Raw genomic sequence first — 62,592 nt, forward strand, 5'->3', positions numbered from 1 at the left:
CAGACGCCAGTAATGTGGGACTGGGAGCCGTACTGTCCCAAATCCAACAGGGCAGAGAACGGGTGATCGCATACGCCAGCCGGAAGCTGAGGCCCACCGAGAGGAACCCGGAGAATTACAGCTCCTTCAAGCTAGAATTCTTGGCGGTGGTGTGGGCCGTGACGGAACGCTTCAAGCATTACCTGGCCTCCGCAAAGTTCACGGTGTACATGGACAACAACCCGTTGACACACCTGGACAATGCAAGACTGGGTGCCCTAGAACAGCGGTGGATGGCCTGTCTCTCCAACTATGACTTCGTGATCAAGTACCGGGCCGGCAAAACCAATGCCAACGCTGATGCCCTATCGAGGATGCCTCACTTACCTGAAGGTGACGAAGACCCAGAAGAGCTGGAGGAGGTAGAACTCCCCGCGTTTCACTGGTATGGAGCCGCTCAATACTCTCACCGCGTGAAGGAGGAGGATCTAACAACTGTGCTGATTAATCCCCTACCTCACCACAGCTGGGCCGAGACCCAAGATAGTGACCCTGCAGTCCGCCTGGTGAAAGAACTGCTGACCCAGGAAGACGCCCGCTTAGATCCAGATGCCCCAGAGGAAGCCAAGCAGCTATGGAAGGAAAAGAGCAAGCTGTTCCTCTACGAAGGCAAGTTGTGCAGAAGGATTGTCAACCACCGGACGCACGAGCTGACCTGGCAAGTCGTGGTCCCAAGGCGGGATGCAGCTATGGTCCTGGGGGCCTACCATGACAGAGCGGGACACTTCGGTTGGAAGAAATTGGAGTTCCTGCTAAGAGGAAGGTTCTTTTGGGTCGGCATGAGAGGAGCTGTAGAAAAATGGTGCAGAGACTGTGGCCCTTGTCACCTGAGGAGGAAGGACCACACCAGCCAGAAGACACCCTTGAGGCCCATCGTCACCACGCAGCCTCTTGAGCTGGTAGCTCTAGACCACGTCAAGTTGGCTCCAAGCCGGTCAGGGTACATCTACGCCCTGACAATAGTGGACCACTATTCCCGTTTTCTCGTGGTGGTCCCGGTAAAAGACATGACAGCCCAAACAGCGGCCAGAGCCTTCCAGCAATATTTCTGCCGTCCACACGGGTATCCGGAACAGGTCCTGACAGACCAGGGTCCAGTGTTCGAGGCTGAAATCTTCCAGGAGTTCTGCAACCTCTATGGCTGTAAGAAGATTCGGACAACGCCTTACCATCCACAAACCAACGGGATGTGTGAGAAGATGAACAATATAGTCATTGATCTCCTGAAGACGTTGCCCCTGGAGGAACGCAGCCTGTGGCCAGAAAAACTGCCGGACCTGATAGACCTATACAACAATATCCCGGTGAATGCTACAAACTGCACCCCGGCTTACCTGATGCGAGCTAGACCAGGTAAGCTGCCCGTAGACCTGGAGATGGGAGTCCTAATACCTGAAGACACCTCCCCGGATGCAGACTGGGATACGGAAAGGCAACTGCAGTACAAGAAGGTACAGGAGAGTGTGGAGAAGAGCCTGGCCCAGGTGAGAGAGAGGCAAGAAAAACTCTTCAATCAACACGCCCCTGCTGGTCCCCTAGAACCTGGTGAGCAAGTCCTGAAGCGGAAGAGAAGGCTACATAAGTTGGACGACCAGTGGGAAAGGGAACCCTACACCGTACTGCAGTCTGACCACGACAACCCAAAGGTGTGTGTAATCACCAAGGACGGAGGAGAAACCACTAGTGTCGTCTCCAGAGACCATCTCAAAAGGTGCCCCGAGCAACTCCGTAGTGCAGAAGGGGATCAGAGTGACCTTGAATCCGCAGAGGACAAGGAAGAAATGATGAGCACCGTTCTCGGAGAGTTCCCTCAGTCCTGGACTCGCATAAATGATGCCATAGTGGTACCCGTCCTGCATTTCCTGCAACCGGCACAGCAACAACCAACACCAGAGCCGGAAGGTGAAGAGGAGCAAGCAGTTCCAGAGGCAGAAGAGCCTGTACCAGCAGCCCAGGAGAGCACAAAGGGACAGATACCCGCTCGCTGGAGAATATAGAGTGTACTAAAATTGTAAATGACCCTGTTGCCAAATGTTGAAATGTTTGCCAAGTTACATGCATGTTTGGTAATTCTGTGTTTCAGTTTCTTGCAGCTACCGTAAGGACTCAAAGGTTATGGACTTTTTATAACCGGGACCTTGTATGGACTGCGTTCGGAGCCTAACCCAGGAATGAACTAAGACTGTGAAGGACTTGGGGTAGGACAGACCCCCACCTGGTTAAGGCTCCCCGTTGGGTTGGTGATATGGACACCCGGTCACAGGCCACACTGTAACCTTAAGAACTCAATTTGTGCGTCGTCTGTCTATTAATGTTTTATTGTTATGCATATTGTCTTTGTTTACTGTTTAGTCCCGGAGTACTAAATTTTACTAGGGGGGAATGTGTCACCCTGGCCTGGATGCCACAAAATGTAATAAAGCTGTGTCTGAGAGCAAGGGGGAGGTTCTCTAGTCAGGGGAACATTAGCATGCAGTACCTCCTGTCTCAGGCCAGTAGGGGGAGCAGGCTGCCCCTATAAAAGCTGGTGCTGGGGGCAGGGTTAGGGAGAACTTGATGGCCTGTCTCAGCACTGAGACTTGTCCCAGAGCAGAGCAGGGACAGACAGTTGCACTGCACCTAAGAGGAAGTGTGGCAGGAGGAGAGCCACAAGCCAGAGACAAGAGGCGAAGCAAGCCTGTCTTGGCAGATAAGAGACTGACTTTACCAGACTTTGGTGTCTGAGGCTGGGAGGATTCTACATCCCCCAGCAGAGAACCAGTCCGCAAGGGACTGTATATTCCTTGGCCTAAGAAGCCTGGAGGCCCTGCCACAACCGAAGGGACCAGTAAAGCCGTACAAGGCTGGGAGCAGAAAGGAACCCACATCGCAGGCCATACGGGCGAGAATACACGGAAAGCTCGGAAACGTGGGCTGTTACCCTATAACGAGGAGATAGCCAGAAGGAGCGCAGAAAGCACGGTAGGCCTACACCCTCACCCTGACCAGGGCCAATTTCCCCGTTGCTCTCAGACATCCAGGTCCCCTCCTAGCTGGGACTGTTTATGGGTCAGTTTACCTGTTTCAGTAAAGACCCTGGACTGCAACCTATTGTCTGTGTGCTCCTTCGCGCCTCCAGCACTATCGGTACTGGGACTCTCACTACCATCACTCCCACCATCCATTATACTGCCCTGGGGCCGCACTCTTCCCTTGGGGAGTCACACTACCCTAGCTGCACACCTCATCAGCCCCAGCGGTCTGCATGCAGCGGCGGTTCCTAATAACCGCAATCCACGGGTGGCGTAGTCGGACATAATCATCAGCACATAACAGACTACCACTGGCCTGACCACCCTGAGCCACGGAACCGGGTTGCCACTACTACCCCCATCGTTCCCCTATTGCCCGGATCCGAGTGCCCCACGGCCCAGGGGGCGAGTCAGCCGCATGACTCAGGAGGTCTGCTAGGCCGTAATTTGGGGTGGTAAGGGGTTAATGTAAGGAATAGAGTTTTGGGCGCAAATTTGTAGGGGAGGAGTATAGGGGCAGGGGATAGTACAGGGTTATCTGATTGGCTAGTGGGGGGCATCTCTGTGGGGGGTATATAAGGTGAGGGGTGGTGGGGGTAGTCCATTCGGGAAAAGTTTAACATACCTGAATCTCCCGCCCACCCGCCCTATTTGGTTAGCAATTTTGCATATTGTTCCTTGTCAAATTGTCACAGCGGTTGGCGGAAAAGTAGGGGGGTTTTGAAGGCGGTTGCTTACATCGAAGGAGGACGGGGGAGCCCACTGCAGGGATGGGTGACTCCCATCGGTGTTAAGCGGGTGTTAAAAATTTAAAACGGGTCCCTACTGAGCGAGGTCTCAGCGGGACATTTCTGGATGGGCAGCAGTCAGCTGGGTCACCCTGGGCCGTTTGCGGTGCGGCTAGGGGTGGCATGGTGGAGCTGTTTGTTGCAGTTTTCAAAATGTATGGGCAACAGTCAGCTGGGTCCCCCTGGGCCGGTTGCGGTGCGGCTAGGGGTGGCATGGTGGAGCTGTTTGTTGCAGTTTTCAAAATGTATGGGCAACAGTCAGCTGGGTTCCCATGGGCCGGTTGTGGTGGGGCTGGGGGTGGCATGGTGGAGCTGTTTGTTGCAGTTTTTCTCCAAAAAATGGTGGAGCCTTCAATTCCCCCTCCTCCTTTTCAGAGTTAATTTAATGTTAATTAATGTTATTTATGTTTACATGCTGTTATATAATAAATGAGGCTGCTGTGGCCATTACATCCAATGTCACAGTGTGGTGGTTTTTATTTATAGTAAGTCGGGGGGTTCAGTGGGCTGTGTATAGTAGGCCGTATAGTCATACATTCCGAAGTCATGTTGATAAAGTGTTCCTTCAGCCTTTTGATAACTTGCGCTTTGTACAGACATCTCCCCCTGCGAAGGTATAAAAGAGCGTGGCTTGGGGTGTGGATAGGGGCGTGGTCAGACTACGCGTGCCGCATGGTTTCGCCCTCTTTCTAGGCCTCATAGGTTGGCGGTATGCTTGTACTGAGGAGATCTGGGATATCAGTGATTAGGTCCCATATTGTGCACTGTAAGGTCTGGAAAAGCTCCTTCTATCCGTCTCTGTAGCACCAGAGGAAGAACAGAGGGGAAAAGACAGGATTTTCTACATGTCGCGTTATGTAGATGTTCTGCAGATTTATCACAACCGTCCACAAGAAGAAACTGCCATCACAGAGCCGCCTTTAGCTGTTGGAAAAGTTTAAACTTAGTTTTGAATAGTTGCTATAGGCAACAGGGACAGTTTCTATTTATGCTGGGTCACATGATGCTGGTGCTGGGTGATGTCATGTGACGGAATGTTGTGGGTGATGATGTCACAGAGGGCGTTGTGATGTCACCCTTGGGGTATATAAGGGGGCTCCATCCACCTGGAGCTCATTTCTCATTGGCCATATCTTGGTGCTGAGATACCCCCTGGAGACAATGAGGATCGCCATATTGTTTCTGTGCTGTACCCTGTTCTACCCTGTGAATTACCATAGGCTGCCGGTGAGTACCTGTCTATTATTACATATGGAGGACGTTTAGAATCAGCTGCGGCAGGGGAAGGGGATGGGGAGGGGGGTCCTGTATGAATTTACCTGCGGGAATAAGAGGTTATGGCAGGGAAAGGAGCTTAGGAAGTGACAGTCAGAGGGGATATAAGTGTGGGGTGACCCCTCTGACTCCCACATTCCTGCCTTGTCCTTGTAGTGATTAATGACTTTGGTGTTGTCCCTTATATATCACTTTGCAGTCACCAGTGATCGCTCCGCACTGTGATCCTAAACTACAGTCTCATTTACCTTTTTGCAAACGCCCAGAAGGGGAGGAGTGACATCACACCCATGTGAGCAGATCCCGCCCACTTTTACTGCAGTCGTAATGCGAGCTAGCTGCATTCTGTTTCCATGGAAATATCAGCAGCTGCTCCCCCTAGTGGTTACAAGATGAAAACATCAAAACAGTTTAAATATTTTTTTCAGATTTTATACCATTGAAACCTTTTTAAATATATATGTGTATTTATATATAAATATAAATACTTTACAATTTTACAATTGTAAAAAAATTTTTGACACTTTCCCTTTAAAAGATCTAAAGACGTTCTGCTTCATGTGCCATTGTGACCAATCACAGCACAGATTATATTTTTTAAACTTTTCTTGAAAAACTGAAGCTGCTCCGTGATTGGAAATCATGTGGAAGGGTTCTCTTTTAGACATTTAGTTAGGTCCAAAGTATCAGTGACATGATGGATAGAACTGTGCAATGATGTCACAGAGGGCTTTGTGATGTCACCCCTGGGTATATTAGAAGCCTCGGCCCATCTGCAGCTTGTATCTCATTGACCATACCTTGGTGCTGAGAGACCTCTGGAGATGATGAGTATCATCCTATCATTTCTGTGCTTTACGTTGCTCTACCCCCCACATTACAGTACACTGAGGGCGAGTATGTTCTCATCAATATGGAGGTCACAAGGATCAGCTAATGAGAATATCGCCTCTTGCAGGACTTCTCATACTGGACACGTGACCGTCCGTCATATGAAAGTCCAACTGTAAATAATATTCCATGGACTCTGGAGGTGAATCCCAAACTTCTTCCTGATCTTCTCAATGGGATATTTCTGAAAGTTGCTTGATAATGTATCCATCACTGTATAATAATAAGGGCTCTCTGTTTGACTGGATTGGGTATAAATATACAGGACTTTATTATGTTTTTTTTCTTTATTATAGGATGACCCACTACCCGTGGATCTCAGGAGAAGCACCTATCAAGCTTCCATCAATCTTCCTCTTTGGCTCTTCCGTGACGCAGTTTTTGTTGCGGTGATGACACTACTGACAATACTAGAGTATTTGGCCTTAAGTCTTGTCCTGAGCAAGTGGGCAATGTCTGAACCTGGTGAAACAATCAGAAAACTCCTGAGAACAAAACCATTCTGAAGGAACAAAGTGCTTGTAAGGAGCCGATTTGCATCCCTCAGATTCAGGAGCAAGACTCCAGGAGAACACCTGTCCTGCCCAATGGCAAATGTTCTACTCCATCCATGGCTCCTGCACCGCAGGATGCGAAAAAGGTTCCTAGTTGCAACTATAAAGTGGCGTTCAGTGATATTGTCTGGGTCAGAACGATCCCTCACAACAATATAGGAAGAAGAGTTCGAAGTTCCACGGAGCATAAAGAGAGGTTACTGATTTTTCAGAGAAGCCAACAACCCAGAATTCCAGAGCCAAGAGCACCAGAACCTAGAACACCTGAACCTACCATGTCAGAACCTAGTATGTCAGAACCTAGAATGCCAGAGCCTGAAATGCCTACAACACCTCAACCCAAAATCAAGAGGAGAAGATGTTTCCTTAGATGTCTTAGAGGCGAGGAAGATTGAGAAGGCAACTGCTTGAACTTTCCCATTGCTCGTGTTTTCATCACAGGTTAGTCCTATACATGCTGTCTGATGGGCACCATCTTACTACATACAAGGCAGCATTGCACCTGAAATCGAATGGATATTTCGTCACACACTTGCACTTTAGCACCTTATCATATGGCGCATATATCTATGAACGCTTTGCTAAGTATCACTGTCTAGTATGTGCTTCTGATGAACCTATTTTAGGAAAACGTGTCGAGGTTTGGCATACTATGTACTTGAGTTTGGCGTACTATGTGCTTGTTGGTAAATTCTATTGCCATCTATAATCTACTAGATATTATAATGTCTCCGGTGGGATGCCCCATGCCGAATTGTTGATAACTGACTATGAGCATTGTCCTCTATTTCTTACCTACTATGGTTACAGGTTGATGTGAAGAGAGCTGTGCCATTGGTAGCGATTTTTTAGCATAGCGTATGTTCTGTGAGCTAAATTGTCATACTTATGCACTAGATAGATTATAAATTGTGATGCTTATCTACTAGATAGAATACTAGTTTAATCGGTGATTTTTTAAATATTTTTTAACATCAGGAGACTCAAGAATCGCATCTTACAGAAGACAAGAAGCCTAAATGCCGAAGGGTGACTTCCTGTTGATGGCCCACAGCTGGAGGGTCATTACCTCTTGATGGCACAAAACTGGACAGAAGATAAAAACATTTGATGGCACACAGCCGGAGGGTGATGACCTATTGATGGCCATAGCCAGAGGGTCAGTACCTGTTGATGGCACACAGCCGGACAGAGGATCATTACCTGTTGATGGCACACAGCCGGATGGTCATTACCTGTTCATGGCGCACTGCCGGATGGTCATTACCTGTTGATGGCACACAGCCGGAGGGTGATGACCTATTGATGGCCATAGCCAGAGGGTCATTACCTGTTGATGGCGCACTGCCGGATGGTCATTACCTGTTGATGGCACACAGCTGGAGGGTGATGACCAGTTGATGTCGCACTGCCGGATGGTCATTACCTGCTGATGGCACACAGCCAGAAAGAGGATCATTACCTGTTGATGGCACACAGCCGGTCAGAGGATAAGATCTTTTGATTGCATACACCGGGTCCCTCCCTGATAACAAGGAACCCTGGGGAATGCTGGTCATCTTGATCCCCCACTGACTATATACTTGCTCCACCTCAGCCTACACCATCATGGAGGACACTTCCACCTGTGTCCACTGTAAGGTTGGACTTTCTTTTATAATTACAGCAGATTAATAAACATCATAAAGCTGTAAAACTATCGAGTAATTTATTATAAATTATTATAAAGAAATATAAAGTATAATAGATAGCTATAGAGGGCACAGAAGACGACTAACTATAGAAAGCATGGTATCGCCTGATATATACTGTATATTCTAGATGGCGCTATTACACTAAATACATCACAACCTCCAGGGTGATATTACCGTACAATGCGAGATCACTAATAATGGCCACAGATTATGAGAAAATGACCAGCTCCATAGTCCTGGAGTTATTATAAATGTCTCTAGTGTGAGGCAGGGACTGGACGAGTGTTGGAGGGAGGTATATTCCCCCAGGACGTCCTTTATGTATCCATGCTGCAGAATCTGCCGTATACTTCTGTTCTAGCAGTCAGACATTTCACTCTGCAGATCACAGGCTCAACATTGTGTAAAACTACCACCGTATATAAGAGCACTCAGAATAAAAACTAGCGGCATGCCGTGCACTGCCCACGTCATGTGTACGGGATACAGGACCTGCAGGACCTGGTACGGCCATTATAGTTGATAGATTAATGATACCTGTGCAGATGAAGGGAAAAAAAATATGTGCAACAACAGGAGGAGAAAGTCTCAAAATGTAATTTGAAGAGTATAATAGAGAAATGGGAAACTTCTGGAGATGCAGATAAGTGGTACCAGGGCGAAACGTAAGTGTAGCCAGACAAGGGAAAAGTGCAAATGATCCAGCGTAAAGGTTTGTTTAGTAGAAAAAATATTAAAACTTAGCTTTTATTAGCCATATAAAACACTGCTCCACAAAGAATACAGCAAATGTGCAACTATCATAGCTTACAGACCTACACGTTTCAACAAATCATGTCTTGATTATGGCCCTACTACTAGAATGACAAAAAGGCATATATATATATATCTCCACGTGCCTGTATGACCTCCCTACAATGCCTAGGCATGTTCCTGATGAGGTTGCGGATGGTCTCCTGTGGGATCTCCTCCCAGACCTGGACTAAAGCATCCGCCAACTCCTGGACAGTCTGTGGTGCAACGTGACGTTGGCGGATGGAGCGAGACATGATGTCCCAGATGTGCTCAATCGGATTCAGGTCTGGGGAACGGGCGGGCCAGTCCATAGCTTCAATGTCTTCATCTTGCAGGAACTGCTGACACACTCCAGCCACATGAGGTCTGGCATTGTCCTGCATTAGGAGGAACCCAGGGCCAACCGCACCAGCATATGGTCTCACAAGGGGTCTGAGGATCTCATCTCGGCACCTAATGGAAGTCAGGCTACCTCTGGCGAGCACATGGAGGGCTGTGCGGCCCTCCAAAGAAATGCCACCCCACACCATTACTCACCCACTGCCAAACCGGTCATGCTGAAGGATGTCGCTCTCCACGGCGTCTCCAGACTCTGTCACGTCTGTCACATGTGCTCAGTGTGAACCTGCTTTCATCTGTGAAGAGCACAGGGCGCGAGTGGCGACTTTGCCAATCCTGGTGTTCTGTAGCAAATGCCAAGCGTCCTGCATGGTGTTGGGCTGTGAGCACAACCCCTATCTGTGGACGTCGGGCCCTCATACCACCCTCATGGAGTCGGTATCTAACCGTTTGTGCAGACACATGCACATTTGTGGCCTGCTGGAGGTCATTTTGCAGGACTCTGGCAGTGCTCCTCCTGTTCCTCCTTGCACAAAGGCGGAGGTAGCGGTCCTGCTGCTGGGTTGTTGCCCTCCTACGGCCCCCTCCACATCTCCTGGTGTTCTGGCCTGTCTCCTGGTAGCGCCTCCAGCCTTTGGAGACAGCCAACCTTCTTGCCACAGCTCGCATTGATGTGCCATCCTTGATGAGCTGCACTATCTGAGCAACTTCTGTGGGTTGTAGAGTCTGTCTCATGCTACCACGAGTGTGAAAGCACAACCAACATTGAAAAGTGACCAAAACATCAGCCAGAAAGCATTGGTACTGAGATGTGGTCTGTGGTCCCCACCTGCAGAATCACTCCTTTATTGAGGGTGTCTTGATAATTGCCAATAATTTCCATCTATCGTCTATTCCATTTGCACATCAGCATGTGAAATTGATTGTCAATCAGTGCTGCTTCCTAAGTGGACAGTTTGATTTCACAGAAGGTTGATTTACTTGGAGTTGTATTCTGTTGTTTTAAGTGTTCCCTTTATTTTTGGAGCAGTGTATATAGATACATACAGTGAGTACGGAAAGTATTCAGACTCCTTTAAATTTTTCACTCTTTGTTTCATTGCAGCCATTTGATAAATTCTAAAAAGTTATTTTTTTTTCTCATTAAAGTACACTCTGCACCCCATCTTGACTGAAAAAAATAGCAATGTAGAATTTTTTTGCAAATTTATTAAAAAAGAAAAACTGAAATATCACATGGTCATAAGTATTCAGATCCTTTGCTCAGACACTCATATTTAAGTCACATGCTGTCCATTTCCTTGTGATCCTCCTTGAGATGGTTCTACTCCTTCAATGGAGTCCAAATGTGTTTAATTAAACTGATAGGACTTGATTTGGAAAGGCACACACCTGTCTATATAAGACCCCACAGCTCACAGTGCATGTCAGACCAAATGAGAATCATGAGCTCAAAGGAACTGCCCAAGGAGCTCAGAGACAGAATTGTGGCAAGGCACAGATCTAGCCAAGGTTATAAAAGAATTTCTGCATTACTCAAGGTTCATAAGAGCACAGTGGCCTCCATAATCCTTAAATGGAAGAAGTTTGGGACCACCAGAAGTCTTCCTAGACCTGGCCGTCCAGCCAAACTGAGCAATTGTGGGAGAAGAGCCTTGGTGAGAGAGGTAAAGAAGAACCCCAAGATCACTGTGGCTGAGCTCCAGAGATGCAGTAGGGAGATGGGAGAAAGTTCCACAAAGTCAACTATCACTGCAGCCCTCCCCCAGTTGGGCCTTTATGGCAGAGTGGCCAGACGGAAGCCTCTCCTCATATGAAAGCCCGCATAGAGTTTGCTCAAAAACACATGAAGGACTCCCAGACTATGAGAAATAAGATTCTCTGGTCTGATGAGACGAAGATAGAACTTTTTGGTGATAATTCTAAGTGGTATGTGTGGAGAAAACCAGGCACTGCTCATCACCTGCCTAATACAATCCCAACAGTGAAACATGGTGGTGGCAGTTGTTGGAACCCTCCTGTTAGTTTTTTCTATTTTGTGGTCACGTGACCTTCAGCCTATTTATTCCAGCTCCGCCCTTCAGGCTTTGCTGGACTTCAGTGTTACTTTGACTCTTAATCTAGCCAGGTGCTTTGTACCTACTGTATCTCTCTAGTTTGTTTGGTCCTTGGACCACTAAGTACTTTTGTCTGTTTGTCTTCTTCTGCTACTTCTTCTGCCAGGAGGTGTCCAATTTTGTCTATAGCTCTGCGTTCAGACTAGCCGCGGACGAAGGCGGGTCTGTTCACAAGGAACAGGTTGCCCGCTGCATCGTAGGGAATCAGCTTAGTCCTATTGTATGGACAGATTTCCTCTCTTTCCTTAGTTCTTATAGCAGATCATAACAGCAGTATCATGCTATGGGTGTGTTTTTCAGCTGCAGGGACAGGACGACTGGTTGTAATTGAAGGAAACATGAATGTGGCCAAGTACAGAGATATCCTGGATGAAAACCTCTTCCAGAGTGCTCTGCACCTCAGACTTGGCCAAAGGTTCACCTTCCAACAAGACAATGACCCTAAGCACACAGCTAAAATAACAAAGGAGTGGCTTCAGAACAACTATGTGACCATTCTTGACTGGCCCAGCCAGAGCCCTGACCTAAACCCAATTGAGCATCTTTAGAGAGACCTGAAAATGGCTGTCCACCAACGTTTACCATTCATCCTGACGGAACTGGAGAGGATCTGCAAGGAAGAATGGCAGAGGATCCCAAAATGCAGGTGTGAAAAACTTGTTGCATCATTCCCAAGAAGACTCATGACTGTACTAGCCCAAAAGGGTGCTTCTACTCAATACTGAGCAAAGGGTCTGAATACTTATGCCCATGTGATATTTCAGTTTTTCTTTTTTATTAAATTTGCAAAAATTTCTACATTTCTTTTTCTTTTCAGTCAAGATGGGGTGCAGAGTGGACTTTAATGAGAAAAAAATGAACTTTTTAGAATTTATCAAATGGCTGCAATGAAACAAAGAGTGAAAAATTTAAAGGGGTCTGAATACTTTCCGTACCCAGTGTACATGCATGGAAATAAATGCAGAATTATATTTCTTAATACTGCAGTATCAGATCCTGTCTTGTATTTAACCCCTGTGGTATCCAATGTGAAAATCCACAGGGACTCCCGGTTCAGAAGTTTGCACTTATGATCCCTCCCTCGTGTGGATCTATATACCTTCTCTATCTCCATATATTTAAAGAATGAGGTGTCACCTTTATGAACTCTCGCAAAATGCCTCGATACTGCTGAAGTATTTATGGCTTCCAAATGAATCGCATCAGAAAGATGTCTTCTGATACGGACTTTCAGCGCACCTGTGGTACAACCCACATAGTGGACCTTACACAAGGTGCATTCTATAAGGTATATAACCCCTGATGAATTACAATTGAGGAAATCATGAATTTTATATTCTCTATCATTACTTAAGGACATAAAACTATCTGTTTTAACCGCATGTAGACACGCTTTGCACCGATTGGCTCCACATCTGAAGAAACCTTTTGTGCTGAGCCAATTTGGTTGTACAGTATTAGTCTCACTGGTGTATAAGCTCGGAGAAAGGATGGTTCCCAGAGCGGGCGCTTTCCTGGCTACAAAGCGGATGTCATTAGAAAGTAGGTTTTTTAGTTTCTTGCTCTGATATATAATAGGGTTATACTTTTTAATTCTAGATGTAATTTTATTATACTGAGGACTATAGGTGGTAGAAAACGTTACCCTAGTATCCAATGTGTTAATGTTATTTTTCTGTTTATTTCGGAGTATATCTTTCCGATTTATATTGGAGACAATTCTACTCGCTTTTCTTAAAGACCACTCGGGATAGCACCTATTGGATAGTCTGTTACACATTTTTTCTGATTCCTTCTGAAAAGTGATGTTATCTGAACAATTTCGTATTGTTCGTATTAGCTCACCGTAAGGGATATTTCTCTTAATATGTGGCGGATGACAACATTTAGCTGATAGAATAGAATTTGAGGCTGTAGATTTTCTGTGGGGATTAATTTTGACCAATTCTTTCTCCTTGGTAGCCTCAAGTTCGAGATCCAAAAAAGTAATTTTGGATGAATGGTAGAACTAAGTGAATTTAAGATTAAAATGATTGCAGTTGATATACTGTACAAATTGTACCACCTCCTCCTGTGTGCCCCCCACACCAGGAGGAGGTCATCAATAAATCTACCGTACCACACAATGTGTCCACTATATGTGTTATCATTATGGTAAATGAAAAGCTCCTGCCACCTACACATCACTATGTTCGCTAGCGAAGGAGAAAACTTACTGCCCATGCTGACTCCTCTTTTCTGTAAAAAAAAAAACTTTTATCAAAGCTAAAATAATTACGCTCTAAGAGGAACTGTACTGCTATGACCAGAAATTCTTTTATTTCTATAGTGTACGAACTGTATGTGTCAAGGTGGTAGGTTAAACATGCTAAAGCAATATGGTGTGGAATTGAGGGGGTATAATGCCACCACATCACAGGACAATCATCCAAAGTTTTTTGGCCATTCAAATTTATCAAAAATGGTCACTATGAATTTTGAATCCCTAATGTAACTCGGAGTTTCCTGAACCAGAGGCTGTAGGTAAAAATCCATCCAGGCACTTATTTTTTCACCATGGGAACCAATCCCCACCACTATGGGTCTTAACCCCTTTACAGCCCAGGGCGTACTAATACGTACTGTACCTGCGCCCTGGGCTTTAAGAGCCAGGTAAGTATTAGTACGCCCTGTTGATTTCGGCCACACACAGGCTGTGCGGGCGCGATCGCCGCCGGGTGTGAGCTGATTTTTGCTATGTGCTGGGAGCGGTCATGCACGGCTCCCAGCACATTAACCCCCGCAATGCTGCGATCGAAGTCGATCACAGCATTGTGGAGGTAAGTACTGCATACTCACCACTTCCCCTCCGTCGCGCGCTGTCTGAGGCTTGGTTCCGTGATTGTCAAGGTAACCCAGATGTCGTCATGACAACATCTGGGTCACCAGACAGCAGAAAGATACTTTGAACATGCACAGTGCATGACCAAAGTATATTCTGCATCTACAGCGCTAACAGCCTGTATAGCACAGGGATGGTGCTCCATCCCTATGTTATACAGGCGATCAGAGTATAAAAAGTGAAAGTCCCATAGTGGGACAAAGTATAAAAGTAAAAAAAAGTGGTAAAAAAATGTAAGAAAAAAATAATCCACCAAAAATAAAAATATAATGTACCCATCAATAAATATTATAATGAAAAAAAACAAACAAAACAATAAAAGTACACATATTTGGTATTGCCACGTCCGGAACGACCTGACCTATAAAACTGTGTCACAAGTTAACTCCTTTAGTGAACACGGTAAAAAATTAAAATAAAAAACAAAGCAAAAAACGATGCTTTATCATCATACCGCCAAATAAAAAATGGAATTAAACGCGATCAAAAAGATGAATATAAATAAAAATGGTACCACTGAAAACGTCATCTTGTTCCACAAAAAACAAGCCGCCATACAGCTCCATCAGCTGAAAAATAAAAAAGTTATAGCTCTCAGAATAAAGTGATGCAAAAAAATTATTTTTTCTAGAAAATAGCTTTTATTGTGTAGAAGCGCCAAAACATAAAAAAGATATAAATGTGGTACCGCTGTAAACGTACAGACCCAAAGAATAAAGCTACCTCATCAATTTTACCACACGCGGAACAGCATAAAAAAATTTAAAAAAACAATTCCTGAATTGTTGGTTTTTGCTTATTCTGCCTCCCAAAAATCGGAATAGAAAGCGATCAAAAAATGTCACGTGCCTGAAAATGGTACCAATAAAAACGTCAACTCATCCCGCAAAAAACAAGTTGTCAGATGACTCTGTCGGCCAAAATATGGAAAAATTATAGCTCTCAAAATATGGCGATGCAAAAACTAGAGTTTGCAAAAAAATGCGTCTTTTAGTGTGAGACAGCTGTCAATCATAAAAACCTGATAGGATTCTGTTATCGCTGTAATCGCACCGACCCAAAGAATAAAGTCGTCTAATCACTTATACTGCACAAGGAACGGTGTAAAAAATAAACTCTAGGGTTAAGGTTGTGCTAGGGTTGGGATTTTTTTCAAAAGCAAAAAAAAAAAAGATGACGATATGGCGACTAGTGTTGAGCACAAGTGCTCGCTACTTGAGTTTGGATCGGGTGCTCGGGTATGCATTGAGTATCGCAGGTGCTCGAGTCTCTGCCCCATATGCTTCACAGTCAAAAAAAACGTGCGGGGATTGCCTGCCATGCACCAGCAATCCCTGCATGTTTGTTTTGGGTGTCTAATAACCTTGAAACATGTGGGCAGGACTCGAGCATGTCACTCGAGCACGTGCGATACATGGTGCATACCTGAGTACCCGATGCAAACTCAAGTAGCGAGCACTTGTGCTCAAGACTAATGACAACTTATTCAATATGATGACCTAATGTTATCAAATTATGTGTCGTACCGGGTTCAAAATGTTCATTACACCCCTTGATAAAATCCTTGAGGGGTGTAGTTTCCAAAATGGGGTCACTTGTGCGGGGTTTCAACTATTTAGGCACATCAGGGGCTCTTCAAACGTGACATGGCATCCGCCCTCAATTCCAGCCAATTTTGCGTTCAAAAAGTCACACAGTGCTCCTTCCCTTCTGAACTCTGCCGTGCACCCAAACACTGTATTTTCCCCACATATAGGGTATTGGCGTACTCAGGAGAAATTGCAAAAAGTTTTTGGGGTCCATTTTCTCCTCTTACCCTTGTGAAAATAAAAAAATTGGGGCTAAAACATAATTTTTGTGGAAAAAGTTTGATTATTTATTGTCATGGCTCCATGTTTAAACTTCTGTAAAGGTTCTCTGAGGGGTCTAGTTTCCAAAATGGTGTCACTTGTCGCAGGTTTCCACTCTTTAGGCACATCAGGGGCTCCCCAAACACAACATGGTGTCCATTAATTATTCAAGCAAATTTTACTTTCAAAAAGTCAAATGGCGCTCCTTCCCTTCCGAACCCTGCCGTACGCCTAAAAAGTGTTTTTTCCCCACATATGGGGTATCTGTGTGGTCAGGGGAAATTGAACAACAAATTTCGGGGTCCATTTTTTCCTGTTAACTCTGTGAAAATAAAAAAAATTGGGTCTAAAGTAACATTTTTGTGAAAAAAGTTTAATGTTAATTTTTTTGGTTCCACATTCCAAAAATTTCTGTGAAGCACTTGAAGGGTTAATACATTTTTTGAATGTGGTTTTGAGCACCTTGGGGGTGCACATTTTAGAGTGGTGTTACTTTTGGGTATTTTCTGTCATAAAGACCCCTCAAAGTGACTTCAAATGTGATGTGGTCCCTAAAAAAATGGTTTTGAAAATTTTGTTGGAAAAATGAGAAATCTCTGGTCAACTTTTAACCCTTATAGCTCTCTAATAGAAAAAAAATTTGGTTCCAAAATTGTGCTGATGTAAAGTAGATATGTGGTAAATGTTATTTATTAACTATTTTGTGTGACATATCTCTCTGATTTAAGGGCATACAAATTCAAATTTTGAAAATTGCGAAATTTTCAAAAATTTTCACCAAATTTCAGTTTTTGTCACAAATAAATGCAAGTGTTATCGGAGAAATTTTACCACAGTCATGAAATACAATATGTCCCGAAAAAACAATCTCAGAATAAGGGGGATCCGTTGAAGCGTTCCAGAGTAATTACCTCATAAAGTGACAGTGGTCAGAATTGTAAAAATTGGCCTGGTCATTAATGTGCAAACCACCTTGGGTAGTAAAGGGGTTAAAGGTGGTGGGAAAATATTTTTATGTATTTTTGGAGGCGAATGGTAAACTGGAACAATTGGGTGATCTACGTATAAATATTCCATTAATTTTTTTTTTAGGGCCCCTCAGTGCAAACCTTCGTTTAATAGATTATACATAGCAGCATTAAACTCAACAGTAGGATCTCTAGCTAACTCCAAATAAACATCCCTATTTTCTAAATCCATCAAATTCAATTTTTTATACAATCCTGCATTCAGTACTATAGTGCCACCTTTATCTGCTGAGCGGACTAGTATGTCTGACTTATCTTTTAATTTTTTCAGAGCGTCTTTTTCTCTATATGTCAGATTAGAGTCCAAATGATTAGTAGAAGATAATTCATTCTTTAATTCCACTAGTTCTTTTTCAATTAAGTCCTGGAACTGATCCAGAACCAATGGTCTGGACTGAAGTGGGTAAAACAAAGGATTACCAGCCCGAAAGTCGTCATTTAAATTTACATTTGGAATTAAAGATTCCGTCTCGAATTGTTTCATTTGTAATAAAGACTGTTGTTCTGTGAATAATAACATGGAATCCTGGCTTGTCCTAGGAGAAACTTCTTCTGAAGCTGTATTCTGTGGATTTTTCATGTCCATAAAATGACATCGGATGGTGAGGTTACGTGCTAGTTTGTTAACATCCAGAATTGTTCTGAAAATGTCAAATTCGTTAGAAGGTGAAAAGCTCAGGCCTTTAGCCAGGAGAGAAATTTGACTCTCAGATAAGATGTAGCTAGAGAGATTCCAAACAGGTGACTCTAATAATGGGGTTTTTTGCTCTGTGTTGGGTACTTGTTTGCATTTACGCTTACGTCCCGCCCTTGTGTGACCCGCCACTAGCTGTTTCAGTAGCGGCTAGCCCTCCCTTGGAAAGGGGTGTACTCGGACGGCGGGCCTAGTTGGTAGAATGGGGATGCAGTCGCGGCCTCAGCCCGGTCCGTGCCCAGGGCGCACACATTAAAAATAGGGGCCAGTTGATGAGTGGCAATTATGAGTGGATAAACGACTACGCCACCTGTGGTGTTTGGTGATGCGCCACCAGCGCTGCTGCAGTCCTCTGAGGCGGGATGTTGTGGCAGCCGATGGTAGTACTACTCTCCACAGGCGGAGCAGGGCCTTAGGGCAGAGGAAAAAGGAGGATGAGGGGAGTCGTAGTAGGTGCAGTGGTGCGGTGTGGTGTCGCGCTGCAATAATGGACCGGAGGCAATGGATGTAGTCTTCCAAGCTTTACTCACGTTGTTAGAGGTCAGCTGCAAGGCTTCTCCTTGCTCCTCTTGGCGTGCTGTGGCCACCAGAGAAGGGGGTTCGGCACACCCCGGTAGTTCAGGTGCGTCTATCAGGACCCCCAGCACCAGCGTGTTCCTAGAAATCTCCCCCTTGGGCCTCTCCTGTCCGTGTGCGGTGCGTGTTGCAAGGCTGGGTCTCCTTCTGGCTATACACAGAACAAGGGCACGGGTGGCGACTCCGCTCCGTCCGTTACCCGGTGGGAACCACTTAGCCTCTGGGCTTTTCCGACTGAGACGTGAAGTAACAAAGTCAGATATCGGGGGCCAGTACCCCTCTTGCAGCAGGAGTCCCTCTGACTAGGCCAGAATGGAGAGTACAGGTGGCGTATGCCGCTCCATCCGTATTCCCTGGGATCCTTTTGCCTGCGGAGCTCTCCTCCTCAGCTCCCCTCCAGGCCTTCTTAAGCAGGGACCTTGACCGGGTAGAGACCTCCGTTAACTCTATCCTGCTCCTCGTCTCAAGGCCAGAGCATGAGGACCGTGCATCTCCAGCACGCTGCAGGCTCCTACACAAGGCCACTGCCAGCTTTGAAGACCACAATCAAACAACCTTGATCTTAAGATGGCTGGCTATTAAATATGTATCTACAAGTGTAACCTAAAAGTGCGTCCTCCACCCTCACCCACTACATGGTTCCCCCTATCTTTGGTTCCCCCATCTCCATTATCCTGCTGGGGCAGCACCTTAGTGCATACTAGCCCCCCATAGGACAGGAGTGTGTAGTGTTGAGTGATGAAGTGGGGTCCTGACAGGTGCTCCATCCTAACCTGGGAGAGGAGATACCACACCTCTTTCACAAGATGCAGTACCCCCCTGTGGCGACCGAACCCTCAGGGGCGTCACACCCTCTTCCTCCGTTTTTTGTAATCGTTCCACCAGCACTAGATAATTTATTTTTGATAAAATACAATTGTTGCATTTCTCCCATTGAACTCATAGATGAATCTGAGTAATCATCAGAGGTGGCAGCAAAAGAATTATCAGTATCATCATGCTCCTTAAAACTCCATCTTCCAGATCTCTGAAAACGTTTGTGGGCGCGTTTTTTTTTTTAGATGGATGGTAATTGTTTATTCCAACTATAAATCTTGTTCTGCGCATAGTCCTCACTGTCCCTTTTGAACTTGGATCTTTTTATATCCATAATGGTGTTCTCCAACTTGGCCAAATTAGATTTCAGTTTGTCACTACAAATATTACATTCTTTTAGTTGCACATATTTCCCCAAAGACGATTGTATATTTTTAATATCCAATTTAATTTAAGTCAGTTCCAGTTCCTCATGTTTGAGGTGCATAAGATTCAGTGAACATTGACTAAGAATCGCATTCTGATCTTCTTGAAAACCGTCATTGTATATAGTGGTGGCGACTTTTTTTTTAACGCAGACCTCTAGGGATCATTTCCTTTTTTATATATGTGTCCAAGGTTGTGAGATCCCACCAAACTTTAAGTTCTCTGGTCATTTTGTTTTCCATCTGGAACATGAGATCTTTAAATTCATCCCGTTCTGTTGTCACCACTGATGGTTTATTATCAAAAATAGATGCTAGTTTGTTCAGTCTAGCCGAACAATCCTCTGTGTCACTGAAATTCATTATGTCAAATTGAGGGGATGTGAAAATCCACAGGGACTCCCGGTTCAGAAGTGTGCACTTGCAGTCAGACAAGCCAATGGCCTGGTAACAGAGTCGAGGTTTTGGTAATCATGGTGTAACAGATCGGGCAGACTGACTGATAAGGAGAGAATTTCATGTTTTCTTGATTATAGCATCATGCGGATAATTCCTGCTCCTTAATATTAAAAGGGGTTGTCCGGGACTTTTTTTTTTTTTTTTACCATGGGCCTAAGAACTAACAGGCAAGTATTTGCTAACTATGTGCCTGTTGTGCCAGGCGCCGATATCTGCTGGTTCAGAGTGGTCACGGAGCGCTCCTGACAGTGATTTTTCAGCTCCCGCTCTGATCTGTTGATGGGGTGTGACTGCCGGTGTCATGCTGATTGACAGCTGGCTCCCTGCTGCTTAACTGCAGGGAGCCGTCTGTCAATCAGCATAAAGTTGGCAGTCACGCCTCTTTGACAGAGCAGTCGGGAAGAGGAAGAGCTGTTCTGTTGACGTGAAGCAGCAGAATCGCTGTTAGGAGCGGTCCAGGAGCAATCTGAGCCACCACAGGGTAGAACAAGCACGTAGTAAGCAATTACCTGCCTGATAGTTCTTAGGCTCATTGCATTTTTCTATCTCACCCTGTAGGAGTCACCTTCTCCTCAACCAAAAAGAGAAGGTCCATATCCACCGACATTGTGATGCACCAGCTTCCAGATCCAATTGCAGATAAAATTATGATTTTATTGTTAATCCATTAAAAAGATATACACATTGCAAAAATAAAATAAATAAAAGGTAGAGACCTCTGTGAAACCTACACGTTTCGAACGCCAAACGTTCTTCGTCCTGCTATAGAAATACATGTAGGGAGTTACAATTTACATGCTCGACCGCGCCATCATATGGGCGTGTTGATCGTTCCTCACGCCCAATTTTCTAAGTAAAGAAATGATAGGGTGTGGGAATAACAGAATAAAAACAAGTGATCTAATCTTGAAAAGTAGGCTGTGTGTATAAAAAATACACAAAGATGATAGAAACAATATGATATATACATTAACATAAAATCAAAAAGATAATAAAAGAAAAGTGCTAAACCTGTGTCAGAGAAATAGCTCAGAGCTTAGCGCAAGGAAGCACTCCTTAGGAAAACAGATACAACTACAGCAAGCTGTACCTTCCAGGACTGACCAATGACCAAAATCCAAGCTCTGATTTAATAAGATCACGGTTACACCCACATACCTTCTATTGGTGAGCTCATATGAGGACTTGTCATAGGTGTGCTAGATCTTTTAGAAGTTTATGAGATCCCCAACTTTTAGGATCTCTTCGCCCATGGAGGTCTCGGGCGGGAAATATCATGGTCATGTTTTCTATCATGATTTTACCTTTCTATAGAGATGAAACATGGCATGGATAGCATTATCCATCTAAACGATATTAAGTTGGGGGTGTTCGGCTGGCCTTACAATGATGTGAGTGAATGCGTTATGATCGTCCCTTTGCTACGATGTCGAAAATACATCTCCCATGAATATTGGATCGATGCAAACCCCAATATTCATCACTGACCACAGTCTTCAGAGTGTCTGAGACAAGTCCTTTGAAAAGAGGAAGCCCTTGCTTCGGAAATGTACTTATCCGCCTCTGAGTATGCAAATTCTAGACTTGTTGGCTGGTTCGCATCAGATTCTTTGTTGAATTTACCTGACCATGGCAGGAGGCCATACGTCAATAGAGGTTGAAGTGTCAGCTCTTTCTCACTTTTCTAGTTATAATCCTATATGTTCAATGTGAGGGTGATATGTCCCCTCTCCAGAGATGTCTTTTTGGATTTTACAATTTTTCTTTATGACAGGGTGCAAAATTACCCTCCCCACCCAGAACCAGGATCAAACTGGGGTGTCTGGGGCCCCAATAGGAATTGATTCTAGGGGCCCACACTACAGCTGTATATGAAAACCTGTTAGCCATTATCCCGATTATAGTGGAGCGTCGGCTGTAAAATACAGGAGGCTCCTGCACCTCTTACTGTGCGCTACCATAACTGGGATGTACAATTACGGTAATTTGCAGTAAAGGACTTTGTTGGTGAAAACAAGTTATGACCATAGGATCCACAGGAGAGGTGATAACTCCATAGGATCCACAGGAGAGGCAATATCTTATTGGTCAGTGATTGATTGGTCTGACCATTTGGGTCTGTACCGATTGGAAGAATGGGGAATTTTTATCCCTGACAGGGCACTTTTATTCCTATTGTAAAATGGAGCGGCAGATCGGCTGTGTCATCTTCTTTGCCAGAAAAAGCCAAGTGCAGTGCTCATATAAAATACATATAATACAGACTGTCTTTGATGTGAGCTCAGGAGCAGATGTTGGGAGTGTTACAGATTCCGCTTTAAAAAGGACCTTTTGCTGACAGCCTCTTCACATGGAAGCTCTGTGCTTTGCTCCTGCTCTGCATCCTTTCATTTCCACCTATTAGCAGTGAAATATTGATTCCTTCACACCAAAGGCTGGAGGAAAGTACACAGAGAAGCTTAAAGTGCACTCAGACATGACCAGAAGCAAGCATCAGAAGGAGCAGAGTCCAGATAGTGGGCCTTCCAACATGGCGCCTCCTCCCCCACACCAGCCAGAGTGAGAGATGCTGAGGCTGCTGCAGCAAAGCTGGGGAGATTTGCCAGACTGACCTTAGATTCTGACCCTTCAGATGATTTACAACCTGATCAGGTATGCTCACAGAGGAAGAGAGATACAGAGACTGTGCAGGGGAGGCAATGTGGCACCACTCTCACAGCAACAGTTAAACAGAGAAGTGCAGGAAATGCAGAGCACTACAACAACTTCCATCTAACGGCAAGAACAACTTCCATCTAACTGCAACAACAACTTCCATCTAAGGCAACAACAACGTCCATCTAACGGCAACAACAACGTCCATCTAACGGCAACAACAACGTCCATCTAACGGCAACAACAACGTCCATCTAACGGCAACAACAACGTCCATCTAACGGCAACAACAACGTCCATCTAACGGCAACAACAACGTCCATCTAACGGCAACAACCTCCAACTAACGACATCAACAACGTCCATCTAACGGCAATAACAACTTCCATCTAACGGCAATAACATCAACAATGTCCATCTAACGGCAACAACAGTTTCCATCTAACGACAACAGAAGCTTCCTTCTAACGGCAACAACAACAATGTCCACCTAACGGCAACAACTTCAATCTAACGGCAACAGTAACAACTTCCATCTAATGGCAGCAACTTCTTCCATCTAATGGCAACAACAACTTCCATCTAATAAACAAAAACCTACAAGAAGCAAAATTAACATAAACCCTGCTATAAATAAATAAAAAGCTTAATAACACTGTTTTAATCAAAAATAGCATAAAAGCTATCTCACCAAGGCAAACTGAACCCATTCAGGATAGTCCTACTCTGTCTAATATTAAAAACCTTACCATGTGTCAAAGTTGATTTCAGTGCTTTAAATGTATTATCCAGCTCTAGGAAGGGAGGCCACACCCTGACTTGCACAGAATGCAAAAAGTACAAAGAAAAAACACAGTATTTGAGATTGGTTTACGTTGGAGTACATGCAGCACAGAAACACACACACTGGCTTCCATCTAATGACAACTACTTCCATCTAACAGCAACAACTTCCATCTAACAGCAAAAACTACCCCATCTGATGACAACAACAACTTCCATCTAACGGCAACAACAATTTCCATCTAACGGCAACAACGACAACCGCCATCTAACGACAACAACAACAGCAATCTCCATGTAACGGAAACAACAACAACAGCAGCTTCCATCTAACGGCAACAACAACGGCAACTTCCATCCAACGGCAACAACTTCCATCTAATGGCAACAACAATGGTAATTTCCATCTAACTGCAACAACAACAACTTCTGTCTAACAGCAACCACTTCCATCTAACGGCAACAACAACTTCCATATAATGGCAACAATGGCAACAATAAATTCCATTTAACGGCAAAAACAACAACTTCCATCTAAAGGCAAAAACAACAGCAATTTCCATGTAACGGCAACAACAACGGGAACTTCCATCTAACAGCACCAATTACAACTTCCATATAACGGCAACAACTACAACTTCCATCTAACGGCAAGAATAATTTCCATCTAACGGCAGCAACAATTTCCATCTAACGATTAAAGAAAATCCCATGGGCATAATTAGTTAATTTAAGTAAGACCCTTATGGATCATTAGTGCATATAACATATAACTACATACTCCAACAGAGAAATATATATCAAACAGGAGAAACAAAGGAGTATCTCTTTTTTAAAAAAATATAGATTAAAAAATCACATAGAAATCACATAGGAATAGACATGATGGACAAAAGTGGTAATAAACATTCCGGGTACAAGCCACAGTGACCAAAAGTTTGACTGTCACATTAATAGTAAATCTAGGATAAGGAGCAAAGGTAACATAAATAGAAATTTATATGAAGAGTTTTTATAACATAGAAATTGCGCCCCAAGTAATCCTAAGATCTTCATGGATGAGTAACCTTACCCATTATTAGGGAAGAGATCTGGCCCAGCCAGGAATGCAGAAGGCTGAAAAATGCTGCGCCCCAACGCACGTTTCCATCTGACGGCAGCAACAATTTCCATCTAACGGCAACAACAACTTCCATCCAATGGCAACAACAACAACTTCCATCTAAAGGCAACAACAACAGCAATTTCCATGTAACGGCAACAACAGCAACATCCATTTACGATAACAACTACAACTTCCATCTAACGGCAGCAACAACTTCCATTTAACGGCAACAATATCAATTTACATGTAACAACAGGGACAACAGCAACAGCCCGAACATGACAATGCCTGTAGTTTATTTGGCAAAATCCTGCTGACTGGTTCCCTTTAATCAGTTTGCATTAAATTACTTCGCAACCTGATAAATATGAAGCTCTATATTTCTTTTTGTCTCCTCAATGAGCTTTGTTCCATTATTAATATGACATTAGTTGCAGTATGCCGCATTGTTGTCATAGAATCAATTCGCTAAAACTTCATTGTAACATTAAGGGCATATATAGAATCAGTATGGGCTCATATGTCATGGGCACAGAATTCAGGGGCAGTTTGGAACAAGACTGAATTTGCCTCTTTTAAAAAAAATGTAAGAAAACTAAAAAAGAAGGAGACTTTTTATACACTGAGAAGCTGGACTGTTCATTCGTGTGCACATTTACATTACACTTTTGGATCACAAGCTACAACACGATGGCCTATAGACCACTGCAGACCGGACAAAGAGGGTGAGGATGACTTGCTGTGTTTATCAGTGAAATACTGATTGTCTCCATCATTTCCAGAAGGAGTAGATTCTTTCTGCCTCTTAATTTTCAAGAACAAAGTAAAAAAACAAATATAATCATACATTTCTATATGAAAAATTGATCTTTAATCATGCAGAATTAAATCGGTTTGCTTCTTCAAGTCCAACAGGCAGGACAAAACTAGCACCAGTATCCAGAATGCCTCTCTGTAATGCCTCTTTTACACGTCCGAATATTTCCGGTACAGGAAAACCCAGTACCGTAGATATCTGTGTCCATGTGTGTGATATGTTTAGCAACCGTGTGTTACCCGTGTGCCCCATCAGTATCGGCGTTTGGGAATCAGTGGTACTGTTAATGTTGTTCTCAAGCATCGTGTGCAGAATGCTGCCCTCATCATTGTCCCCTGCTTGCACTGCGATCAGCGATAGCAAGGGACAATGATGAGAATAGTATTCTGCTCCCGCTGAGCTCAGCACAGAGCAGGGGCCTACTCGCTGTAGCGAGTGATTCTCTCCGGCTCCTCGGCATGAGCAGTCAGGTGGATTCCAGTGGGGGACATCTTCGGACAGGTGAATATTAGGATTTTTTAATTGTATTCTTATTTTTACAGCAGGACACAGCGGGAGCAAAATACTACTCTCAACATTGTCCCTTGCTCGTGCTGATCGTAGCGCAAGCAGGGGACAATGATGACGGAAGCATTCAGCACCCGGCGCTTGGGAACAGAACTACCTGTACTATTGATTCCCAGGTGCCGATACCTGTGATACTGATGACACACGGATGTCATCCAAGTGTCATCACTGTGCACGTGTGCAAGACATTTTGCCGCCCGTGCTGTGAGAAAAAAATGGACATATCAGCGTGTTTTCCAAACAGAAACACTGTCCGTAGAAACACACTGACATGTGCACAGACCCATTCATTTTAATGGGTCTACGAGTGTCAGTGTCTCCAGTACGTATGGAAAAGGACACAACACGTACTCACAACACTGACATCTGAAAGGCGCCTAATGAAGGGCATGTCTTCCATCTCCTCATAGTGACTGGGTGAATAGCTTAATTGAAGCCCCTGAGACACTGATGAGAGTAATGGAATGATTGCATTATCTTTACCTATCTCCTGTCTTGCCTTATATATTCATAAGATCCAGCCTGCACGTGTTCCTCTGCTTACTGTAACTGAATGGAAACATCAATTCCTGAGGCTGAACACATTCCAGGAGAGATTTGTGCACCTTAATCTCATGAGTAGTAATGAGTGAACCCATGGATGTTCGGGTTCTGCCGAACATCTAAAAAAAAACCTTCAGTTTGGGTACTCGAACGGTATCTGACCAGTCATATGAATGGGGGGCCCAAACATCTGTGGTTTCCCACACTGTCATCTGTGTGACAGCCTGGGAAACACAGGCTCTGATCGGCGGTAAGGTTGTTACCACCGGTCAAAGCGCTGCGCACTCATGCTGTCAGATGAAGTCTGTCTTCGGAACAGACCCTGAACTTTACTGTTCGGGTTCACCCATGTCAACTGATGAACAAGCAAATCGCTAATAAAATACAACAATAAGATCGATGTAACCGGTGCTCCGTGCTGGAAAAAGTCTGCATCCCTTAGAGATGTGAACTCCGCTCTACGACCATTGGTCCAGCAATCTTTAGTCCATGGCCAGCTCCTCAAACTCCTCAGATTTACGCAGCTTATATTTTACTCAAACCTCTTAGTATGAACAAGATCAGAGTCTCATTATACCGAGAAGAGAAGCTCCAGGGACAATAACCCCGTCTGGTCCTAACACGCTGGGGGCCCGGCGTATCCAGCGACGGGGCCCGGATTCTCTCATTTGTGGCTCCAGTGTTTCTTGTAGAATTAATCCCTTTCTCATCCAGTCCTGTAGTAATGATTTTGTTATCAGGTTTTGTAGGAGGGTTCGTCTGACTCCATCTTATGTTATCAATATCTGTGCGAGAAACAAGAGACGTCCGAGCGCAGTTTTACCGAGTGTCCAGTGTCAGTTCTTCTACAGTCTGATAAAGAGCCGCGGTGTCTCTGACTGAACCTGGGGATTCTACAGCTGTATACAGTGTACACACACGGCTCCGTACACACACAACTCTGCTCCGTACTCACACGGCTCTTCTCCGTACGCCTCGTACACGCGCGGCTCCGCTCCGTACGCCTCGTACACGCGCGGCTCCGCTCCGTACGCCTCGTACACGCGCGGCTCCGCTCCGTACGCCTCGTACACGCGCGGCTCCGCTCCGTACGCCTCGTACACGCGCGGCTCCGCTCCGTACGCCTCGTACACGCGCGGCTCCGCTCCGTACGCCTCGTACACGCGCGGCTCCGCTCCGTACGCCTCGTACACGCGCGGCTCCGCTCCGTACGCCTCGTACACGCGCGGCTCCGCTCCGTACGCCTCGTACACGCGCGGCTCCGCTCCGTACGCCTCGTACACGCGCGGCTCCGCTCCGTACGCCTCGTACACGCGCGGCTCCGCTCCGTACGCCTCGTACACGCGCGGCTCCGCTCCGTACGCCTCGTACACGCGCGGCTCCGCTCCGTACGCCTCGTACACGCGCGGCTCCGCTCCGTACGCCTCGTACACGCGCGGCTCCGCTCCGTACGCCTCGTACACACGCGGCTCCGCTCCGTACGCCTCGTACACACGCGGCTCTGCTACATCCACACTGTAAACCCCTCCTGACCCCACACATAAACTTCAGCTCATCCAGCACCATGACAACCAGCACAGCAGAGTCCTGCATCCACTGAGGCCCCTGATCATGTGACCCCTGACTCCTCCCCTCCTGTGACCTCATCACAGCTCCTGTGCGCACAGAGCAGCCATATATGTGGTGGCGGCTCTGCAGGTGGAGGTATGTGGAGACCCCATTACTGGGCGCAGGGGGCATTAACCCCTTCAGCACGGAGACTCTTTTGGGGTCTTGTGTTGCCCCTTTATAAGAATCATAAGGTTTTTGTTCTGTTTCCTGTAATAGATACATACGACCCAACTATGGAGACAGGAAGGGAGGAGACGTATTGTTCTCATAGTACAGGACCCCTTTACTGGCCCTGCAGTGTAATGCCCCCATTATGCCCCTTATGCAGGATGTATGATTCCCCCACACAGTGTAATGCCCCCATTATACCCCTTATGCAGGATGTATGATGCCCCCACACAGTGTAATGCCCCCATTATGCCCCTTATGCAGGATGTATGATGCCCCCCACAGTGTAATGCCCCCATTATGCCCCTTATGCAGGATGTATGATGCCCCCACACAGTGTAATGCCCCCATTATGCCCCTTATGCAGGATGTATGATGCCCCCCACAGTGTAATGCCCCCCTTATGCAGGATGTATGATTCCCCCACACAGTGTAATGCCCCCATTATGCCCCTTATGCAGGATGTATGATGCCCCCACACAATGTAATGCCCCCATTATGCCCCTTATGCAGGATGTATGATGCCCCCACACAGTGTAATGCCCCCATTATGCCCCTTATGCAGGATGTATGATGCCCCCCACAGTGTAATGCCCCCCTTATGCAGGATGTTTGATGCCCCCACACAGTGTAATGCCCCCATTATGCCCCTTATGCAGTATGTATGATGCCCCCAGACAGTGTAATGCCCCCATTATGCCCCTTATGCAGGATGTATGATGCCCCCCACACAGTGTAATGTCCCCATTATGCCCCTTATGCAGTATGTATGATGCCCCCACACAGTGTAATGCCCCCATTATGCCCCTTATGCAGTATGTATGATGCCCCCCACAGTATAATGTTCCCACAATACCACCTGAGGTCCTGTAGTTGGAATAATCCCTCTGGAATTGCTTTCCCTTTGGCTGCTCCCCTACATGTATACTCTCGAGCATGTATACATTCATGTAGGGGAGCAGACCTTACTAGATATCGAGGCTTTGTACAGTAATATACCGCATGAGGATGATATCAGAGGAGTAAGACATTTCTTGAAATCGAGCTCAATAGAGTGGAGCAGACATAATGAGTTCATGGAGGATCTTCTAAAATTCACTCTTACTCATAACTTCTTTCTTTTTGACAGGAAGTACTTCCACCAGCTCAGGGGTACTGTGATGGGGAGCCGCTGTGCCCCCTCGTATGCTAACCTATTCCTGGGCTGGTGGGAGGAAACCACAATATTCATAGATGATCATAAGTGGTGGCATCCATATATTGGGGCTTAGTATAAATATATTGACGACATTTTTATCATCTGGTCAGGAACAAGTGAAAAGTTTCTTGAATTTGTCAGGGAACTCAACATCAATAGAGTGGGCCTTAGATTTACATCAGAGTTTAATTATAACCAGTTGCCTTTCCTGGATTTACTAAACAAGAAAGAAAGGGATGGGACCTTAGGGACACTCATCTGCCATAAACCTACAAGCACTAATAAACTATTGAAGTGGGATAGGCACCACCTTATCCTCCTTTAAAAAAAAGCAATATTCAAGGGCCAATTTTTACGGTTGAGAAGAGACTGCTCTAATGTCACAGATTTTAATATACAGGCAATAGACATGAACACCTGATTCTTGGAAAAAAGGTACCCATAGTACATTTTGGATTCCACACTATTGTTTGCAGAAAAATGGGAGAGAGACACTCCTCCATACCAAACCAAGAGAGCAAGAAAAAGATGGGATAACACAAGTAATAGGAACTTACGAGAATCAGAGTGACCATATTTTTAATATCCTCAGAAAACCCTGGCCGACCTGGACCTGAGGGTGCTGCGGGATCTACTCCCACAATAACTTTCAGAAAGGGTCGGTCAATTAGGGACCGTTTAGTGCATAGTTTCAATAAAAACCTCCACCAAAGGGGACTTGACTAGATAGAAGAAACTGCTTTTTCTTTAGATGTGGAGAAAGTTGTACATGTAATTGGATGAGATCATGTAAATCTTTCTCGAGTTCCTCTACATGTAAAATCTTTTTCCAGAGGGATTATTCCAACTGTAAAACCTCAGGACTTTTATACATGGCCACATGCACCTGTCCCCTAGATTATGTATGCACGACCAAGAGGGAGTCTAGGAGGAGTGTGGGGGGCATTTGGGCGAAATACGCCATGGTCAGGACACCCCATTAGTGAGACACATAAACAGTGCACATTGAGGTGAAACAAGAGACATCTACTTTTGTATCATTGAGGTGGTTAAACCCAATGTGAGAGGAGGTGATCACAATAGATGTATCCTCAAAAAGGAAAGTGAGTGGGTTGTTAGACTGGATTCACGAGCCCCTAAGGGACTGAATGAGCAAATTTCCTATGCCTGTTTTGTGTGCATACAGCCCCATTCTGGATTACATTTTTGGATTTTATACTCTACCCATTGCTACTCAGTTCCCAGTGAATGAGGTTCACATACTGTTTTACTTCATCGAGAGATCTGAGCTTCTATATCAGAATTATTTCTTATCAGTTATATCCCACTTATACTATTTACTAACTAACAAGTGTGGTGTTCCTTGTGTATCTCTAATTATGCAATAGGGGTCAAATATGACCATTTAGGAGTATACTGTGGGCCACCATCCCATATTTTTTGTAATGATAAGGTAGATCTACATGCCTATTGCATGATGGGAGGATGTGCAATATTTGTTTTTAGTCTCCCATGACGCTGATCTCAGAGAGAGGATTTTTCTGAGATGGAATGCAATCCAATACCATATGCGATCCGGCGTGGAATGCAGACATCTGGGCATGCGCAATCGTGGACAATGATCCTAGATGCTCTCCGGCGTGGAATGATAACTACAGGCATGCGCAGTCACAGGTACCAGGGGCACGGAGGCAATCAGTTTATCTGGCATTTCAGTGTAAAGCACGTCACTTCCGGACTTGCACACTAGGGGATGGAAATTATCAGACCTCTAGCTCATGTGAAGTAGCGTAGGCGCAGTATATTATTGTAGACAGACTCCATTCTGTATATCCTGTGACAATTCACCTCTAGGAATGGGAATGGGTCTCCTAGTCTGGGGTTTTGGATGAAGTGGGATATTTAAACATGGACACCTGGCTATTAGGCACACTATGCTGAACATCATGAATTATCATCCATGTATCAAGCCTCCTGATGAATCTGTTGGGGAAATGCGTTGAGGCGGATTATTGAAACATTCTCTGAGTACCATACGCTTTGCTTTATACATATTGTAGGAGTTTTACTCACTTGGATGCGACAGGAGGAAAACAGGAGGCATGGTCCTTTAAAAGTTCATGTGAGTTTATTGCTTCATAAATCCAGAAGCCAAACAGAAAAGCAAATAGCTTTTAGATCAGGCAAACAAAGTAAATGTCCTTAGCAGGTCTCTGCTCAGCCAGGCCTGTGTGGCACACAAGCTGGGGTAGCGTCCAGTGTCCTGGCTTGGTCTGAAGACAAACATACACAGGAGGCCTTCTCCCTCCAGACACACAGACCATGTGCCAAACAACAGCCTCCATTTTATAGGCTGTTAACCACACCCAGAGGTGAGGTATGTGGGTAGCTGGACCTGCCCATTCTCTCCTAGTTACCTGTAACCCAGCTCCCAGGTGCACCAAACGATCCTCTTAGTGCTTATATACCCTAGAGAAACACTCCGGGTTACATCACAGAGACCAGCCATCTCTGTGACACATACCTCCCATTGACTACGCGACCATTAGCCACCTTACAATACCTTGATACATATCTGGTTTTATGACAACCCCATGGTTGATCAAAGGGAATCTGTCACCCCCTGGGACTTATCTAACCTCTAATATGGACATAAGGTGATAGAAATGTGAATCTATACTTACCTGTATGCCTCATATTAGAGTTATTTTGCTGTGAAATAGCTTTTTATTCAGTGAAAATTCCGGGAACAAATCCCCACCTTCTGTGTTAATTAAAATATTTCCCATCTCCCATGCACATCACAGTGCCCTGTGACGTGCAGTCACCATGTCCAGATCCCGCACCTGCGTGCTTTTTACGGTAGTGACTAACTTGTACTGTGTACTGTGCAGTTATAGTACTGCAGGGATCTTGTGCCCAGGCGCCGGCAAATCACCGTGACTCACCGGCGCCTGCGGACAAGATCCCTGCAGTACTATGACTGCATAGTATACAGCACAACTGCGCCTTCCGTAAGAAGTGAAGTGCGCAGGCGCAGGACATGGGCATGGCTGCACGTCACCGGTGCACTTCTTCCCGTCCACCGGCCCGCAAGCATTGGAATCTTCACTGAATAAAAAGCCTTTTCACAGCAAACAGACCTCTAATATGAGGCATACAGGTAAGTATAGATTCACATTTCTATCACCTGTATCCCCATATTAGAGGTCAGATAAGTCCCAGCGAGTGACAGATTCCCTTTAATCAGCTATGGGGTAGTCGGTGGAGTGGATTCCCTTTAATAAATACTCACTTAGCCCCATTCTTGGTGCAGGTTCTAATGAATCCAGGACCTATGAGATTTTTACCAAATGATAGTTGGATAGTTAGGGGTGTGTGATCCATAGCGGCAGCCCACACGGCCACTATGGTGCCTGTGAAAAAACACAGAATTTGAGCTTGGTTTAAGTTGGTATCCATGCAGCACATAAATGCATGTTTACAATGGCCATAAATCAGAAAAAAACCTATTAAGAAAAATGATCATAAACCCTGCTGTAAATAAATGAATAAAAAAAAGCAAAAGTGCATTTAAATAAAATAGGGTTCTTAGCAACACTGTTTTTGATCCAAAATAGCATGAAAGCTATCCCACCATGGCAAGAGGAACCCATTCGGGATAGTCCTACTCTGTATAATATTAAAAACCTTACCATGTGTCAAAGCCTCAAACTTGTGTGTGTGAATCAGACATGAGATCTAACGAGATAGAAGATTACAGTCCGGGGAAGACGGGAAACATTCATATAGATGACTGGTGGAGATGTAGTCAGTGAAGCACTCTAGCCAAATATGTTTCTAGAGCCGTAGTAGAAGATGAAGATGTCGTCGTCGTCCTCCTCATGAAGTAGTTATTTCTCATGTCACGTGTAATGAATATCTCCTGCAGTATTGCTAATGCCGATTGCAGCGTCGGTAAATGAGACGAGAATTAGCTTTATGGAAGATGAGTCTTTGAGAAACGTTTTCAGGTACAGACTCCGAGGAAGAAACTGCTTGCTGTCTGTGGCCAAAAATATATAGGTTTTAATACTAGATGTAAAGCAGAAAACCTAATACTGTAAAATAATATATCTCCTCATATGTTTCCCCTTATTATCTCTAGTAATTGTATTATTACACAATATCAGATCCTCTCAGTGAAGATCTTCTATTTAAGAGAATTTTTCTTATGGAGCCATGAAAGATGGATATGGACAGAGACAAGATGGCGGAGAGGATATTACTTCTCACACTAGAGATCCTCTTCCGGCTTACTGGAGAGGTGAGAGATTCTGATGACGTCACATTGCATCATTCTTATCTATGGGAATTACAGATGGACAGAACTGGAGAGGTGAGTACTCTGGACATGTCTGTAGTGAGATTTATTAATGTGTCTCTCCATAACCAGGATTACACAGTAGTGAAGAAGACCTCTAGTGAGCGCTGTCAGGACCCTGTGTCTGAGGGATGGAGAAGACCCCAGAGCCCAATCACAGGGCCTCCATTTCACCCCCTGATACATGAGGACATCAATGACCGGAAGATCCTAGAACTTGCCTACAAGATGATTGAGCTGCTGACTGAAGAGGTGACACTGCTGGGAATACTGGGACATTATACAATAATGCTATGAAAGGATCGGGGAGATGACTGTATCATTGTATGTGTCAGGTTCCTATAAGATGTCAGGATGTCGCCGTCTATTTCTCCATGGAGGAATGGGAGTATTTAGAAGGACACAAAGATTTGTACAAAGACATCATGATGGAGGTTCCCCAGCCCCTCACATCACCTGGTAATAGACAGGACTAAATAAACACGGCCTATAATTATCTGTTTGTAAAGAATGAATTCAGTCCCTGTATGTGTTTCCTCCAGATCTATCCAGTAAGAGGACAACACCAGAGAGATGTCCCCGTCCTCTTCTTCAACATGACTGTAAACAACAAGATCCCAATGCTCCTCAGGATCATCAGGTAGATGGAGAGAAAGTGTAATGAGATCTCCCCTTTGATGTGTAGATGGCTGTGAAGGTCTTGTGTTCAGTCTTGTTTTATCCACCAGTATTATATGTTTTCTACTTGTGTAGAATGGTGGAGATGGCAGGATTAGAGCTGATCATAGATGTGACTTCTCATTAGTGATGAGCGAGCACTAAAATGCTCGGATGCTCGAAGCTCGGGTCGAGCACATTGGAATACTCGGGTGCTCGACTCGAGTAACGAGCCCAATGTAAGTCTATGGGAATTTCGAGCATTTTTCAGGCTTCTCTCCACGGCGGTCTGCAGAGGGCCTAAAAATTGCCCAAATCGATGGGAGCAGTACTCAAATGACATGGGGACAGCATGGGGAAGACCCCTGGAAGCATTTCTGACTCCCAGGTCACTTCTGTCAACAATGTTTTCAGAGGTATTACGCCACTTTTACGGACTCACAATAAAACATACAAAAACGAAACAAAAATGGATTTTCCATGGAAATATGTTAAGGAACATCCTTCCCAGGGTAATGACTCGTATATAAAGCAAAATAAATAACCAAAAACAAAAATGCTCCTCCTCACCTTGGGCTATGTTCACATGTAGCGTTTTTGATGCGTTTTTTCACTTTTGCATTGCTTTCAACCGTGACAAATGCATTCACCAGGAAATGTCATTTTAACATTTTACAACCTTATCTGGCCATGTGGTGTGTGAGATATCATCAGACCATCGTGTTTCACTTATGAAGGAAGGACTCTGAAAGTCACAAGCCTATTTTTATAGGGCCATCAGGCGGCCTTTACTATTCTTAAAGGGCCAGCAGTCAGCCCTCACTATTCTTAGAGAGCCATCAGCTGGCTATGTTTTATTGTTCCCATTACTATAGAGTGGATCTCCTATACTGTTATTGCGTATGCAGTGAGTGGCAGGGCTGCCCAAAATTTTTACGCACCCCAATACCCCTTTGAAGAGACTTAGAGGAGGGCCTCCTGAAAACAATGTTCCCATTATTAGGAAGTAGGTCTCCCATTGTGTTTGCCTATGCAGTGAATGCAAGGGCTGCCAAATATTGGGAGGCACTCCAATGCCCCTTGGAAGAGACGTGGAGGAGGGCCTCATAAAAAAATGTTTCCATTAGAAAGGAGCGGGTCTCCTATACTTTTAATGCCCATGCACTATGTGTATGGGCTGACAAACATTTACCCCTGGGGGGTATACATGAACATACTGTATAAATTTATTTTTTTTACGGGCATCATAAACACCCTTTAAAAATATTATGTGAGTGTTGCATCACGGACCACGGTCACCCTGGTGATATGGTGGTTGAGGATGAGGAGAAGGAGGGGGACAAGAGCAAATTGCCAAAATCAGGAAGCATATATCAATGTGTGGGTGTGAAGAGGTGCATGGGAATACACCTCCCAAAAAAAGACACTGGATTTGAGTTTATGTTACGATGCTTTCATTCGGTGGTGTTGAGAAGTCTGGCTCAATCCAGCCCTTGTTCATTTTTATAAGTGTCAGCCTGTCAGCATTTTCAGTTGACAGGCGGATGCGCTTATCAGTTATAATTCCACCAGCGACACTAAAATCCCGCTCTGATAAAACGCTGGCGGCAGGGCAGGCCAGGACCTCCAAGGCATAGAGAGCCAGTTCATTCCACGTATCCAGCTTGGATACCCAATAATTATAAGGCACAGAGGAATCACGGAGGACGTTGGTACGGTCGGCAAGGTACTCCCTCAGCATCTTCCCAAACTTTGCACTCCTTGTGAGAGTACCCCGCGCCTCAGGGCCTGTGCGATGGGAGGGGCCGAGAAAATTCTCCCAGAACTTTGACAGTGTTCCCCTGCCTTTTGCTGAATTGAAGTTGTGTCTCTCTTGCCTGTACTCCTTGGTTGTCCAACGAACTGTGACCTCTGTCGCCAGCATTTTCAGATGGGAATTTTTTTAATAGTTCCGCAACAAGGGCCTTCTGGTACTGCCCCATTTTTGTAGACGTGTCCGCCTCAGGAATAAGAGATATAAAGTTCTCCTTGTAGTGTGGGTCTAGAAGTGTCTCCAACCAGTAATAACTGTCACCCAAAATTTTGAGAACGCGAGGGTCATGGGAAAGGCAGCGTAACATAAACTCAGCCATGCGTGCCAGACTGCTAACAGGCAAGACTTCCGTGTCCTCACCAAGAGGATGACTGACCATGCTCCCCTCCTCCTCCTCTCTGTCCTCTGGCCATCCACGCTGAACAGACGGTATGACAGTTGTGCTGGTAGTACTATCTATAGCGCATGAAACTAGCTCCTGTTCTTCCTCCTCTTCCTCCTCCCCTTCCTCATTGTCACCCAATCCACATTGAGATGAGATGAGGCTGGGCTGTGTGTAATCACCCTGTATGGTTCCTTGCTCAATCTCATCGTGCTCCGCCTGCAATGCATCCTCTTGATTGTGAGCAGAGAGTATTTCAAAAGACAGAGAAGCGGGATGGTGACGTTAATTATGGCATCATCGCCGCTCACCATCTTGGTGGAGTCCTCAAAGTTTTGGAGAATGGTACATATGTCTGGCTTCCATGTCCACTCCTGAGGTCTTATGTGTGGAGTCTGAACTGAATACCGACGGCCTTGTTGATGCTGGTACTCAAGAACTGCCCTCTTCTGCTCACAAATCCTTTCCAACATCTGCAGTGTAGAGTTCCAACGCATGGGGACATCACACACCAGCCTGTGAGCCGGAAGCTGCAAATGCTGCTGAAACACAGCAAGGGCAGAGGAAGCTGTAGGTGACTTTCTAAAATAGGCATAGAGGTGGCGTACTTTAACAAGCAGATCCGGCAGCTCCGGGTAGCATTTGAGAAACCGCTGAACCACGAGGTTAAGCACATGGGCCAGGCATGGTACGCGTGTGAGCTCGCCTCGCCTCAGAGCCGCCACCAGGTTCCGGCCACTGTCACACACCACCATGCCTGGCTGTAGGTTCAGCGGTGTGAGCCACAGATCTGCCTGCTCTTTCAGAGCTGTCCACAACTCTTCAGCATTGTGCGGTTTGTCACCTAAGCATATTAGTTTCAGCACAGCCTGTTGCCGCTTGGCGGAGGCAGTGCTACAGTGCTTCCAGCTTGTGACTGATGTGGTCATTTCGGAGATGGAGGCTGAAGAGGAGGATGAGGTGCAGGAGCTGTAGACTGTGGGGGCCACCCTTATTGACCTAGGGCCCGCAATCCCTGGCGTCGGGAGGACGTGTACTGTCCCAAGGTCTGACTGGGTCCCGGCTTCCACTAGTTAACCCAATGTGCCGTCAGCGAGATGTACCGTCCCAGCCCACAAGCACTTGTCCATGTGTCCGTGGTTAGGTGGACTTTCCCGGTAACTGCGTTGTTGAGGGCACGGCTAATGTTTTGGGACACGTGCTTGTGTAATGTGGGGACGGCACACCAGGAGAAATAGTGGCGGCTGGGGACCGAGTACCGAGGGACGGCCGCCACCATCAGGTTGCGGAATGCTTCCGTCTCCACGAGCCTAAAAGGCAACATTTCGAGCACAAGCAGTCGTGAAATGTGGGAATTTAGTAGTGTGGCCTGTGGGGCGTTAGCTGTGTATTTCGCTTGCGTTCCAAGGTCTGGGGTATGGACAACTGAACGCTGCGCTGGGACAAGGACGTGGACGTGCGTCCTGATGCTGCTACTTGAGAGTGTGTAACGACAGGTGCAGGGCAGGAGGCATCTTCCCCATCACCATGGACAGGGGATTGGCTTGCATGCACAACAGCGGAAGAAGCAATGGTGCCACCCGCAAACACTGTTCCTGGACCCTTGGGTTCGGCCCACAAAGTCGGGTGCTTTGCTGCCATGTGCCTGATCATGCTGGTGGTGGTCAGGCTGCTAGATTTGCCACTCCTGCTGATGCTGGCCTGGCAGGTGGTGCAAATGGCCTTTTTGGGATTATCGGCAGAGTCTTTAAAAAACAACCAGACTCGGGAAGACCTAACAGTTGTACTGGCAACTTCCTTCGTGTTGGTGTTACGGGGAACGGTTGCCTGCCTTGTGTCTGCGGCCACCACACTGCTTCTTCCTGCCTGTTGGGGTGCTCTGCCTCCCCCCCTGTGTGCTGCTGTCCTCGCTCTGCATGCCCTCCTGCCAGGTTGGGTCAGTTACTATATCATCCACCACCTCGTCTTCCCCTTCCGCACCCTGGTCCTCCTCCTGACTTTCTGGCAATTGTGTCTCATCATCGTCCACCTCTTGTGACACTTTCCCACCATCGCCTTCGTGTGACCGTGGCTGCTGAAATATTTGGGCATCGCTACATGCGATCTCCTCTTGCCCCGCTTCAAGTGGACCGGGCGAGAGGCCCGAATCTATAAATGGAAAAGTGAACAGTTCTTCAGAGTGTCCAAGTGTGGGATCAGTTGTTTCCGGGCACTCGGCATGGTGGGAGGAAGGAGGATCAAGGTGAAGAATATGCGGTTCAGACTCACGGCTACTGAGACTACTGAGAGTGTGGAAGACAGGGTGGTGGTGGTGGTGGATAAGTGACTGAAAGCATTATCCGCTATCCAACTAACAACCTTTTGACACTGCTCTGGGTTCAATAGTGGTGTGCTGTGGTCCCCTAGGAATTGGGACAGGAAGATGTGGGTGTTTGTTGTGGCACAATTTCAGCTTGCCCATGGCCTCTGCCTCTGCATGAACCATCACGTCCAGTTCCCCGTCCCTTGCCACGCGCCTTACCCATTTTAAATGGAGGACAATATCTTCCACGCTTACTACAAATGGCTGAATTTGGAGCGAAGTTATATGTAATCCGTGTGACGGAGAAACCACATTTTTAAATACCTGGCCTGTAGATAACTATTTTGAACAGCAAACCGGTGCCAAAAACTTTGCTGACACACTGAAAAAAAATTTGAATGGAGGCCAAAAATGGCAGTATTTTCAGCGCAATTATATGTGAATGTGATCCGCGTGACGGAGAAACCACAGTTTTAAATACCTGGCCTGTAGGTAACTATTTTGAACAGCAAACTGGTGCCAAAAACTTTGCTGACACACTGAAAAAAAATTTGAATGGAGGCGAAAAATGGCAGTATTTTCAGCGCAATTATATGTGATCCATGTGATGGACAAACCACGGTTTTAAATAGCTGGATTTTTAGCGCTGTAATATGGAAATGACCTGGCTGTATTCTGCAGTGCCAACAAGCAAATGGCGCAGAAAAACGGTGTTCTCTGGATTGCTTTTTAAGCAAATAATGAGGATTAAGATCCAAAATAAAATATTCCTGGCCCCTGAGACCTGGGCCTTTGTCTAGAAATATCTAACACCAGCAGAAAGCAGAACTGGAATGGAGCCTCTTGTGCTATATGCACTGCAGTCTGCTATATACACTGCCTGCCAGCCTATATACACTGCCTGCCTGATATCTCTGCAGATGTATTAGTCCTCAGAAGGATTGTTTGTTGAGATGGATATGTGTAATGTACTTGTTTTCTCCCTACACTACCTAATACACAACCAAATCTCTCCCTAGATCAGCAGCACCTCTCCCTACATTGTCTGATTGCAGAATAGACTGACGAGCACAGCGGTGGCAGGTCTGATATAGACCTGATGACGCTGTGCGGCCAGCTAATCACTGTAATGCCAAAACAAACATGGCTGCTGCATTACAGTGAGTGGCAGGCAATCCCTGCATGTTCATTGACGCCAAACATGTAGGGAGGGGACCCGAGCATCCGCCCAAGCATCTCGCAAGTACTCTGCGAGCTCCGAGCATCTCGAGTACTGAGATGCTCGGGTGAGTACCGAGTACTTGCGAGTATGCTCGCTCATCACTACGTCTCATCTGTTTGTGACTTTTACAATATCTGTTTCAGGGTGAAGATCTGACCCATATTAATACTACAGAGACATATGTGAGGGGTGATGAGCGGTGTAAAGAGGAGATTTCTACATATGACTACCCAGGTGAGTAGTAACCACTAAATGCAGAGAAGTCACAGATTCTTCTCAGTCACCGGCTGTGGCTGCTTTATCAGTGGTGTAGTCCGGCCATATCACAATTGTGTAATCACCATTTTGCATCTAGACCACAACATTCTCCTCCACTCAAAACTGTTCAGATGATTTTGGGCATTGAAAGCCTTTTTCCATAGAACTTACAACCTGGAGGATCCACCTACCCCCTGGGATTAGAAGATGCTGACCGTTACCTGCCCAGATCTGTAAACCACAAAACCAAATGACAGCGTCCGTAGAAAGTGCTGACTAGTTAGAAAATCACTTGAAGAAAAATATTATGATGACCCTGTAAGAGAAAGCGGAGGGTAATGATGGTGTTGGCTTCCTAGAACCCTGATATCTTATTGGATGAATCTACCTTCTCTCCCTTCTGTGCTGCTGAATGTCCTCATATGGTCCCTACAAGACCAGGTCCAGTCTTTCTGGCCAAACTTCACTTTTATGATCGACAACATTAAATGTGCAGTGAGGCCAAGTGTGAATTTCTGTACAATAACAACAGAGTTTCCCTTTATCCTGAGTTTTCAATTTCTGTTAAAACCGACTAACTTCAAACAGGATAGTGATAAACTAAACAAAAAACATTACACCTGTGCCATGATATAACTCTAACCTAAATTTAAGACACCTCATCTCTGCACTATTATAAAAAGTTCTCTTTAAATGTCTAATATTTCTGCTTTAAATGTGAATAGCGGTACCAGAGCGCCAATAAAAGGGCAAAAATATTAAAAGGACTGATTTATTAATACAACGCGTTTCGGTGGACACAGCCACCTTCATCAGGTCACCTGATGAAGGTGGCTGTGTCCACCAAAATGCATTGTGTGTATTAATAAATCAGTCCTTTTAATATTTTTGCCCTGTTATTGGCGCTCTGGTACCGCTATTCACATTTACTGATTGTCCCTTTCCCCCTGTTGGGGTGCGGTAGAGCTGCCTTTAATTAATTGTTCATTCACCTATGGGAGGAATTTAATTAGAATTACTACCCTGGTTTTCCAAGCTGCGCTGCCCTAACCCCTCCGTAACGCTGCCGGGGGTGTTGGTGAAGCTGGGCGTCCATCACGGCGTTACATGCAACTAACCTGATCACGTGATCCACCACCGAGAGATCAGGATCTGTGAACGCCGCTGGAATTAGATGACAGCCACCAACAGAGCGGAGCTTGTGGAGCTTTACACTGGGGTTGTGCAGAGGTGCACAACTTCATAAGGTTAGTAGCCATTCCCACACCCCTCTAACAATTGCAACACTGAGTCACCAATTGCGCCTTGTTCTCTCCTCTCTTTACATAATATTTCTTCTTGAAATTCATCTGACAGCAAATATTGTCCCTAAAGATAGTTTAGATTCCCAAGAGCCACCGAGCCCCATACTCTAATTACCCCAGAGAGGTTTCACCACTAGTTACTTACTATTTACTGATGGAGACTGTTGAGTTTGATCATTTCAGTAGATGTTATTGTCTAAACTCAGTTTTGACTACAGTAGTTAGTGCCCAAAATACTCTGATTTAACCCCTTCCTGCAGCCAGTTTTGTGTTCCTAATCAGGTCCCATTTTTCAAATTTGACGTGTGTCACTTTATGTGGCGATAACTCTGGAATTCTTCACAAAGGTTAATAGGAAACAAATGAACCTTACAAATTATTTTCCAACTTATTTTGAATCCGACAATCCCCTATATACGGTTGTACACTACTGTCTAGGCACATGGCAGGTTAAGAAGGGAAGGAGCACCATTTAGCTATTTAAATGCAGTTCTTGCTGGAATAGTTTGCAGACACAATGTATTGGGGGCGCTGTTCATGGTCACCTGACTGCTCAAAAGATGGCTACCACAAACAGGCTTGGCGTCATCTACTCCTTTTTCCAGATCCCAGGGTTTACTCATCACCCTTTAACCCCTCTACATGAATTTGGACTTACACAGAGACCCCTAGGCTTGGGCCACAGTGTTACCTGCTGTTCTATTGAGTGAGATGGCAAGAAGAATAGTCACTTAGCCAGGTCACAACATGGAGGTCAATGAAAATAGAAAATCACACGAGAAGTCAGTAAACGGGCCGAGGCCACAACAGGAAACAAATACACAAGCCGGGAGCTGAGCACAGAGGACTGAACCAGAGGAGAACAAGGCTGTATCTGGCAGCTTCCGGCAATATGCACAAAAAGCAAAGCCACACTAAGAAGAATTAAAATTCCCCCAATATTCAAGAAGAAACACAGCAAAAAAGGGCAGCAATGTTTACTTGCCCAGATGTTCAGAACTAAATGCACTACCAGGGTGCAGCAAACCCACATAAAGATGGCGGCTACACAGGTGCAAAATACTGATGAGACAATCACTCACAACCTACCTACAATCACTCACAACCTACCATTTCATGGAGGGGGTGACTGCTTAGTATTTGAATTACTCACAAAAAGGCTTGTATAGGGTGCTGTTCACACTAGGGTACTGCACAGTATCCGGCTTACAGCCTATTAGTTACGCCTATACTATTAGATTAGGCAGGCTGCCCGGTACTATCCATATATTATATATGCATTTTTGCACTTTTTTATTCCAGGGTGCAGCCAGGCCCATCAGTGCTGGCATTGTAAACTGGGGTGTCTGTTCCCATGGGGTGCACTTGGATAATACCGGGCTTCTGGTGACAGAAGCAGGCGTCGCAGGAGCAGATCTCAGAAGAGATGGGACCCACCATTTGCAGAAGCCCTAATGTGACCAAATTGCAGAAAACCAGAGCAGTAGAAATCCCCATAAAGTGACACCATTTTGGAAATGATAACCCTCAGTGAATTAATCTATAGAAGTAGTGACTATTGTGACTCCACAGGCACTTTCCAGAAATTAGCACGCAGTGGATGTTGGAGAGTGAAAATTACAAATATATAATTTCATTCCCCAACACATAGTGCCCAGATTGTGCTCCAGGAGACACTAACCGTAAATTAGGTGGGTTCTTCTCACTATAGTAATGCCAAATACATGGATGCTGAATGTGGTTTGGCTCACTGCAAGGCTCAGAAGTGAGGGGGAGATTTGACTTTGGGAGAGTGGATATTGCTGGATTGGTTTATGGAAGCCATGTTGCTTTTCAAAAGCCTTTTAGCCACTAATAATGTGGAAACCTCTGGTTTTCCACTGACAGATGATGGACCTGAGTGGGGACTTGTTTTTGTGAGATGAGTAGAAGTTTTTATTGATATTATTTCACCTACATAACATTGTTTGGTGGCTTTTTATTCCATATTTGGGAGGCGAAATGAACAAACAGTTGGACACCACGCTCTACTGCTCCATCCTATGAGGTTTTCTATTAGACTGTGAACTGTTATTGTCTTGGTGAATAATGATGGCTAACATAAGGCAAAATTTAAAAAAAAAATCACAGGAAAAGATACAGCCATACCAACACAAATCATATAACAAATGCACTAGCAGGATGCTGCAGACCCCCATGATAAAGGTGGGGGCAGCGCAGGTGCAAAATACTTATGGAGAAACCACTCACAAACCTATCAAATTAATGTAGAGGATGGTTGCCTAGTATTAAAGATGCACACAGATGAAGCTTGCATAGGACGCCAGTCACACAGGTAGGTGTGATGCACAGTGTCTGGCTTAGCCTATTGATGATGCCCATACAATTAGATCAGGAGGGCTGCCTAGCACTATATAAGTGCACCCCACATGGACAGACACCCCAGTACACCCAATCAACACTAAAATGCTAATGCATTTGTTATCTGATTTGGTGTTGGTAAGGCAGATTTTTTTCTGTGATGTTTTCTTGGTAAATAATGATACTTTTACATAAAGTACATTTTTACGTAGAGTTTAAGCAGAAATATTCAACAATATAAATTTTAAGGATATGTTATTCATAAATAATAATTGGTTTTATTCTTGGCAGATGACTGTACCAGGAGATCAGAGGGACAGCTGACATCTTCAATTTTTAAATCAGATAATCTTGAGATCCCACAAGATACAATTGAAGTGAATGCCATTACTCCAGATTTACCATCATCCCTTCACAGCAAAGATCTGTCATCTGATCATTTGAAACAGGTCCTGTCTTCTGATTCATTACCGACTACTAAGGAAAATCAAAGTCACAAAATAAGCATTAAAAATCAAACTGCTCCTAAAGCAAAGAAGCCATTTTCACATTCTGAATATGGAAATAGTTTTTCCCTCGAAAAGTCTTTTCTTAAACATCAAAGCATTCACACAGCAGAGAATAGATTTTTTTGTTTCAAGTGTGGGAAATGTTTTAACCAGAAATCAAATCTTGTTAATCACCAGAGAAGTCACACAGGGGAGAAGCCATTTTCTTGTTCAGAATGTGGAAAATGTTTTACAGATAATTCAAGTTTAATCAGACATCAGAGAACTCACACAGGGGAGAAGCCTTTTTCATGCTCAGAATGTGGGAAATGTTTTAAACAGAAAGTGCATCTTGATAACCACCAAACAACCCACACAGGAGAGAAGCCATTTTCTTGTTCAGAATGTGGAAAATGTTTTAAATTGAAGTCAAGTTTTATCAGACATCAGATAACTCACACAGGAGAGAAGCCATTTTCTTGTTCGGAATGTGGAAAATATTTCACATTGAAGTCAAGCTTTATCAGACATCAGATAACTCACACAGGGGAGAAGCCTTTTTCCTGTTCAGAATGTGGAAAATGTTTTATCCAGAAATCATCTTTGGTTAATCACCAGAGAAATCACACAGGGGAGAAGCCTTATTCCTGTTCAGAATGTGGGAAATGTTTTAACCAGAAATCAGATTTGGTTAATCACCAGAGAACTCACACAGGGGAGAAGCCTTTTTCCTGTTCAGAATGTGGGAAATGTTTTAGCCAGAAATCAGATTTGGTTAAGCACCAGAGAACTCACACAGGGGAGAAGCCTTTTTCCTGTTCAGAATGTGGGAAATGTTTTAACCAGAAATCAGATTTGGTTAATCACCAGAGAACTCACACAGGGTTGAAGCCTTTTTCCTGTTTAGAATGTGGGAAATATTTTAGCCAGAAAACGGTTTTGGTTAATCACCAGAGAACTCACACAGGGGAGAAGCCTTTTTCCTGTTCAGAATGTAGAAAATGTTTTAACCACAAATCAGATTTGGTTAAGCACCAGAGAACTCACACAGGGGTGAAGCCTTTTTCCTGTTCAGAATGTGGGAAATGTTTTAGCCAGAAATCAGCTTTGATTAAACACCAGAGAACTCACACAGGGGAGAAGCCTTTTTCCTGTTCAGAATGTGGGAAATATTTTAGCCAGAAATCAGCTTTGGTTCAGCACCAGAGAACTCACACAGGGGAAGAGCCTTTTTCCTGTTCAGAATGTGGAAAACGTTTTGTGAAGAAATCATCACTTCTTAGTCACCAAAGTACTCACACAGGTGAAAAGCCATTTTCATGTTCTTAATGTGTGAAATGTTTTACACGGAAATCAACTCTTAATAAACTTCAGAGAAGTCACACAGGGGAGAAGCCTTTTTCATTTTTAACCGAAAATTGTATCTTCATAATGGGGTTGTCCACTTCTAGGATAACTCTTTCTCATTCCTCATGTTTGGCTTTCTTAAAATAAAAACACTCATACGCACCTCCTGTTCTGGCGTCATTCCATTAGTGTCACAACTCGCGTTTCCATAAGGTTATGACATCACACAAGGTTGTTACATCATACGATCCTGCTCCCAATCAACGCCGCCTTCGGATGTATTGAACATCAACAGGAGGGACATGGCCTGGCCATAGCACCGAGAGAACGCACACACTGAGAGCACTCTCTTCAGACCGTGTTCCTGGGGGAATTATAAGCACTTTACAGCCTCAAACATGACGTCCGTTATGAGAAAGAAAGAAGAGATCCAAGGTTAATCTGAGGTCCTCCACCTCTGTCAGCATGTCTGGTATGCAGTGTTTCTTATTGAAAGTCTTATCATCCTGCTCCGGAGCCATTACTGCCTCACCTCAGCTTGGTAAAAGAAGCAGTCTTAACCCTCATGATGCCAGACAGCTCCAGCCTGTAAGTCCTGCACCAACTTCTCTCTTAATGTAGGCCTCACAAGAAAACAGCTCCACAAATCTCCCTGTACTCTCACCAAAGCCCCCATACTGAGCAGTGCTTGCTTCACAGGGACATTTACCTCCCAGCCACAGGGAATTCTGATATGGAGAGCACCATAATTGATTTGTATTTCATATTGTGTCTATCACTACTAAAGAAGATATGGAGCAATATATTCAGAGGCTGGAGACCACATAAAAAACTGAAATACGTCCCCTCACTTCTATCCTGTCACAGCTAACTGACAAGGTACAGAGATTAGAGGCTGATGTTGTACAAGTTGGAGGCCATCAAAATGCTCAGAAACTAACACTGGATCTTCACAGCCAGTAAATAAACCATCTGTTTAATATGGTTGATGAAGAAAATCACAATAATATCCGGATCAGGGGTATACCTGAAAGCATCAATGCACAAGCGATCATGTCAACACTATGGACATTATTCAATAATATCCTTGGTGACCCTATTGATAAGGAGCTGAAGATTGACAGGGCGCACCGTACATAAGGCAATCATTGCCCAGATCCTGAGCGTCCAAGGGACATAATCTGTAATTTACATTGTTTCAATGTAAAAGAGGCCATTGTGATGAAAGCAGGGGAGTTGTGTCCTGGTGATTTCAATGGAAAACGCATATAATTGCTCACAGACCTATCCTGAATGACACTTGCTAAAAGAAGGGTACTGAAACCACTACTTGATGCCATCCGGGAAAATGGCCTGATGTACTCCTGGGGGTACCCATTCCAGCTGCAAGTCTGAAAAAATGGAACATTGTACAGTACAGACCAAAAGTTTGGACACACCTCATTTAAAGATTTTTCTGTATTTTCATGACTATGAAATTGTACATTCACACTGAAGGCATCAAAACTATGAATTAACACATGTGGAATTATATACTTAACAAAAAAGTGTGAAATAACTGAAAATATGTCTTATATTCTAGGTTCTTCAAAGTAGCCACCTTTTGCTTTGATGACTGCTTTGCACACTCTTGGCATTCTCTTGATGAGCTTCAAGAGGTAGTCACCGGAAATGGTTTTCACTTCACAGGTGTGCCCTGTCAGGTTTAATAAGTGGGATTTCTTGCCTTATAAATGGGGTTGGGACCGTCAGTTGTGTTGTGCAGAAGTCTGGTGGATACACAGCTGATAGTCCTACTGAATAGACTGTTAGAATTTGTATTATGGCAAGAAAAAAGCAGCTAAGTAAAGAAAAACGAGTGGCCATCATTACTTTAAAAAATGAAGGTCAGTCAGTCCGAAAAATTGGGAAAACTTTGAAAGTGTCCCTAAGTGCAGTTGCAAAAACCATCAAGCGGTACAAAGAAACTGGCTCACATGAGGACCGCCCCAGGAAAGGAAGACCAAGAGTCACCTCTGCTTCTGAGGATAAGTTTATCCGAGTCACCAGCCTCAGAAATCCTAGGTTAACCGCAGCTCAGATTAGAGACCAGGTCAATGCCACACAGAGTTCTAGCAGCAGACACATCTCTTCAACAACTATTAAGAGGAGACTTTGTGCAGCAGGCCTTCATTGTAAAATAGCTGCTAGGAAACCACTGCTAAGGACAGGCAACAAGCAGAAGAGACTTGTTTGGGCTAAAGAACACAAGGAATGGACATTAGACCAGTGGAAATCTGTGCTTTGGTCTGATGAGTCCAAATTTGAGATCTTTGGTTCCAACCACCGTGTCTTTTTGCGACGCAGAAAAGGTGAACGGATGGACTCTACATGCCTGGTTCCCATCGTGAAGCATGGAGGAGGAGGTGTGATGGTGTGGGGGTGCTTTGCTGGTGACACTGTTGGGGATTTATTCAAAATTGAAGGCATACTGAACCAGCATGGCTACCACAGCATCTTGCAGCGGCATGCTATTCCATCCGGTTTGCGTTTAGTTGGACCATCATTTATTTTTCAACAGGACAATGACCCCAAACACACCTCCAGGCTGTGTAAGGGCTATTTGACCAAGAAGTAGAGTGATGGGGTGCTACACCAGATGACCTGGCCTCCACAGTCACCAGACCTGAACCCAATTGAGATGGTTTGGGGTGAGCTGGACCGCAGAGTGAAGGCAAAAGGGCCAACAAGTGCTAAGCATCTCTGGGAACTCCTTCAAGATTGTTGGAAGACCATTTCCGGTGACTACTTCTTGAAGCTCATCAAGAGAATGCCAAGAGTGTGCAAAGCAGTCATCAATGCAAAAGGTGGTGTTAGGCGTCGAGCTGTTGCTGGATTCGAAATGGGTCCAGAGCCTTCTGTGGTCTCCTATTTCGGTCCAGCCAGGGCTGATGCTGTTCAGCATCGTCGTCAGCCCCAACGCCTAGCTGGTCCACGAGATGTACAGATTGTCTCTCGGGTATTTGTGCCTAGCAATGTAAAGCATAGGTTGCTGAGGGAGACAGGGCTGTTGGAGCCTAAGTCCAGGATTCTCCGCACTGAGCATGTCCGTGACCTGGTGGACCGTGATTGGTGGTTTGGCAACCACCTGATCTGGTGACCTGGAACCGCCTGATTCGTCATGGGTGACGCCACCAATAGTGCGAAGGTGGGCAGGGCTTAGTCTTTAAAAGACCCGCCCACAAACATGGCGGCGCGCTCTGATCATTGAGCAAGTGATGCTGTTGTGTGGACGACTGTGTTCCACGTAGGCAGGCTAGTTGAAATAGGCAGGTAGCTTCGCCTAGCAGTCTGGCTCTGCCAAAGGGGTCGCCTAACACCCTGAGCAGCCTGCAGGTGTCCTATCCATGGCTATCGCGTGTCAGCTACGTGGAGTTGTACCCTTCAGTCTGGTAGCACACCGGCTGGAGGCACGTGTACCCGTCGGTGTAGTCACACACACATCCTAGCGCCGCCAGTGTAGGCCCTGCGTAGTTAACAGGGCTACAGCTACTTCCCCGGTCGCGCATCTGCCGTGTAGTTAACGGAGATAGAGCGAACCGCTATACCCATTCCTGTGTGCAGTAACATGGAAGGGTTATCATTTAAGTTGGTTACTTTCCTTTCCACCCGGAAAGTTTTCGGCAGCAGTCCACCAGGCTGCATCGCGGACCCCGGGGTCGGTTGCGTTCCATTATAATAAAGTTGTCTGCAACAGGTGGCTACTTTGAAGAACCTAGAACAGTGCTGGCGAACCTATGGCACGCGTGCCAGAGGGGGCACGCAGAGGCCTCCCGGTGGGCACCCTCGCCATCGCTGCAGCACTAGCTCTACTGGATCGGGCCCGGCGGGTGAGAACTCTGACGCACATCTAGCTGAAGTGTATTGCAGCGCACGAACTTGCCAGGCCCGTGTGCTGCAATACACGGCCAATCAGAGACCAGCAGCTGCTGGCCAATCAGAGACTAGCAGCTGACGTCAGCGTACACGCGACTGGGCGCATGGCAGTGACGTCATGCGCCCCGTTGCTAGGACTCTGGAGTCAGCTGCCGGCTACAGGAGAGGATGCTGCGTGGGAGAAGAAGGAGGGTGAGTAGGAGTGTTTATTATGTTTTTTGTTTTTTTTTAATATGCGATGCACAGTGGCGCCAGCAGGCTGGGGGGGGGAATAGGGGAATATACACGTGGAGAGGGGGAGTGGGAGCATATATACATGGACTGGGGGGAGCATATATACATGGACGGAGGGAGCATATATACATGGACTGAGGGGGGGAGCATATATACATGGAGAGGGGGAGAAGGAGCATATATACATGGAGAGGGGGAGAAGGAGCATATATACATGGACAGGGGGATAAGGAGCATATATACATGGACAGGGGGATAAGGAGCATATATACATGGACAGGGGGATAAGGAGCATATATACATGGACTGGGGGGGAGGATATATACATGGACGGGGGAGGGCAGCATATATACAAGGATGGGGGGAGGGCAGCATATATACAAGGATGGGGGGAGGGCAGCATATATACGAGGATGGGGGCAGGGCAGCATATATACGAGGATGGGGGAGGGCAGCATATATACGAGGATGGAGGAGGGCAGCATATATACGAGAATGGGGGAGGGCAGCATATATACGAGGATGGGGGAGGGAAGCATATAAACAAGGACGGGGGAGGGCAGCATATATACAAGGATGGGGGAGGGAAGCATATAAACAAGGACGGGGGAGGGCAGCATATATACAAGGATGGGTTAGGGCAGCATATATTCAAGGATGGGGGAGGGAAGCATATAAACAAGGACGGGGTAGGGCAGCATATATACAAGGATGGGGGAGGGCAGTATATATACAAGGATGAGGGGAGGGCAGCATACATACAAGGATGGAGGGAGGGCAGCATATAAACAAGGATGGGGGAGGGCAGCATATATACGAGGATGGGGGCAGCATATATACAAGGATGGGGGAGGGCAGCATATGTACAAGGATGGAGGGAGGGCAGCATATATACGAGGATGGGGGCAGCATATATACGAGGATGGGGGCAGCATATATACAAGGATGGGGGGAGGGCAGCATATGTACAAGGATGGAGGGAGGGCAGCATATATACGAGGATGGGGGCAGCATATATACAAGGATGGGGGGAGGGCAGCATATGTACAAGGATGGGGGGAGGGCAGCATATGTACAAGGATGGGGGGAGGGCAGCATATGTACAAGGATGGGGGGAGGGCAGCATATGTACAAGGATGGAGGGAGGGCAGCATATGTACAAGGATGGAGGGAGGGCAGCATATATACAAGGATGGTGGGAGGACAGCATATATACAAGGATGGTGGGAGGACAGCATATATACAAGGATGGGGGGAGAGCAGCATATATACAAGGATGGGGGCATATATCAAGATGGGGGTGAGCACATTCTTTATTTCTGCAGTCTCATACCCCTGCTCCTTCCTGTGGCTGCTCTATGCTGCCCTCGCCTGCTCTTTGTATCAGTTGTTTGTATCAGTAAAACCTCAATATTTAGGTTAAATTGCCGTGTTGGCACTTGGCGATAAATAAGTGGGTTTTGGATTTCAGTTTGGGCACTCGGTCTCTAAAAGGTTCGCCATCACTGACCTAGAATATAAGACATATTTTCAGTTGTTCACACTTTTTTGTTAAGTATATAATTCCACATGTGTTAATTCATAGTTTTGATGCCTTCAGTGTGAATGTACAATTTTCAAAGTCATGAAAATACAGAAAAATCTTTAAATGAGAAGGTGTGTATAAACTTTTGGTCTGTACTGTATACTTTGAAAGATCCAAGCAACATGAGACAATTCTGTGATCTCCTGGACGTTCCCAGAATCCATATATCTGACTGGCCACCTGATCCACCATTGCCACAGAGAGTTCCAGCACGTCACAGAAGGTGGTCAATGGATCAGGAACTTGATGGCGATGCAGCCCGATGGGAAAGGAACCTGCCAATCATATGAGCTCCTGAAATGAATCTTGTCTTCCCTGATGAGAGACAGTTTGCAGATACTTATTTCTTTACGCATATAATAAGATCTATCTAAATAGAGTTTTAGGTGCCACTCTTCCACTACACAGAATGTCTCCGTTCATATCTTAGAACGGCATTTAAGTTGAGTTCACATGATACTACTGTAATATCAGGCTGTATTACTTTACTCGCTATATAATCCATGGTTCCACCTAATAGGAAGCCTAGAACTGAAAGTTTGACTTACGCCTGTAAAGACAACCCCCAGTTAGGGACTTGCATTGGGATCTACCTGTTTCGCAATTTCCTACTGTTTTGATATATTCATAATCTATACTTCTTAGACACTGAGAGGTAGACGTTACTATCTACCGTCTATACTTCCTCTTTTAATCTTTCTCTCTTCCATTCCTCCTTTTTTTCATATAATATGGCACAACTCAAAACTTGCTCATTGAATGTCAGAGGACTTAATGTTCCAGAGAAAGGAGCTCAAGTGTTTTATCGTAGGCATAAACAGCACGTACATTTTCTCTTTCTTCAGGAGTCACACTTTAGAGGCGATCATATACTGTACCTCAGATTATTAATAGATATTATTCATCTTGGCGTCCCAGAAAAATGCAGTTTTGAAGTCTAAGGTGCTGAGTATAGGCCGCCACAGATCACTGCCGCGTACTATTGTAGAAACACTGTCTGACACGGAGAGGAGGTATGTGTTTGTTAAGATCCTGATCTATTCCAAAATGTTGACTTTGCCAAACTTCTATCTCCCTAATTGTGACCAAATTAAAGGCAATCTGTCACCCCCTGGGAGATATCAGACCGCTACTATGGGCATACAGGTTATAGAAAAGTAAATCTATACTTACCTGTATGGCCCATGGTAGAGGTCTGATTGCAGAGAAAAGTAGTTTTTGGACTTTTTGGATTTCAACAGGCTTGGCATCCGGGGGACGCCAAGCAATGCCCGCCTATCTGATTATTATTTCCCTAAATCACCGCCTATCAGCCTAGTTACCATTTTCCCTCCCTCCCCTGGACGTCACAGGTCCCTGTGACGTGCGCTTTCCTTCCTCACCTCCTGGCGCATGCGCAAAGCGCGGCAATTATACACCGCGCTTTGTTTCCTCCCGGCCAGGTTTGTATGAGCACAGTGCCGCAGTGCTCTATTGCGCAGGCGCCGGGGAGTCACTGTGACTTCTGCTCCAGTGACTCTCGGTGCATAACAAGAAGGTTTTCTGCGGCACTGTGCTCATACAAACCCGGCCGGGAGGAAACGAAGCACGGTCTACAAGAGCCGCGCTTTGCTCATGCGCCGGGAAATGAGGAAGGAAAGCGCACATCACAGGGACCTGTGACGTGCGGGGGAGGGAGGGAGAATGGTAACTAGGCTGGTAGGCAGCGATTTAGGGGAATAATAATCAGATAGGCGGACATTGCTTAACGTCCCCCGAACGCCAAGCCTGTTGAAAACCAAAAAGATAAAACTACTTTTCTCTGCAATCAGACCTCTACTATGGGCCATACCGGTAAGTATACATTTACTTTTCTATAACCTGTATGCCCATAGTAGAGGTCTGATATCTCCAAGGGGTGACAGATTCCCTTTAAGACATGCCGTCAATACTTAAATAAACAAAAACATTTTGTGGAGGACCTTATCATCATTGGATGTGTCTTTAATTTTGTCTAGGATCCTTTTTTAGATGCATCCCCGGGCCGGAGTCGCCAATCTAAATCACCCAAAACCTTTGCTAAATGTGCTCTAGTCTTTCCAACTGGTCGATGTATGGAGGATACTACAGTCATATGAAAAAGTTTGGGCACCCCTATTAATCTTAAGCTTAATGTTTTATAAAAATTGGTGTTTTTGCAACAGCTATTTCAGTTTGATATATGTAATAACTGTTGGACACAGTAATGTTTCTGCCTTGAAATGAGGTTTATTGTGCTAACAGAAAATGTGCAATCTGCATTCAAACAAAATTTGACCTGTGCATAAGTATGGGCACCCTTATCATTTTCTCGTTTTAAATACTCCTGCCTACTTTTTACTGACTTACTAAAGCACTTTTTTTGGTTTTGTAACCTCATTGAGCTTTGAACTTTATAGCCAGGTGTATGCAATCATGAGAAAAGCTACTTAAAGTGGCCACTTGCAAGTTGTTCTCCTGTTTGAATCTCCTCTGAAGAGTGGCATCATGGGCTCCTCAAAACAACTGTCAAATGATCTGAAAACAAAGATTATTCAACATAGTTGTTCAGGGGAAGGATACAAAAAGCTGTCTCAGAGATTTAACCTGTCAGTTTCCACTGTGAGGAACATAGTAAGGAAATGGAAGAACATAGGGACAGTTCTTGTTAAGGCCAGAAGTGTCAGGACAAGAAAAACATCAGAAAGGCAGAGAAGAAGAATGGTGAGATCAGTCAAGGACAATCCTCAGACCACCTCCAGAGAGCTGCAGCATCAACTTGCTGCAGATGGTGTCACTGTGCATCGGTCAACTATACAACGCACTTTGCACAAGGAGAAGCTGTATGGGAGAGTGATGCGAAAGAAGCCGTTTCTGCAAGTACGCACAAACAGAGTCGGCTGAGGTATGCAAAAGCACATTTGAAGAAGCCTATTTCTTTTTGGAAGAAGGTCCTGTGGACTGATGAAACCAAGATTGAGTTGTTTGGTCATACAAAAAGGCGTTATGCATGGTGGCAAAAAAACACAGCATTCCAAGAAAAACACTTGCTACCCACAGTAAAATTTGGTGGAGGTTCCATCATGCTTTGGGGCTGTGTGGTCAATGCCGGCACTGGGAATCTTGTTAAAGTTGAGGGACGCATGGATTCCACTCAGTATCAGCAGATTCTTGGCAATAGTGTTCAAGAATCAGTGATAAAGTTGAAGTTACGCAGTGGATGGATCTTTCAGCAAGACAATGATCCAAAACACCGCTCCAAATCTACTCAGGCATTCATGCAGAGGAACAATTACAATGTTCTGGAATGGCCATCCCAGTCCCCAGACCTGAATATCATTGAACATCTGTGGGATCATTTGAAGAGGCTGTCCATGCTCGGTGACCATCAAACTTAACTGAACTGGAATTGTTTTGTAAAGAGGAATGGTCAAAAATACCTTCATCCAGGATCCAGGAACTCATTAAAAGCTACAGGAAGCGACTAGAGGCTGTTATTTTTGCAAAAGGAGGATCTACTAAATATTAATGTCACTTTTCTGGTGAGGTGCCCATACTTATGCACCTGTCAAATTTTGTTTGAATGCAGATTGCACATTTTCTGTTAGTACAATAAACCTCATTTCAAGGCAGAAACATTACTGTGTCCAACAGTTATTGCATATATCAAACTGAAATAGCTGTTGCAAAAACACCAATTTTTATAAAACATTAAGCTTAAGATTAATAGGGGTGCCCAAACTTTTTCATATGACTGTATATCCAGATGTAAAGGATTATTCGTATTATTCTCCTTTACACAATACATATAGCCGTACAGACTTTTCATTAATTTGCCATCACTTGCTTACATGGCAACCTACATCTCGGGTAGGAACTGCTATATGGTCAGATCATGCTCCTGTATATTGTAATCTGACTATACCGGACTCCACCAAAGCTTCAACTGTTAGGCTATGTTCCCATGTAGCAGATTTGATTCAGTGCGTTTTTGCCTCTCTCTGGCAGAAAAAAACGCATGCAGATTTACATTCTGCCAAAGAGAAGCGTTTTTTCAGCATTTTTTCATGCGTTTTCGCATGCTTTTTTTCAAGCACTTTTCCAAGCGATTTTGAGCATCACTTGGAAAAGTGTTTCATGGATGGGGTACTCGCAAATATTGTGTAATTTCAGGGCACCTACTTATCGAAGGAACCAAGTGGAAGCTTCCATTCTCGGTACTAGATATGGGGCCTCCTTGAGAAAATGACTTAAAATGTCCTACACTAAACTTAATATTAAAGGTGTGGGATAGGGATAAAAATCTTCTGGGAATTGGAAAGTACACAAACTATACTACTTTATGGCACAACTATAACTTACCAGAGCTAGAGAAACTAAACAATGTTAGTGAGTGGGAGGATAGGGGTATATGTGTCATGGGTCTGTCAAAAGTGGCAGACAGTTGCCCTGCAGTTGGTTGCAGAAGATCTCTTCATTTGGCATTACAGACAACTTCTTAGATGTCTCACTCTAGGACCCAGCGGCTGTTGCTAGAGGGAGGGGTCGGTGATATTCACATGACCCCTTGTGAAGGCCTGGAGCTGGTGCGGTCTGCTTGTTTCCTCCTGGAGCTGAGAGGACGTGTTGCAATCTCTCTGAAGTCGACTCAAACTAAGCTCATTCCCCCGTGTCTGTCTCCCCTTGCTATCTTTAGTGTTTAGCGGGAACTGACTAGCGCTTATTCCCCCCTTTCCTATGCAGGGCCAAGCGCTGGAGAAATACAGGGTTTAGGTTCCGATTGGTGAAGAACCAATATAGGGACGTTAGTGGAGACAGGGTGATATCAGGTCAGCCTAGGAGGTCTCCACTTCCCCCCTTTCCCTAGATTCTGGGCTCCCTTTCCCCCGTCCCTTTGTATTGCACTAAGTCTTTCCCACACCTTACGTGACATTATCATCGGCCATGCACATTTAGAGAAAAAAAAACCTGACACTTGGGTTTAATTGTGTGTTTTTTTGTCGGGTGTGTTTTTTTTTCCTTTCTCCCTTGGTATGGGTTCAGTTGCAGAGCTCGCAGAGTGGCTGCATAGTCTGTCTCTGGAGGTGAATGACCTGCGCTGTGAGGTTCAGCAACAGCATCAGCGGCTACAGGTCGCTAATGTGGGGGTCTCTGCAGGCAGGCCTATCCAGCCTGAACCCAAGGTTGCCCTCCCGGACAGGTTTTCAGGAGGTAGGGACAAGGTTTTTGTATTCAAAGAGGTGGGCAAACTGTATTTTAAACTTCGTTCTTAGTCCTCCGGACATGAGGAGCAACGGGTTGGAATTGTGATCTCTCTACTGCAGGGAGATCCACAATCGTGGACGTTTTCTTTACCACAGGATTCGGTTTGTCTCCAGTCTGTAGAGGTGGTTTTCAGGGCTCTGGCCCTCATCTATGATGACCGTAACTGAGTCGCCTTAACTGAGTCTAGGCTACGTTGCCTTCAGCAGTGAATTGGTCAGTGGAGACATACAGTTCTGAATTCCGTAGATGGGCAACGGATTCCAAATGGAATGACTCAGCCCTTAGAAGTCAATTTTGTGAGGGTCTTACTGAAAGGTTGAAAGATGCCTTTGCAGTAAATGAAACCCCTTAATCCTTGGAGGCTGCCATGTCGTTGGCCATACGTCTTGATAGACGCGTTCGGGATAGGCGGGTGAGACCACCTTCTACGGGGCCTTCTTGTCGGGATTATGTACCTTTGCCGGGGCAGCGGTCTGGCGGTGAACCAGTACTGTGGGAGGTGGAGGAACCCAAGCAGTTAGGGGGTGCCTCTGCATCATACATTTTCCCCGGAGATTCGCAAGAAAAAAGGTGTTTTTTTTGTGGGAAAAAGGGACATTTTATTGGGACCTGTCCTTCAATTCTTGCACAAAAGGAGACTTCATTAATTCTTGGTAGTCTATAGTTGGATAAAAAAGGGGTGCATTTGTTGCCAACCTGCAGTCCTCGGTTTGTCCTGACAGCAGAGGTGGTGCTAGAGTACAAAACCGAGAAAATTTCTGTGTTTTTTGACAGTGGAGCCCAGGGGCGTACATAGGAATCATGGGGCCCCATAGCAGAAGTTCTAATTGGGCGCCCATCCCCCCCAAAAAATGTAAAAATTTAAATAATTGTCGGGGTCACAGAAGAGCAGATCTCACAATCTTCCAGCCTTTACATAGTAATTTTCCTCCTGCTGAAGTCCTAGATCCCTTTTTCATTGCCCCCATGAAGTATGATACCAACAAAAGTGTCCCCCAAACACGGTATGATACCCACATGGTGAATTCCTCCACATGCGCAGTATAATGTCCCTACTGTACCCCACCTCAACTCCCAGGGTAAAGTATGGTGACCACAACACAGTATGATCTCCCAACTGCCCCACACTCCATAGAGTACAAGGCACTCCCCCGTGGTCCTCCACACAGTATAAGGCACTCCCCCGTGGTCCTCCACACAGTACAAGGCACTCCCCCGTGGTCCTCCACACAGTACAAGGCACTCCCCCGTGGTCCTCCACACAGTACAAGGCACTCCCCCGTGGTCCTCCACACAGTACAAGGCACTCCCCCGTGGTCCTCCACACAGTACAAGGCACTCCCCCGTGGTCCTCCACACAGTACAAGGCACTCCCTCGTGGTCCTCCACACAGTACAAGGCACTCCCCCGTGGTCCTCCACACAGTACAAGGCACTCCCCCGTGGTCCTCCACACAGTACAATGCACTCCCCCGTGGTCCTCCACACAGTACAAGGCACTCCCCCGTGGTCCTCCACACAGTACAAGGCACTCCCCCGTGGTCCTCCACACAGTACAATGCACTCCCCCGTGGTCCTCCACACAGTACAATGCACTCCCCCGTGGTCATCCACACAGTACAATGCACTCCCCCGTGGTCATCCACACAGTACAATGCACTCCCCCGTGGTCCTCCACACAGTACAATGCACTCCCCTGTGGTCCTCCACACAGTACAAGGCACTCCCCCGTGGTTCTCCACACAGTACAATGCACTCCCCCGTGGTCCTCCACACAGTATAAGACACTCCGCCATGGTCCCCCACACAGTAGAAGACACTCCGCCATGGTCCTCCACACAGCAGAAGACACTCGCCATGGTCCTCCACACAGTATAATGCATTCCCCCATGGTCCTGTACACAGTATAATGCAGCCCCCCATAGGGTAAAATGCAGCCCCAGTCCTCCAGTATTATCAGTACACACTGATTTAAAAATAAATACATACTTACCGCTCCTCGTTCCCCGCTGCTTCAGTCTTTGCAGTCATCACCTCAGCAGCTGCCAGCTCCACTGTCTGACACAGCGTGGCGCGTCATCATGCTGCTGCGTCAGACGCAGAGGAGAAATGATGGGAGAGGGAATGTCACATGATGCTCCCTCCTCCAGGTTTTCATGGGCCCCGGGCAAAAGAGTCTCAGTGGCCCCTTTAACACATCCAACCATTCATGATGCACAGATACAGCAGAGAAATTATAGATATAGATATAGTACAATGCCAAAAATGTCACTGACTTCTTACATGTCATGAGTGATATCTATTGTAAATTCTACAATAGCTCAGAAACCGGTGAATCCTCACAGCGCACAGTGCAGACCGGACAGTATAGTCCTCCATACAGTGTTATGGCACCACTAAGTCCTCCATACAATATTATGGGCACCACATAGTCCTCCATACAGTATTATGAGCCCCATATAATGCTCCATACAAAATACTGGATCCCATATAATGCACCTTAGAGAATACTGCCTGGTCCCCATGTAAGGCCCCATGTAATGCCATTCGCAGGCTGGACCCCATGTAATGCCTCATGCCTCCTGGGCCCCACACAGAGCTCCCACAAGCCCACAGCATCCCCCCCAGAGCACCCACAAGCCTGCAGCATCCCCCCCAGAGCACCCACAAGCCCGCAGCATCCCCCACAGAGCACCCACAAGCCCGCAGCATCCCCCACAGAGCTCCCACAAGCATCCCCCCCAGGGCCCCACAAGCCCGCAGCATCCACCCAGGGCCCCACAAGCCCACAGCATCCCCCCAGGCCCCCACAAGCCCACAGCATCCCCCCCAGGGCCCCACAAGCCCACAGCATCCCCCCCAGGGCCCCACAAGCTCGCAGCATCCCCCCCAGGGCCCCACAAGCCCGCAGCATCCCCCCAGGGCCCCACAAGCTCGCAGCATCTCCCCCAGGGCCCCACAAGCCCACAGCATCCCCCCCAGGGCCCCACAAGCTCGCAGCATCCCCCCCAGGGCCCCACAAGCCCGCAGCATCCCCCCAGGGCCCCACAAGCTCGCAGCATCTCCCCCAGGGCCCCACAAGCCTGCAGCATCCCCCCCAGGGCCCCACAAGCCCACAGCATCCCCCTCAGGGCCCCACAAGCCCGCAGCATCCCCCCCAGGGCCCCACAAGCCCGCAGCATCCCCCCCAGAGCCCTATTTACTCCCCTCCCCCACATTGTGTGCAGGACTCCCCCTCCCCCCTCCACATTGTGTGCAGCCAGGGGCCCCCACCTCCACCCACCCTCCACATTGTGTACAGCCAGGGGCCCCCACCTCCACCCACCCTCCACATTGTGTGCAGCCAGGGGCCCCCACCTCCACATTGTGTGCAGCCAGGGGCCCCCACCTCCACATTGTGTGCAGCCAGGGGCCCCCACCTCCACCCACCCTCCACATTGTGTGCAGCCAGGGGCCCCCCACCTCCACCCTCCCTCCACATTGTGTGTAGTCAGGGGCCCCCACCTCCACCCACCCTCCACATTGTGTGCAGCCAGGGGCCCCCCACCTCCACCCACCCTCCACATTGTGTGCAGCCAGGGGCCCCCCACCTCCACATTGTGTGCAGCCAGGGCCAGGGGCCTCCACCTCCACCCTCAGGAGTCAGCAAAGTGCAGCGCCAGCACAGTGAGGGGACACATTAAAAAAAAAAAATACACACTGCCGGCCCTCATGTGCTGAGTTCCTGCTTCCGGCCCGGGCCCTGCACATGGCTGCTCTCTGGCTGGAAAGCTACGTCAGCCAGGAGGCGTGACATTCTTATGCAAATCCAGCCAGAGCATTCAGCCAGCAGCAGACCAGGAACCAGAAAGGAAGAAGATTAGAGGAAGGTATACGGCGGCCGGCGGGCGTCGCTTACATTTAATTAAAGGCATACAGCACTGTCAGCACAGCACAGCCGCCGGGCCCCATAACGGTCCCGTGGTCTGCTGCCATTGGCGGTGCGCCACTGGTGGAGCCAGAGTCAGCATGGTTGATGCTGAGTTTGTGAAAACTCATGGCCTTGCTTGTTGTACTTTAGCTAAACCTATTTTCATCTTCGCCATCGACTTGGCACCACTTGCACAGAAAGCATTTACTCAGATTGTACATAATGTAAAACTGAGGGTGGAGTAGGTTCAATATGAAATAATCCCTAGCTATGTCCTTGACAGTCTTCCCACACCTATTGTTTTGGGTCTACCCTGGCTGGTGAAACATAATCCATTGGTGGATTGGCAAACCGGGGAGATTATTGAATGGGGAGGTTACTGCCATGAGAACTGTTTAGGTATTTCCCTTGCTACTGTCTCTATGGAAATATTATCTGCTTTTTTGCCTGGTTTGGAGGATGTTTTTTTCTGAGAGGGGTGTCAGGATTTGCCTCCTCATCGTGCATATGACTGTGCTATTAACCTGACCCTCGGAGCTAAACTATTGAAGTCCAGACTATAATCCTTAAGGCCCTGAGAGACAAGCCATAAAGGATTTCATTGCGGAAAGTCTGGAGAAGAGACAAATCAGACCCTCATCTTCACCTATGGCGGCAGGGTTCTTCTTTGTGAAGAAATAAGATGGAGGTCTACGTCCTTGTTTAGATTTCCGGGAATTAAATAAAATTACCATCCGTGATCCATACACTCTTCCTTTGATTCCTGATTTGTTCAGCCAGGTTGTAGGAGCTAAGGTATTCTCCATGTTGGATTTAAGGGGAGCCTACAATCTGGTTAAAATCATAGAAGGGGAGCAATGGAAAATAGCATTCAATACCAATGAAGGGCATTTCAATAGTCTGGTTATGGCTTTCGGTTTGACCAATTCACCTGCGGTATTCCAGCATTTCATAAATTATATTTTCCATCATTTAGTGGAGAGGTTTGTGATGGTTTATCTGGAAGATATTTTGGTTTACTCACCTGATTTTGAGACACATCGTGGGCATGCTAAACAGGTGCTCCAGATATTAAGTGATAACAAACTTTATGCCAAACTGGAAAAATGTGTTTTCACTGTTTAGAAGGTGCAGTTTTTGGGGTACTTGTTGTCATCTTTGGGTTTTCGGATGGATCCGGAGAATATCTGTGCAGTCCTTGATTGGGACCGTCCTGAGAACCTGAACACTCTACAACATTTTCTGGGCTTTACTAATTTTTACCAGAAATTTATCCAAAATGACTCAGTAATTGTGAAACCCCTTAGTGACATGACCTCCCTCCAGGCTTTTTCTTCCTTAAAGAATAATTTTGCCACTGCACCTATACTCAGTCAACTCAATGTTTCCCAACCTTTTATTGTGGAGGTTGATGCATTGGATGTGGGGGTTGGGACTGTGTGTCTCAGGGTCTGTCCCCTGGTAAATGGCATCCATGCGCACGGTGGCTCTGTGGTTGGCACTGCAGTCTT

At 45.8% G+C, this 62,592-nt stretch overlaps 1 protein-coding gene across 1 annotated transcript; it reads left to right on the plus strand.

The window, feature by feature from the left end:
- The first annotated feature begins 28,339 nt into the window (after positions 1-28,339).
- Positions 28,340-46,309, plus strand: LOC141201414 (uncharacterized). Its single transcript, XM_073663403.1, has 8 exons — positions 28,340-28,406; positions 31,186-31,353; positions 33,827-33,985; positions 34,115-34,294; positions 34,378-34,501; positions 34,585-34,682; positions 40,562-40,652; positions 44,633-46,309. The coding sequence occupies exons 3-8, from the start codon at positions 33,908-33,910 to the stop codon at positions 46,156-46,158; spliced, it is 2,097 nt and encodes a 698-aa protein (XP_073519504.1). The 5' UTR covers positions 28,340-28,406; positions 31,186-31,353; positions 33,827-33,907; the 3' UTR covers positions 46,159-46,309.
- Positions 46,310-62,592: the final 16,283 nt, after the last annotated feature.

The sequence above is a fragment of the Phyllobates terribilis genome, unplaced genomic scaffold (assembly GCF_046119375.1).
Source record: "Phyllobates terribilis strain yellow unplaced genomic scaffold, ASM4611937v1 Scaffold_115__1_contigs__length_5345438, whole genome shotgun sequence".
Classification (NCBI taxonomy): Eukaryota; Metazoa; Chordata; class Amphibia; order Anura; family Dendrobatidae; genus Phyllobates; species Phyllobates terribilis.

What these genes read in the sequence shown, in the direction of transcription:
- LOC141201414 (XM_073663403.1), top strand. Translation starts at nt 33,908, where the DNA reads ATGGATATGGACAGAGACAAGATGGCGGAGAGGATATTACTTCTCACA. An exon ending in TCTTCCGGCTTACTGGAGAG is followed by an intron (nt 33,986 to 34,114) that starts GTGAGAGATTCT and finishes CTCCATAACCAG; the next exon opens with GATTACACAGTAGTGAAGAA. An exon ending in CCAGCCCCTCACATCACCTG is followed by an intron (nt 34,502 to 34,584) that starts GTAATAGACAGG and finishes TGTTTCCTCCAG; the next exon opens with ATCTATCCAGTAAGAGGACA.